The sequence below is a fragment of the Helianthus annuus genome, chromosome 2, assembly GCF_002127325.2.
Source record: "Helianthus annuus cultivar XRQ/B chromosome 2, HanXRQr2.0-SUNRISE, whole genome shotgun sequence".
Taxonomy (NCBI): domain Eukaryota; kingdom Viridiplantae; phylum Streptophyta; class Magnoliopsida; order Asterales; family Asteraceae; genus Helianthus; species Helianthus annuus.
Window position 1 is genome coordinate 154,412,904 of NC_035434.2, and position 72,089 is coordinate 154,484,992.

General features: G+C 36.3%; 2 protein-coding genes and 2 long non-coding RNA genes across 4 annotated transcripts; 3 read left to right on the plus strand and 1 right to left on the minus strand.

The window, feature by feature from the left end:
• Positions 1–18,449: 18,449 nt before the first annotated feature.
• LOC110924539 lies at positions 18,450–23,591 on the plus strand. Its single transcript, XM_022168542.2, has 6 exons — positions 18,450–19,704; positions 20,732–20,917; positions 21,009–21,245; positions 21,775–21,992; positions 22,751–23,005; positions 23,099–23,591. Exons 1-6 carry the CDS (start codon positions 19,233–19,235, stop codon positions 23,351–23,353), a joined length of 1,623 nt encoding a protein of 540 aa, XP_022024234.1. The 5' UTR covers positions 18,450–19,232; the 3' UTR covers positions 23,354–23,591.
• Positions 23,592–25,046: 1,455 nt separating this feature from the next.
• LOC110924544 (mitochondrial import inner membrane translocase subunit TIM14-3) lies at positions 25,047–28,226 on the minus strand. Its single transcript, XM_022168545.2, has 3 exons — positions 27,985–28,226; positions 26,485–26,663; positions 25,047–25,424 (listed from the first exon to the last, which is right to left on the minus strand). Exons 1-3 carry the CDS (start codon positions 27,985–27,987, stop codon positions 25,268–25,270), a joined length of 339 nt encoding a protein of 112 aa, XP_022024237.1. The 5' UTR covers positions 27,988–28,226; the 3' UTR covers positions 25,047–25,267.
• A 13,259-nt stretch (positions 28,227–41,485) lies between these two features.
• On the plus strand, positions 41,486–43,584 carry LOC110906871. The gene is made up of 3 exons (XR_002573896.2): positions 41,486–41,638; positions 42,151–42,218; positions 43,474–43,584. It is a non-coding gene; the product is annotated as an uncharacterized LOC110906871 (long non-coding RNA).
• A 13,281-nt stretch (positions 43,585–56,865) lies between these two features.
• On the plus strand, positions 56,866–58,975 carry LOC110906863. Its single transcript, XR_002573894.2, has 3 exons — positions 56,866–56,989; positions 57,503–57,570; positions 58,821–58,975. It is a non-coding gene; the product is annotated as an uncharacterized LOC110906863 (long non-coding RNA).
• The last annotated feature ends 13,114 nt before the right edge of the window (positions 58,976–72,089 follow it).

Genomic DNA, 72,089 nt, shown 5'->3' on the forward strand with positions numbered 1-72,089 from the left:
TTCCTCACTTATAGGCCACACTATATAGACCCACCAATTCCTTGTAGCCTTAAGAGGGGCGAAAGTAAAAATAAACACTATTTCTCCCTCGAATGCGCCCAACCGGATATTCTAGGAGATATGCTCCTTGACGAGCTATTTCAACTAGAAGAACTACTTCTAAATTGGTCAAAAGAACTTAGGAAGGATTTCCTAGATCCATCCCAAGACGATGACCATGAGGAAATGTTGGAACCGCATTCTGACAACCTCGTTGCTCCCGAAAATACCTTTCTTCCTAGACAAGACGTGGACGATAGTCGTCCCTGTGCCGATTGTGCCGTGAAGGACTCCCCATCGACCTCGTTCGGTGCATACATAGACCTGAGCGATTCGGCATACACCTTCTTTAACGAGAGCCCGGGAAAGGGTTGGACTTGTCCACCTAGAATGAAAATAGGAATTACCCTCACCGACAACCTCTTGCGTTCTCGCCTTAGTATAGGACAATTAAGGTATCTTAGGCACTTTGGGGTTGTTCCAACAAGTCAGGAGCCACCCGATATAAGTAAGCGCCTTAGAAAAGACAAAACTCCACGAGACAGCCCTCCGACACGGGGCCGTGTCCGGTCACCACGACCCCGTGTTCGCTCAGAAGATTTTCTGCTGATTCTGTCAGAATACGGACAAAATGTGTCAGGATTTTCTCTGCACACGGGGCCGTGTTCGGCGGACACGGGGCCATGTTCAGTGTGCTGTCGTTTTCTTTAAATGCAGCCTGAATCCTGCTCATTTTTGACCACTCCACCAAGCAGAGATCCCTGGAATCTTCACATATACCATCCTAGGTAAGTACCAAAAGAAGGTTCCTAAGGACCATCTTATCTTTTCCACTTTTGTTCATTTCCTCTTCTTCCAAAAATTTTTCAAACCCTACCTCCATGGAAGCTTGGAAACCCATGATTCCAACCTTCTATGCAAGGTTTGTAGGAATTTTCGCTATGGATTCTTGTCTAAAGTTAGTTCCATAACTGTGTTTTTAAATTATCTAAGCTCATAACACGACGAAAATATATAGAAATAATTTAAAAACCTAGAACCATTGGACAAAAATTCCTGCAGACAGTGAACACGGGGCCGTGCTCACTGAGCACGGGGCCGTGTTCGAGGTACTGTTTTGCAAAAATTTAGTTCCTCGGCTTATTTCGCAGAAAATGGCCAGCCGGAACAGCGGAGCATCTTCAAGGAATAACCGAAATGGAAGGAGGTCGTCCACCGCAGAGGATTCCCTAGTAAACTACGTTTACGCTTTAAGGGAAGCCGTGGACGAATTGACAAGTGTAGAAGAAGCTTTGGTGGATCGCGTTAATCATCTGACGATAAGTTTGGAGGGCTGCCTGCAAGAAGTAAACCTTCTGCACCAAAGGATAAACCTTCTTGCTTCCCCGCCTTTGGTTCCGGTGATTACACACAGGGCGTGGAATGTGGTGCCCGAGGTTATCATTCCAGCAGAATGGCACGCCTTGCACCAAGTATCGCAACCAAGGGTAGTGCAAGGAGTCCCGGTAAGCGCTCCTCCTCAAGATACCGACGAGAATGAAGCTACCTTCTACCTCCCAAGGGAGATAGAAGAATGGCTTTGAGTAAGAATCTAGGAGCCATGGAATGTTTCTACATCGGGAAGCTATTCCCGAAATTTTCCTAAATAAGTAGAACTTTTATGATAACCTTATGTACCCCTTAGTTAATTATCTATATTTATGTAATCTCTCTAGTAGCAATGTTATGATGGTTTTTATGATTTATGGACTCATGGTGGTAATGGATGAAAAAGGGAACGAGAAAAAATGGAACCATGCAGAAGAACAGAACAAACCGACAAAAATCTCCATAACAGAAGGCTCCACACGGGCCGTGCCCAACCAACACGGCCCCGTGCTGAGCCCCCTGCAGGAAATCACCCAGTTCAGGTAACTGGACACGGGCCGTGTTCAGCGAACACGCCCCCGTGTCCAGGCTTCTGTTTCAATTCTATAATTTTTGTTACTGGCACTTGACCACGGGGCCGTGCCCGGTCAACACGGGGCCGTGTCCAGAGTGCCAGTAACACAAATCTTTGTTTTTAAACACACTTTTACATATTCTAATCAACCAAAAAACTCTATTTTTGGACACATTGAGGACAATGTGTAATTTAAGTGTGGGGGGGATGCTAAAACCTTGGAATTTTGCAAAATCCTAAAACAAGCCTTACACAAAACTCTATTGGAACCGCTAAACACCCCAAATTTTTTTTCAAAACCTTTTTCAATTTTTTTTATTTACTTGTCTTAGTTTAAGTTGGGAATAACAAGTTATAAAAGGGTTATATTTTTACAAACTTACAACCGATAGCGTCGTGATAAAAAGAACTAACATAAGAAAATTATGAAACGGTATAACAAGTCTAGCTAAAATTCGATTATATATGCTTGGTCACATTAAAAACCCATTCCCACAAAAAGTGAGTTTTGAGCCTTTATTGAGCATAAAAATACACATATTTAGATTGAATGCTCATTTTTCGTTTCTTGTGTGAATAGCCGCTCGGTCTTTACAAATCTAGAACTTGCCACGACGATACATTCCCGGTCCTTACCAACTTAAACCCAAGTAAGTAAATGATGGAGGCATTAGGACTAACTATTTTTCTTTCAAAACCATTATTTTTCATTTTTTTACCTACCCAAAATCCCCCTAGAAAACCCCTTTGAGCCTAAACCTTTCATTTCATTACCCCCAAAACAATTTTCTACCCACCAAAAACCTTTTTTTTTATTTTATTTTTTCACCTTTATTTTAGTGACAAACTCGGTTTTTCATAAACATACCCTTTACGTGACGAAAAAAAAAAAAAAAATGATGATGAAGTCAAAAACAAACATAAGCTACAAAAAGCTTGTTTGGAGAAATACTTCAAAAATAAATGTCACCAAAAATAAGGTATTTTACGAAAACCGACACTTGTTACGATTTTCGCCCTTTTTACTAACCACTAACCAACCACCCACCTTTAAACCCAAGCCTTCACCCCAAAAGACCTCTTGATATTTACAAAGGTAAAAAGTTAAAAAGGAGGAGGATTGATCGCTTGGCAAGCATATGGAAAATGTAAATCCGTGCCGCTCTCGAGCGATTCACTTAAATATACACCTTCGGCCGAGTGATTGAGTGATCTCCCGTGAGGTATGTGAACTTGTATATAAATGGAATTTTAATAAGGCATGCTATGCCAAATTAAGTAATTTATCTTATGTAAAGTTCAAAATAAACCATGACGAATAAGATTGTAAATAAAAGTAGAACCTATACAAACCTTGGATTCCCGACACTCTAGGACAAGTTAAAAAAAAAAAAAAAAAAAAAAAAAAAAAAAAAAAAAAAAAAAACTTCTCTTCTACCTATTCCATTTGGGAGTGTAAGCCACATTAAAAGAGTTTTGCTTGAGGACAAGCAAAAGTTCAAGTGTGGGGGTATTTGATGTGTGTAAAATGCAACATATAAAACACATCAATTAAGGCATAAAACTAACCCTTTTTAAGTACTAATGTTGGAAAAAGAGTGTTTTTGTCTTCCTTTTGTATTTTCAGGATGAAATGAGCTCAAAATCACAAAAGAAGCAAAAAGACTACTAAATCTACCATAAATACAAGAAAAGGAACAAAGGTGAACTGCTCGGACCCTCAACGGCACCTCCCAAGACAAAGAGAAGAGAAACAGAGCCTGAACACGCCCCGTGTCCAGTGAACACGGGGGCGTGCCCAGGAAGCAGCAGAAAAGACAAACCAGTAGAAGCTTCCATTGCTCACCACGGGGCCGTGCCCAGCGGACACGGGGGCGTGTTGAAAGTACAGCAGGCGCATTAATTGTAATTCGCAATTACAATTAATGAAGAGAGAGAATGTCAGACGGGCACGGGGCCGTGTTCAGCGAACACGGGGCCGTGTCCAGCGTTCTGTTCAGCCTATAAATAGAGGAGCTTGGCTTCATTCTCTCTCATCCCTTGGCACACCACCTCTCTCACACTTCATCCACCACCCACCACCACCATAACACCATCATCCACCACCATCATCCATTGTCCATCATAGAGTGTGTGAGTCGTCTCGGGATCCAAGATTGATCGTAAGAGTTCTTGACAATCAAGGCCATGTTTGCCTAAGTCTCTTACATCACTTGGTGAAGACAAGTGTTTAGTATAATACTTTTTATTTTTAATCTTTTGCACTTTTTATTTGGTTTTGTATTAATGACTTTAATAACTAGTTACTTATGTTGAAGGTGATCTTTCCTTATCGTTTGTCCGTGGTGTCTTGGCATTATTTTACTGTCTATATAAAATAAAAGATTTTCACCATTCATATCTCCACGGTCTATATGGAGGTATGTTGGCTACCTGGTCGGGGGTTAAGGGAACGGTTTGGTAAAGGTCTTGCCCTTGTTCAGCGTTTAGAGGTCCTGCTTGGGACCTGGGTCAAATTTAGTAGGATCTCCTTCAATGCCCATAGGTATTGGATGGCGGGGATCCAAACTCTTTGACCCCCTCATAAGCTAACTACTATTAATACTATAACCCGGCTATTTAGGACTGTATCCCTGCTGACTCAGACTACTTAGCCGAGGGTAACGTCACCGCCAAAAGCGGGGCCTACCATAATTTGCATTAATAACTTAATTCATTATCTTTCAATAATCCAACCCTTTAGGATTGTATCCTTGCTGACTCAAACTACTGGGTTGAGGGTAACGTCACCTCCGAAAAAGGGGCCTACTACAATAACTAAGATAATCTCTTAAATAAGTGCAAAAGTGCAAAAATAATCAAAGGTTATACTAATACACTTGTCGGATCCAAGTGATTCATCTTGTCTATCTGTTTTTATTTTATTTTATTTTTCAGCATTTAGTTAGTTTTTATTTTTCTTAGTTTAAAACATTTTTCTAACTTTTTGATTTGATTAGACGTTGAGGATAAACCGGTATTAAAAGCTCTTGTGTCCTTGGACGACCTCGGTATCTTACCAACACTATACTACGTCCACGATGGGTGCACTTGCCCATATGTGTGTTTAGTGTTAGTAAATATCGTGTTTTATAAATTTAAAACTTGGCTAAAAGTGTAAAAAGGGCTTAAAAATATATCTAAATTATATACACACCGACACACATCATGATACGATTAGAAAAACCACGAGACAGCAGCCGCCACTTCAACATAAGTGTGCTGCCTCCTTTCTTTTGTGATTCTTGTTTGGCGAGGTACATCCGGTTACCGTGTTCGTCTTCTAGCACTCGTTCGTTGTACCTCGGTGTCTCACACGGTTAATTATTAACCAAAGGGTATAATTTTTCTCATCGGTAGATTAATTATTTTATGTATCGTATTTGCATGTTTGTAACCATGATCCTGTTCGGTTCACTTTTGCTGTTAATTATTTATATTTATTCCGCTGCGTTTTTTTATTAATTATATATTTAATTAATAAAATATGTCAAACCCGTTTTGATAAAAAGTAAAATTGACACCACTGAATCCCAACAATTATATCATTAATATTTTCGTCCAACGGACGGGTATAAAACTAGTTTCTATAATGATTAATAGACTAACCTAACGGAGGGGTCATGTTCATGAGTAAAAATGGTTATTGCACATTGGAATGACTGTGCATCTCTATTAGACAAAGTAAAGCAAGTATTTTGGGGGAGGGGGTTGTGTTATTGCACGAGGCGTGCATGTTTTGGTGGTGGGAGAACTGGGCGTGCTAAGTGTTCAATGACCATGTATACTCAAATTATGTTGAACAATTTAGGTTTACTAACTACTCGTGCATCTCATTCGGGAGCACCTCAACGATGGGGGAATATGTGCAATGGAAGTGGTTGCACTCGGCATACCACATTTTGGAATATGGGGCTACTCCCTTGGTTAGTAGAAGTGGAATAATTTTGTGTGCCTTGATCTGGGTTAAGTGTATTGTGGTGTAGGTTCTTAGGCTTTTTGGCCTGTGGGTTGTATGTTTCTTTTGTTCTGTTGTATGGTGAGGCCTTTCTTAGCTGCTTTCTAAAGGGGTCTCTTTTTGCTTTTTGTTTGAGGAATAAAAGTCTTCTTGGATGATAAATAAACAACATGTTATGTTGTTGCATTGTTCAACTGATTTGTCAATGTTTTTTTTCTTCTATTTTCTTATTTTGTTTGTTTTTTTATCATTGTTTTTAGTTAATAATTGTAATTTTAGGTCAACAAAAAACTAATATATATATATATATCTATATATAGAGAGATATATATAGTTAACGAAGGACGATGGATAGTAACTTTATTTTGAAAATAATATATAGCTTTTTATTATTTTTATTTAATATATTATAATAGTTTATTATTATACTAGGTTAGAACCCCGTGTATTACACGGGTTGAATAAATGTAATTTTATATATTAAATAATAAAAAAAATATTTTTATGAACCCCGTATATTGTACGGGTTAAATATGTAATTTTATATATCAAATAAAAAAAAGTTATATATTTAAAAACCATGTGTATTACACATATTAAATAAATGTAATTTTGTATACTAAATACTAAAACGTCATATTTAAAAAAAAACTCGTGTATAATCGAGTTGAATAAATCTAACAAATAATAAAAAAATTACATCCTTAAAAACCTCGTATGTTACACGTGTTGAATAGATCTAAAAAGGAGTTATATCTTTAAAAACCATGTGTATTACACATATTAAATAAATGTAATTTTGTATATTAAATACTAAAAACATCGTATTTAAAAAAAACACGTGTATAGTTGGGTTGAAAAATCTACCAAATAATAAAAACATTATATCCTTAAAAATCCTGTGTATTACACGTGTTGAATAAATCTAATTTTACATAGCAAATGATAAAAAGTTATATCTTTAAAAACTTCGTGTATTACACGAGTTATATAAATGTAACTTTGTATAGTAAATAATAAAAAAAGTTATATTTTTCAAAACCCGCATTTTACACTTGTTGAATAAATATAATTTTGTATATCAAATAATAAAAAAGTTATATTTTTAACAAAATTAGGATAACATTTAATATTAATTTATTATTTATATATTTAATATTAGATAAGTAGGAAATAGAGGTATTTGTTTTAAATTATATTAAATTAACAATTTAGATTAGGGATAATATTTTATTAAAGTATGATAAGATTTAATATTAATTTATTATTTATTTATTTAGTTAATATAAGATAAGTATAGATTTGAAGACACCTTCAATGAATAACAAGTGTCCAGAAGTTGGTTTCTTTTATTATAGTAGATAGATTTACTTTTAATAACATATTAATAATTTTTTTCCTTTTTAAAATCATATATTTTCTTTACCTTTTTTAATAATTATTTTTTTCCTTTTTTTAGAATATATATTAACTTATCAAATAATTTGATACTTCTTTAATATTTAACGTTTATAACTTTTTTTGAAAAAAAACTTAAGTACTGTTTTGATCAAAAATCACACAAGGATAATGTAACCAAATCTATTTTTTGTGAGGTTAGATGCTTGGTTAAGTGAACAAATGTAAGAACAATTATCAAAGTGAAATGACAATGAACACAACGATTTATACGAGGAAAAAGTCATTGATCAATGAATGATCTCCGGCATAAAAAATCTCGGATAGTGAAAACTATCACTATCAACTATATTGATAAAAAAAGGTTAATTTTTTTTTTTTCATAAAATCAAATTGATCAATCCACACGAGAAAGGACAATTACAAAGTAATGGCAGGTAGTCGGGCAACAAGTTGCGCCGCCACCCCCTTTTTAATAGAAAAACCAATTCTACTAAATACAAAGTTTGAAACCTTTAGCGACGAAGAATTCTACTAAATACAACTTTGGATGATAACAAGCTCAATACAACGATTTCTAGTGTGAATGTGTGTGTATTCGCCAATATGTTTAAGAGAGTTCGAATAGTGCAGTTTTGTTCCTAAAAATAGCTTGTTATCCCCTTAAAGAATAGAAAATATCCTGATAACTAACTATCCGAAAATTAAGCATGCTATCCACGATCACCATAACGGTCATCAGCTTCATGCACGTGCATAACTAGAAGCATATTCCTCCGAGATTCCCTCCATGACCCAGTCCACAAGTGCTTGCAATCGTAAACTGAAAACACAAGGAACAATTGTTAAAACATAAATAATAGTAAGGATCCTGGATCATCAGACTCCCTGCATTATCCGTTAAGGATATGTGATCCAGGCCCAGTATCAGGATAGATGATCCTTGATATAAAATTCATGCCCTAACAAGTACGTAGTTGTGCTTGATTTTTTCCCTCGACATTCCTTTATAAGTTTTGTTAAAAATGAAGTTTTACGCAAAATAAAATATTTATTTGGTATCATAAAACAGTACAATGATAAACTATATATATATATATATAGGGTAATGCTCTATAAAAAACCCTTGAATTTAAGAAAACTTTGCAAACCCAATGCATGGTCTAGATTTTGCCACGTGTCCATAGTAAATATCATATTCTTTTTGTCCTTGAGGGCATTATGGTATTTTCACATCTATCTTAGATATCTTCCCCTATTTGATTTGACAATAATTAATACCCATCACATCCAAATCTACTTTCAAAACCCAAGATCCACCATTTAAAACCTCCATTTTTTCATTAACTTCATCTCTGTGTTTCAAGATCCACCCTTTCAAAACCTCCATTTTCCATTAACTTCATATCTGTTTCAAGTTCTACCCAAGATCCATTTCCATGAACTTCATTTCGGTTTCAAGATCCACCATTTCAAAACCTCCATTTCAAGATCCCCACTGACGGGAACGTCATTCGCAACGAGTTCCCTACTGACGAGGACAAGAATGATCAAGGTTTTTCATCCTTTTTTTATGGGTTCGAGTTTTTTTTTTCTTTTTTACACCCTTAATTCAACTTTACATGTTAATTTCTTAAAAGAAATCGAAGAACCAAGATACTGTCGAAGAATCAAGATCCTGTCAATAATAAGTTGGTTTTGATTTTTAATTGTCATTTACTTTTATTTTCGTTCTTCACAATTGGTTTTATTTTTTCCAGAATTAAGAATGTTGCCAAAAGATTAATTATTTTTCAATACCATTGATTATTGTTTCAAAAAAAAAAAAAGAATGACGTTTATAGGTAATAAATTTCAATACTATTGATTTTAGTTTGGTTTTCATTCTTCTGGTGTTTATAAATTTTGATTTTGATTCATGGACTACTTGTTTTGGTTTCAAACTCGTTTGATTTTGATCCATGGATTAGTTATTTTTGTGTTAAAAAAATGTGTTTGTTGGTTTGGGGATTTTGATCTGAACAGTAACTGTTTTTTTGTTGGTTTGGTTGCCTTGTTTGGTGCTTTTTGATCTGAATAGTAATTGTTTTTTGTTGGTTAGGTTGCTTTGTTTTGGGCTTTTGATCTGAATAGTAACTGTTTTTGTGCGTTATGGTACAGAAACAGACCCATAACATGTGTTAATCCCCTGTTAGAATGATATATAACGTGTGTTGATTTACAGAAACAGACCAATAAAGATATTCAATCGACAAGCTGGATGGATGTAGGCGACGCTAATGCGGGGGCATGTGTTAAAAAAAAGATATTCAATAGGTCACATTTTTTGGGAAGGAACTCTTCGTTCATTTATAACATGTGTTAGTGGTTCATGCTGTAACAGAACTCCATGATGTAACCTGGCATGTGTTCATGTATAACATGTGTTAAGCCCCTGATAGAATGATATATAACGTGTGTTAACCTTTGTTAATTTAAAAAGTATGTACAAAGGACAAAAAGAACATGATTACTTCTTTGACCATGTGGATAAATGTAGACCATGTATTTTATTTCATTTGACTAGATTGACATTCGAAATCATTGTGAAATTCTATGAAGCCAAACATCAACCATTGATTATGTTTTATTAACTAGATCTATGGTTGTCATTTAATTGGTATATATTTATAACATTTAAATAAACCAGTAGTTCAAAAGCAAACATCTTGAACCATGGCGCCAACATGGTACAAACACACAAAACTTTTATTTGTAGTTTTCCAAACAGAGATTCCTGCATTTGTTTTTTATTTTGCTGAGTGTACAACAATGACGAAATTACGTAGGGGATGACTGAGTACGAGTGCAAAAGCAGCAACATTTGAGAATGGCACATGGTACACACAAACAAAAATATAACATGTGTAACATACGTGTTTTCATTAACATGTGTTAAGTTCCCGATATACACGAAATATAACGTGTGTTAACATGTGCAGCCAGCAGGAGGATGGCATGTAAATGTGCAATATGATTAGCGGATCACGTATTGTAACACATTTATAGGTAGCTTGGGAATAAATAAAATGAAACGCCGTATTTATTCCTTCAATGGAAAAATGACTTTCCCTAGTAGTACCAGGGGATAGTTGGTGGCTCTTGTGTTAGTGGTTCATGTGTATAACGTGTGTTAACATGTACAGACAGCAGGAGGATGGCAGGTAACGTGAAATATGAATAGCGGACCATGTATGGTAACTCATGTATAGGTAACTTGGGAATAAATAAAATGAAACGCAGTAATTTTTCCTTCGATGGACAATGACTTCCAGGGGATATTTGGTGATTCATGTGTTACTGGTACGTGTGTATAAATTCTTAGGTGGTTCATGTGTTACTGCTACGTGTTGTTGAATCCAAAAAATATCATTTTTGTTTCTCTAAGGCTGAATGGATCGCACGATGGAAAAATGACTGCCCCCAATAGTTGGTCAGATACTAACATGTGTTAGTGTACATGTAAGGTCACATTTGTTTTCATTAACATGTGTTACGTTTATGTCAGCGTTTGTTTTCACATTTGTTTTCATTAACATCCGGAACATATGATATATAACGTTTGTTCACATGTCAGCATGCGTCAAAAACGGGTGACCCCAACACAAAACATTTTTGTTGGTGAGTTTACAACAAAAATGGATGCATAGAGCCCAATAGTAACACAAATATCCTTTTTTGCTTGTTGGTGAGTCTCATGGTGGACTAAGAAGGGATGGAACTTCCGTTGACGGTCTGTCTTTGCTGTTTATCTGCTAAATTTGTTGACTCGTCCTTTGCATGAAATTGGTAAGTCAACAGGAGTACCAATGACATTGTGATGACCCCATTTGAAGAGCACGGGACATTTATACGCAAATTCGTGTCCTATACGGGGTGTGCTCGGGTTGTGAACGAATTGCTTGGTAGTGAATTACAACACGTGTGGCCACCGAAACATAAGAATATATAGGTAAATGTATTAAAGATTAATGTACTGGTAAATTTGTCAAAAGTTAGATTGCCTAGAAGCAAGTTACTATATTACGTGAGATAACAAACGTGTGTTAAGGCCCTATTAACACCAATACTCATAGAATGGATGCATGTATGCCGAAACAAAAAAAGTTTCTTTTACACATAACATGTGTTAGAGATTAATGTACTGGTAAACTTGTAAAAAGCTACAGTGCCTACAAGCAAGTTACACACAAAATGGAGGCATAGAGCCCAAAAGCAACCCAACTATGCTGAGGTCGACTTCAAGGCAGAAGTTCGGGAGGCCAGAACATTTTTAACAACACGTCCTAGATAAAATAATAAGAGTCTCACATTACATATTACTAGTAACCAAGGTTAACACACGTTATATATCATTCTAACAGTGGCTTAACACAAGTTATACATGAACAGATGTCAGGTTACATCATGGTGTTCTGTTACAGCATGAACCACTAACACATGTTATAAATGAACGAAGAGTTCCTTCCCAAAAAAATGTGACCTATTGAATATCTTTTTTTAACACATGTCCCCGCATTAACCTCGCCTACATCCATCCAGCTTGTCGATTGAATATCTTTATTGGTCTGTTTCTGTAAAGCAACACACGTTATATATCATTCTAACAGGGGATTAACACATGTTATGGGTCTGTTTCTGTACTATAACGCACAAAAACAGTTACTATTCAGATCAAAAGCCCAAAACAAAGCAACCTAACCAACAAAAAACAGTTACTATTCATATCAAAAAGCACCAAACAAGGCAACCAAACCAACAAAAAAACAGTTACTGTTCAGATCAAAATCCCTAAACCACCAAACACATTTTTTTAACACAAAAATAACTAATCCATGGATCAAAATCAAACGAGTTTGAAACCAAAACAAGTAATCCATGAATCAAAATCAAATTTTATAAACACCAGAAGAATGAAAACCAAACTAAAATCAATAGTATTGAAATTTATTACCTATAAACGTCATTCTTTTTTTTTTTGAAACAATAATCAATGATATTGAAAAATAATTAATCTTTTGGCAACATTCTTAATTCTGGAAAAAATAAAACCAATTGTGAAGAACGAAAATCAAAGTAAATGACAATTAAAAATCAATACCAACTTATTACTGACAGGATCTTGGTTCTTCGATTCTTCGACAGTTTCTTGGTCCAAGTTTTCTATTGAAAATGAATATAACTGAAAGCATATTGAACCAAATTGGAAAATAGTAAATTACCAAGAGCAATTAGACCGAGAGGAGAGAGAGCACCGGATAAGAAGTCCGGTGAGTTTCGCTGGAGAAGGTGGTTGCTGGTGGTGGTTGTTTATTGAGGAGAGAGAGGGCCGGAGAAGAAGTCCGGTGAGTTTCGCCAGAGGAGGTGGTTGCTGGTGCTGGTTGTTTGTTTCTCCTGGAGAAGGTGGTTGCTGGTGGTGGTTGTTTCTCATGTTTGTTTGTCTTCAAGATTGGGGTAGAAGAAATGAGAAAGAGAAAGAGGTAAGAGAAAGATGAGGAGTGTTATGGTGATTTGATTGCACTGACAGTACTTCCAATTCAAAAGGTGATTCTTCACTGCTCAAAATGCCCTTATAATTGTACCAGCATGGAGTATTTTAATGTTTTAAATGCTAAAAGTTGTCTAAACAAATCATGACCCTTAATCTATTAAGATGAAACAAGATCAATGGACCACATAGAGTTTCCAAAGTTTTTTAAAAAAGATGGGGTTTCTTATAGAGCCCAACCCTATATATATATATATATATATATATATATATATATATATATATAGTTCACAAAGTACAATGAATAGTAACTTTATTTTTAAAATAATATATAGTTTTTTTATTATTTTTATTTAATATATTATAATAGTTTATTATTATATATACTTTTAATAACATATTTTTAATTTTTTTCCTTTTTTAAAACCATATATTTCCTTTATCATTTTTTAATAATTATTTTGTTCTTTATTTAGAACATATATTAACATATCAAACTAGGATTTTGACCCGCCGCGCGTTGCGGCGGCGTCGAAAGTTAAAGTAACTCGTATTTATACCGTATATTTGACCCGACTCTTTACTTAAAAAAATTGCATCGCCATCGAATGAAAACGTATTATATTTGACCCGACTTGATTTCAAATACAGTTTACGAACGTACACAAAATAAGTATAAAACGTATTATTTTTTACCAGACTCGCTTGAGAAAAAAAGTTTATGTCAAAACGTGAGTCCTTTACGTTGAAAAGTGAATTTTAAAACGACATGTAAAGTTGTAACAATATTTTAGACAACTGTGTAAAATCGTAAAAGTACTTTAGACATTAACATGGTAAGACATAGATAAAATATATATATATATATATATATATATTAATGTGTGATACTATGGTCTAAAGTCGTAGAAGCAATTCAAATAAAATGAGACGTTAAGTTATTAAGTAGAAAAAGTTGGCAGATCAAAGTTGTCAATTACCAAAAGTTAAAAGTGAATACTTAAGTTACCTAGTTTGAGTGAGTGAAATGAAAGAAGTAAAAGTATAGAGGTTAAAAGTAAAAGTATAGAAATTAGAATTGTAATATGTGAAAATTGAAAGGAGATAAATGTATAGGGACTAAGTGTGTATTTTTGTAAAAGTTGAGGACAGAAAGACAAAGGTCCTCCACCGACCTTTCTCTTTAAGATTATATTACCCGAGCCGCGCGTTGCAGCGGCAACGTCGCGTTTGCGACTTCGTTACACACGTTCGATGATGCCATCAACATGTGGTGCCCACATGTGACTTGGCACGTTTTTTTGACTTTGTTACACATGTTACGTTTACTGTGGTTAGTCAAAGATAAAAAAAAAAGAATGTCTTACACGTTATGCTTTAAATTCGTAAAGTAATTTAAACAAAATAATTGAAATGTTGGAGAAGACGAAGTGTGAAGTTTTTAAGTAGAAAAAATAGGGCTCAAAGTTGTCAATTACCAAAAGTTAGGGGTTAATGTGTTACTTACCAAAAGACGAATGTTAGATGTATTAAATCTCTAAAGTTGGATGTCTTGTATATTACGGTGTAAATTTGTTTTTTTTGTTTCTTTTTTTATTTTATTATTTCTTATTATATAACTATTGTTTTTTTTTTTTCAGTTTTTTACATCAAAACAATAATTTCTTATAGAGAATGGAAACCAGTTGTAATAATGCCATAGGTGATCTAAAATAAAAGAAAAATCAAAATAGATGGTTTGTATGCAAAAAGGAAATTTGTTGTCACGTGAGAAAGATATGGTTGGAACCACCGACCTTTTTCTTTCATATTATATAAATAACTTGATACTTCTTTAATAATTTACGTTTATAATTTTTTTCTAAACACTTAAGTATGTAGTTGTGCTTGATTTTTCCTTCGACATTTTCTTATAGAGAATGGAAACCAGTTGTAATAATGCCATAGGTGATCTAAAATAAAAGAAAAATCAAAATAGATGGTTTGTATGCAAAAAGGAAATTTGTTGTGACGTGAGAAAGATATGGTTGGAACCACCGACCTTTTTCTTTCATATTATATAAATAACTTGATACTTCTTTAATAATTTACGTTTATAATTTTTTTCTAAACACTTAAGTACGTAGTTGTGCTTGATTTTTCCTTCGACATTCCGTTATAAGTTTTGCTAAAAATGAAGTTGTACTCAAAATAAAATATTTATTTTGTATAATAAAATGGTACAATGATAAAATAAATCGTTCTAATGGTTTGACTTTCTAAACCACATGCTTTATTTTCAAATCACGTTTGTTTTACATTATCATTTGCTCGATTTCGCCGCAATGCGCGACGTAAAATAACAAAAGATTAAGTAAGATCGTATTTGTAAAGCGGATAAGTGTGAATTAAAAGACTATGTCGACATCAACCATAGCTCAGCCGGTTGCCGACTCGCCTTCTAAAGTTCAGGTGTTGGGTTCGAGTGTACATGTTTGGTGTTCTTTTGTTTAGCCGACTTACTTTGTTTCTCGCTATTTTCTTACTTATTGCAAAAAAGTTGGGTAGGGCCCGATTTTTAATTTCGTCAAGGGCCCAATTTTTTTAAATAGTGAAGAAGGCTCTTCTCTAATTCATAAACAATGCATTCAGTAAAATTAAGACCCTCAACTATTTTAGAGGAACACCTTACTACTACACATCTTGATTAGAGGTGCACAAAACTGGGTTTTTTTAATACCCGGATTCTGGTACACACCCGGGTACGGGTACATACCTGGGTACGGGTATGACCTGGTTTTGAATTTTCGGGTATTGCCAATACCCGGGTCGGATTCGGGTCCGAGTATTGGCTAGAAAATCCATACCCTTTGTACCTGGGTTCGGGTTTTCTATACTCGGGTATTAAAATACCTTATTTCCGGGTTCAAGTATAGGTATGGCTCGAGTATGAAAAAAACCCGGACATGGTATAAAAAACCCCGAAATTGCGTACATTCCCAACACTTGATATCAGGTATTCATAAAACCCGGTGCAGTTATTCCTAAAACCTGGGCACGGGTATTATTAAACCCGATTTGGGTATTGAAAAAACCCGGGTATAAAGCTGGTCCAAAAAAAAAATCCGGGCTCGAGTTCTTAGTTGGAATATCACACATGGTCCACACCCATAGAATAGGGTCGGGTTCAGGTTTTCAACTGGAATACCGTACCTGGTCCATACCCATAAGATAAGGTTGGGTTCAGGTTATCAATACCAGGTTTTTATAATACCCGAGTCTGGGTTCTTTTAGAGTATGGATCCGGATTCAAGTTTTGTTAGACCCCCTTGCAGTGGGGCACCATGTTTGGCAATTTTTCATCGATCGCGCCCCATAGCGCCCCGCACACCAAGACGGGCGGTAGTATAGGGGTCAAAATGGGTTGTGGCGCCATGCTCATAGCGGCGTGATGGTTTGTTTGTTTTTTGGTTTATACACATTTGGTCCCTGCAAATCGGAGAAGAAGACAGATGATGCGGTGTCTGGTTTGTTGTTTGCCGGAAAGTCGGCCGGAAATTCGGAGAAGAAGACAGGAGGCGTATTTGATTTTGAAAGTTTTTGGTTTATACACATTTGGTCCCTTCATTTTCTAAATTCTAAAATTAGTTTTTAAAAACATGGGAGTTAATGAAAACTTATTTTACTTGATCTTTTTTTATTAAATGTTATGGTTTTTAATTTGTAATAGTAAGAAATTAATTAAAAAAATTAAAATTAATTAATTGAGTAATAATGACGTAGGAGCTTTATGACTACGAGCTCAAGTGACATAACGCCCCATAAAGTCCTTCTGTAACGTGACACGACACGTGTCGTATAACGCCAATAAAGGGGCTTTATCACTGCGGATAAACTTAGTTTTGTAAGTTTTAATTAACTAGATGTAAGCCCCGCCGCGTTGCGGCTAGGGCTTACAAATTTAGGTGTAGCGTATACCAGGAATACCAACTTCGTCTTTGTTGTGATATGTGCTCCTTTCATGTCTACGTATTTCTTTTTTTCTTAAAAAAGTACCTCAAAGCATATATAATAATAAAAAAAGTTTGGGATTAATCTATCTTCTTTTAAGTATAGATTAACATGTTTTAATTACTATTTATTATACATCGAGTAAAAACTTAAATAAAATTATAATTTACTTTATAGTGGTTGGTGGTGTTTTTGACGGTGGCTGTGATGGTAATAAACAAAAGGTTTTACCAAAGTTAATTTTTTATTTGATAAAAGAGTTGTTGCTTACCTATATTATAAACATCCCTAGTTACCCACTATATTTATCTTTCCCCAAAACCTTCCTCTATTTTTAAACTCAACTTTTCCTTCAATATTTGATTTCATAAATGTTGTATAATATATCAAGTCTTCCAAGAATCTTTACATAAATCTCTTTTTATGAGGTTATACCTACATACATATATAATATGTATCTGTATATGTAACCTCTCAACTGTGTCTAAATTCTTGAAAGCTATTTCCAACCCCAACCATCTCAAAACCTCATCATCAGAGCACTTGAGCACCGACACCGCCTCGCCAGAAAACTGGTTGAGGGTTGTTGCCTCCTAGTACAACCCCCTCTCTCATTATGCACTCAACATCTCATTATTGCTGATTCGACGGTTCGGTTTTTAGATTTTTAATAACCGAAAATTTTGGTTCGGTTTTTGGATAACCATTTTCAATAACAAAAAATAATCGAACCGAACCCATATGTTATAATAGTATGTCAAATCCATATATTTTTATGTTTAAGTTGTTTAAGTGTTTAATCCATGATACTAAGAATTATTATTAATTTTATTCTTGATTGTCAAATATTTATAATAAGAACATAACATGTTTATGTATCATTAAAATGATTTATCCATTGTTTACAGAAAATAACTAAATTTAACATAAAAATTAAATGATTTTCAAAGTATTATAAAAGAAAACGTATTAATGAAAACATCATAATGGATTAGAAGGTTATGTTTATATGAACACTATTAATAAAAAAAACTAAATATATTAACTTAAATGTAAACATTTAAGAAACATTTTTAAACTTTGAATTATACTTTTAATTTTTGAATCTAACTTAATTTGTTTAATAAACCGAAAAACCGAATCGAACCGTTGTTAAAACCGTAATAACCGAAACCGAAAACACCGAACTCGAACGGTTTTCAAAAACCGAATTTCGGTTACGGTTTTGATTTTACCCAAAAACCAAACCGAACCGTGCACATCTCTAGCCACCACCCAAGAAAACCAATAAAAGGATAAATGGAAATAAGTTGTACAATATATCTAGCACAACTTACAAGTAATGATGTCTAAAATTTTTATAAATATAAATTAATTAATTAATAATTAATAGTATATAAATAAGTAGTCAATCTTAATGATAACGACTTTATTAAAATGAAAACGAAAAGAGTAAAGGGATAACCAAGGCACGCCGTTTGACATGTGATAACATCAGATCCTACGACCTTGACCCCACCATCTTCTTTACCCCACCCCCAAAACCCAGAAATCAAACCCTCAATCGAGTGAAAAACTGAAAACCCCCCTCGAGAAAATCTCCATTAATGGCAGCTTCCTAAAATCATATCAATTTTGAATCTGTCTTCTTCACACCGACCACTTCTGAGATGACTGTTTCTACATGTCACACTGTTTTTGTCCTAAAGCAAAAAGCAGAGAATATTACTCCCTTTATTGCGTAGGATTTATTCATTTTCCTTTTAATATAAAAATTAATTTATAATTATAATAATATTCCTAGATTGAATTTCACGCTTCTAAAGCTTCATCACTCTTACTCAGATTTCAAATCTTCTCACTTAAGCAAAGCTACACACGTATCCTTTTCAGGTTTTACTTTATATATTTTCAAATCTGCACACGTCGTTTGAGGTTTTGTTACATATTTTTTCTATTATCATACATATCTTCTTCACTCACTTGTCGAAACACGATCTGAAACCAACCGGCTAGAATTTGTTTCTTCATAAACCGTTTGAGGTTTTGTTTACATATCTCATCTTCTTGTAAACACTTTGTACGATCCGAAACCATCCAGCTAGAATTTGTTTCTTCATAAACTTGAAGGTGTTAAAACCTTTTAGTTTTTACAATAATATAGAGGAGAAACTATATTACATACACAATGATATTCAGCTGCCGTAGGTATTAGTGATGTTCACAAGCAATTAATTCACACGGGATTCATAATCAATTCCTTGGTAAAATCCTGAACAACCAACCGAGCTTTGTTTGCTAGTAAAATCCCTGAACAACCAACCGAGCTTACAACCACAATGGACGAGTCCGGGAGATCGAAATCATGGACGGAGGCGGTCGGGAGGCCGGAAACATGGGCGGAGGACATCGGAAGGTCGAAATCATGGACGGAGGAGCTTGCGAGTCTAGTGGAGGACACCGGAATACGATACACCGGCGAGGATCACACTAGCAGCAGCTTATCGACGCCTTCGTTTGAATTAAAGGCGGTTTTAGAAGGGGAAAAAGCGGAATCGGAGAGTTTTAGGGATCAGATGAAAGGTTTTGCTAAAGCTTGGGGGGAAATAGTGGTTGAATTAGGTAAAGGATGTAAGGATGTTGTGTTGCAGAGTGTGTTGACTGATGATAGTTATGTAGTGAAGAAAGTTAGAGGCCCTTGTAGAGTAGTTGTTGAAAAATTCAGTGTGTTGAATGAGTTTTTGCCCGAGGATCGTGATCCGGTGGTCGCGTGGCCGGTGATATTGTCCGTTATTCTCGTCACTCTGTCAGGTAGTTTATGTTTATGTTCATGTTCATGTTCATGTCATATAAATTTAGATGATAAATATTTAGATTGTTGCATTATTGATGCTATCAATGAAGTAGTGGACCCTGATTATTCTCAGCTTCATGGTGTTATATTGTTTACTTTAGAAGTACCAATTTCGACCCGTGTACCTGTAAACGGGTCAATTTGGATTGTCTTTTATGTCAAAACGGGTCAAGAGTAACCAACTGGGGTAGCCCAGTTGGCCACCGACACCCACCTCTTCCCAGAGGTACCAGGTTCGAGTCTTGGGAGTGGCATATGTTGCCCAGGGTAAGAACTCGGCAAGGGGAATTCACCGCGGAGCTAGCTTGGTCGGGTAGCAGCTCCCGGAGTGGGATCACTCCGGCGGTTGGGAGGACCGTGCACTACCCCCCCCCCCCCCCCCAAAAAAAAAAGGGTCAAGAGTAGAGCTGTAGAGGTGTACAAATCGTTTTTTACAAACAAAACCAGTTTTTTAACCGAACCGGTTTTTGAGTGGTAAAAAACCGTTTTTTTTTTCCAAACCGGTTTCCAAGGATCAAACCCCAAACCTATTAAACCGATTTGGTTCGGGTTATAAACCGGTTTCAAAGATCGAGAATACGAACTCGTATCCAAACCGTTGGGCCAAATCGGGTTGAAACCGTTTTTTTCTCGAACGGATCGGTTTTTTATTTCCGGTTTTTCAAACCGGTTTTTTTGTACATGTCTAGTCAACAGTCACCCAAACGCAGTGCCTATACAGCCACAATAATTAGTCTTGGTTCCATGCTGTTATATTGTTTTTACTGTAGATGTAGTAATTTTGACCCGTGTAGCTGTAAACGGGTCAATTTAGTTTTTTTTTTTTTTTTTTGTGTCAAACGGGTCAAGAGTCATGCAAAGCCGCAAAGGCAGTGTCTGTATATTGTATACAGCTACAACAGTTTGTTGCATATGGTATATGTCGATTTGGTTAATGGAATTATAAAATTATTGATATCGTAATAATATTGTTACATGTTGCAGTTTTATGTGTGAATATTAAACACGAAAATACACCCGTTCCACTTGTTCAACTACACGCTCCAAGCGCCACGCGTATATTACTTCCGGATGGTAGAAACATGTCGTATCACGAACAGGGCGTTTCTGCAGACAAAGCTAGATATACGTTAGTCGCCGCTCATAGCTTTCTGTCTTCTCGGCTCGCAGGTTCCGATGCTGGCTACAAAACTCTTCAACAAAATTAACATAATTGTTACGAACGTTGTACTAACTTGTGAACTTAACTTTTGTTTTACAGGAATACCAGGGATCAAACTGTCACTTTTGGAAGAATTCGGGGTTCGATTAGTAACTTATGATCTTCCCGGGTTTGGGGAAAGTGATCCGCATTCTAACCGGACTCTTCAATCATCAGCGATGGATCTTTTACACTTAACAGATGCGCTTAAAATCGATAAGTTTTGGATGGTTGGATATTCGAGTGGTGCTATTCATGCTTGGGCTGCCCTAAAGTACATACCACATAAAATTGCAGGTTAGATATTTGGACTACCACTTTTTAGTTAGAGTAAAATGCCGTTTTCGTCCCTGAGGTTTGGCCAGTTTTGCGACTTCCATCCAAAGGTTTGTTTTTCCGCATCTGGATCCAAAAGGTTTGAAATCTTGCCATTTTCATCCGACTCGTTAACTTCATCCATTTTTTTTTCTTTTAAGTCAGGGGCATTTTCGTCATTTTAGCTATTTGTTTTGTTTATTCATATCAAAATGGCAAGATTGAACGACGGAAATACCCCTGACTTGTCGTTAAAAAAACGGATGGAGTTAACGAGTCGGTTGAAAATGGCAAGATTTTAAACCTTTTGGATCCAAATGCGAAAAAACAAACCTTTGGACGAAAGTCGCAAAACTGGTCAAACGTCAAGGGCGAAAATGGTATTTTACTCTTTTAATTATGATAGTTTAGTGACGTTTATGGCAACGGAAGTGGTTACGAGTTGAGCAACTAAGTGATTTGGTTACTATGCTGAGCTTAAATCTGGGTGATTATATATCATTATATACAGGTGCAGTGATATTTGCTCCAATGGTTAATCCGTATGATCCGGTTTTGACGAAAGAAGAAAAGTTGGGAATTTGGGAAAAATGGACAAGAAAAAGGAAAGTTAATTACTTTTTAGCGCGTCAATTTCCGAGATTTTTGAGATACTTTTATCGTCGAACTTTCCTTTCGGGAAAACACGGACCTATTGATAAGTGGTTGTCCGTAACTCTTTCGGAGCAGGTGAGTTTTATTTCAAACTTCAATCATATTTCATTTTTGAGAATTTGATCTCATCCATGACAGCTTACGGTGACAACCTATGCGATCTAGTTTTCCTAGATAAAGTTGTATTTTTCGGTAACAATCTAGTTTTTTCTAAATAGAATACAATGCTATTTTCGTCCCTGAGGTTTGGCTAGTTTTGCGACTTTCGTTCAAAGGTTTGTTTTTCCACATCCAGATCCAAAAGGTTTGAAATCTTGCCATTTTCATCCGGCACGTTAAGTCATTAACTCCATCCATTTTTCTGAGTTAAGTAGGGTATTTCTGTCTTCTTTGTTAACTTAAAGGGCAATTCGGGTTTTTTTCAGGGGTAGTTGGTCTTTTTACATAAAGTGAATAAAGGCCCGAATTGCCCAAGTTAACAAAAAAAGACGGAAATACCCCTGAATTAACAGAGAAAATGAATGGAGTTAACGAACTGTATGAAAATGACAAGATTTAAAACCTTTTGGATCCAGATGCGGAAAACCAAACCTTGGGACGAAAGTCGCAAAACTGGCAAAACCTCATGGACGAAAATGGCATTTTACTCTTCTAAATAAAATAACTTAGGAGTGAATTTTGACCCGTTCCTCTTAAAGTCTTAATCTATTTTGTTATTTCACTTCTTTGCGTGTCGGAGATAAAAGATAATCCGAATCAACCCATACGCAATAAACGGGTCAGAAATCACAATCAGTTATATATTATTATATTAATAATCTTGCTTATTGCAGGATAAAGTTGTGACTGAAGATCCTATATTTAAAAAATTCTGGCAAAGGGATGTAGAGGAATCAATCCGACAAGGAAACGTGAAACCATTTGTCGAGGAAACCGTTCTACAAGTGTCAAACTGGCCGTTTAGTATAACAGATCTACAAGTGCAAAAGAAATGTCCCGAAAAAGGCTTGTTTCACTGGTTCAACTTCATGTCTGACGAACCAGAATGCGAGTTGGTCGGGTTTCTTGAACCAATTCACATATGGCAGGTTTGTAATTTCATCGCAACTCATGTTCGTTGCGGTTTTGGGAAGTTGGTAATAAATTAATAACTGTTTGTGTGAAATTGTATTGGTGAACAGGGAATGGAGGATTTGGTGGTGCCACCTGTCGTGACCGATTACGTGGCACGTGTACTACCGAATGCTGTTGTTCATAAAGTTCCGAATCAAGGCCACTTTTCGTATTTTTACTTTTGTGATGAATGTCATAGAGAGATTTTGTCAACCCTGTTTGGAGAACCTCAAGGTCCTCTTGAAGTCCTTGATCAAGAAGTTATAAAAGAAGAAGAAGATGGTGATGGTCAAAGTCAAACTACTTCAATACTTCCTAACTAAACTCTCAGCCATACTGGCTTTGACTTTGACTTTGACTTTGACTTTTGACCTTTTCCACATAAAGAAAGTTTTTGATTTCAAAGTATATACCTCACTGGTTGTCTGTTGACCTCAATAGTTGAGTCCTTGCTCCTATGAAAAGGTTTCTTGTTTTGCAACAACACATGTTTTCATTTATAGTTTTGTTGTTATAACATTAAGGTTGAAACTCTAATTTTACTAGAGTCATGTTTGTTTGTTTGTTTGGGTTGAAAAGGGTGTTGTTTATGGATTCATTAATGGTTATCAAGTGTTTATGATGGTTATTGATCCTAGTTTTAGGTGATTCTAAGTGTGTATATATTTATAAAAAACTAAATCAATAAAACAAGACTTTGATCTAAAAATCTACTTTTCAACAAGAAAAACAAGATTAAGATGTCATAACATATGTTCACAACTCTGGTTTTCACTTGCTGTCAATAGCAGGTCAACCCTGTTGAAGACACTGTTTGGAGGTCTTAACCATTCTATTTTGGCAAGATTTTTGGTCAGAAGCTACCGGATATAGTAATGGATATTTGGTAATTTTTATAGATTTTTCTAAAGTTTGATGTGGCTTTTACGGGTGTTTTGTTCATAAAATAGTTGTTGACAGCAACAGATCCGCTACTTGCAGAGGTTTTCTTTTTTTTTTTTTTTTTTTTTTTTTGTGGCGGCTAGAGAAGACAACAGACTTTCGTAAGCGATGGTGTACGGAAGTATGGATAATGGCAACAGTAGGGGTTATTGCAGAGTGGAAGGCGCAACATGTCGGTTACAATGCCTGTTGCATCGGCATGTAGGTTGTTTCGGTAAACGGTGATGTATGGCGGTATTCGCCCATATAGAAACGTTCCAATTTTTTATTGGATTGTATTATTAGACTGGGTTTAGAGCAAACGTTATGGGGCGGCATGTGAGGGGCGGTATGCCTCTTCGCGCCGGCATAGCGCCGGCACACCGCCACGGAGGGCGCCATCGATGGAAAAAATGGAGGAGGCGCGATGGTGATGGCGCCGTTACTCTTGTTCCTTTCCAAAATTCCACCAATTAGAAACAAGCAATTTTTTTTTATATTAATTAATAAAGTTGAAAATTATTAAATAGGTAATGATGGGTAGGGACTTTATGACTACGGGCTCTAGTGATATAACGCCCCATAAAGCCCCCGTGTGACGTGGCACGACACGTGTCGCATAACGCCCCACAAGGGGCTTTATGACTACACATGGCCTTATTAGTACGAGCCACGGACTCGGTAAAAAATAATAATTAACCTTTTGTAGATTATTTCCTATAGATTTATGACGCAACTGTCAATTAATTAGGGTCTTCTTATTTTTCGTCATAAATGTGTAGGAAACGATATCATTTTCCCTTATTTTTTTGTTTTGTAGGTTATTTCCGATAGATTTGTTACGCAACTGTCAATTAATGAGGGTTTTCTTATTTTTCGTCATGGATGCATCTAAAATTTGTAACAAATTCTTAGAAAATTTTTTTTTGTAGGAAATTCGTCATAAAAGTGTAGTAATCTGTGACGAAAAAAACTGTGTAGGAAATTTCTGTAGGAAATTGTTCCTTTTTCTAGTAGTGTGTAACATAACCTATTTAGGAGCGATCAATTTTAACCAATTGTATACTCGAATCCACCTATTTAGCTAGAAAAAAAAAATCCAAAACAACTCATTTATTTACCACGAAGTGTAACATGAGCAACAAGTGAACATAAACTCCAGACCTAAATGGACACACAGTTACTCCCATTCCATGAATCATTTCAAGAAACACTAAACTTATAATGGTACACAGATCAATAATAGAATCAAGGTATAACCAAAATTTATGTTGTCTGTTTTCTTTCTGGATTAAAAATGGCCTTGTTGGAGATAACTAGAAAGCCGAGCCGGTGTTGCTACTCTTCCTCAACATCATCTCTTTCGCCTCGCTGATTTTGGAAGCGAGATAATGACTGCCGCCAGCGTCTGGGTGGTTTGCAAGCATCACCCTTCTATGTGCTTCCTTTATCTTATCAAGCGCACTGCTTTCCCTAAACAACAGCAACAAACCATTTCATCATATAAAAGTATAATAATATATATACACACACTTACCCTTCTCTGTGCTTCCTTAAAATGATTAGAAACTTACATTCGTAATTAGGGGTGTTAAATGGGCCGCTTATGGAGGGGTGGGTCGAACCTCACACAAACACGAGCACGACTCGTTTAACCCGAGTTTTATTTTTTTTATTGTTTTGCTTATTGATACTCCAAAATCACTAGTTATAACAAAAAATACGAATGCATATAACATAATTATGTTTAAGCTACAAAACATTTGTCTCTTAAATCGTGGCGTAAGGCCAGTTTCAGGTTGAACCCGTGAACCCATTTAGCTGAACGGGTCGGGTTTGGGTCAACCCAACACGGGTTGACCCGTTTATGTTATATTATATTTTTTACAATACGTTTTTGTCATAAATTAAATTGTGTGTTTTTTATGCCATATTTATAACTTAAAAGAGAAACTGGCATAAGATTTTATAATTTAAATGTAATTGTATAAAATACATTTGTGTTTTGTTTTAGTAAATTTTAATATATTCTCAAATAAAAATAAAAAAATTCGGATAGAACGCTCGTGTTCGGGTCAACCCGTGAATATTTGAGTCGTGTTCGGGTTCATCTGTATGACACGATTTTCGCGTTTGGTTTCGTCTAAAATTTTCGGGTTCGGGCCGGGTTGAACCCCCAACCCGCGAACACGACCCGTTTAGCACCCCTCCATAAAATACTAAAACTGTTAAGTTCATAAAACATGTTAAACAGGCCAACCCTAGAACCCGCCAGGTTGATCTGGACACAACCCCAGTTGGCTAAACATGTTCACGGGTTTCGACCCGATTAACCAGTTTAGACTAAACCAAACTATGAATTTCATGTTAGATTCATGTCGTGCCAGAGATCCAACCCCTACGGTCATGATCACATTAAACAAAACACCAAAGCCAACAAATAGCACTAATAACTTTACTCACGCAACCAAATACCCCTAATTCAAATGAACGAAAAGTGAGCAACAGCCATAATGATTTTTGTAGTATGCACCTGACTCCAAGAATAAGGGCGGCTTCTCTTCTAGTCATCTGAGGTTGAAAACCGCCTTGATAAAATTTGCGAAAGGCGGGTGCAGCTGGTCTAGCCTTGAATGCATTCCAAGCTAGGATGCTATACCGACCTGCATAAGCAGCACCAGCAACTGCAAGTCCTACAACGAGCGGAGTTGCCTGTTGATGGTTTTAGACTTTAGTGTCATACTCTATATTCATAAATTGGTATTAAAAGTAGGGCTGCAAATGAACTAAACATTTGCGGGAAGTTCGTTTGTGTTCGTTCATTTATTTATTAAACAAACGAACACGAACAAGAAATTACGTTCGTTTAGTTAAATGAATGAACATGAACAGAGACCACGCTCGTTCATTTATGTTCGCGAACGTTTGGTAACGTGTTCGTTTGTGTTCGATAGTTCATTAGTGTTTTTAGTTTTTATATTTTATTTAAAACTTCAAAATTCCAACAAATAAAATATTTAATAAGAGTCAATGTATTATATATTTTGTTCATGAACGCTTGTTTGTGTTCGTTTGTTTCCATTTGTGTTCATTAACATTAGTTTGTGTTCATCAACGTTCGTTTCTGTTCGTTTCCTAAATATAACAAACAAACACAAACGAACATGAACAAGTTCATTTCCTTTAACAAACGAACACAAACATAAAATCCTGTTTGGTACGTGTTCATAAAAAGTTCGTGAGCACATATATCTCTAACAAACGAACACGAACAACGTATTGTTTGTGTTCGTTTGGCTCGTTTGCAGCCATAATTACAAGTACTAAAATCAAACAAAACACACAACTTCATTTGTTGCAACGACTAATCTTGTTCTCATTATGATTGTTGAACATTGCACTACTCGATTTGAAAGGCACGGTAAATGACTAAAACAGTGTGGAATAATCTTGATCACCTTGTTGCATCTAATGGCGTTCACGGTCCATACAACCAATGTGTAACAAGTCCCATACCTAGCTTTCAGCCCGTAACACCGGTTAAGTGGGTTGGCCAGACCGGCTGGTTTTGACGGATTGAACTTATTTTTTAATTATCTTTTAAAATCGTTAGTTTGCATTATCAATAATAAATGTACATAGCTTCATAAATAAAAATAATAATAGCCTAAAAACTAGGGCTATAAACGAACCGAGGCATCGTACATGTTCATACGTTAAGCTTTTTACAAACAAAATCCTATAAACATGATTGATTGGTAAACAGTTATCATTCCTTAATATGTTCATATTCATCTGAAGAAAATTTTAATACCCAAACTTATTTTTTTATTTTTTATTTTTTTTGTGTGCAAAAAGCAGTGAAATTATTCAACACGTATTATAAACATAAACTATCTTATTTTCGCCACTAAGAACCCTAATATCACAAATTGAATTGTATACGCACAAACAGAACCAAAAGCTATAATTAACAATCACAACAAACATTAACACGGGTAAATAAATCATCTAAAAAGGATTGAGGACTAACCATTTAAGATCTTAAACGGGAATCTCGGAACTTGAACGAATCGAATGGTTGAAAGTATATAGCTTGTGTTTTATCGTCGAAAGTTTTCGGGGAGATGGTAGATTAAAGATCTTGCAATTGCAATGGTTACGTGAAATTAGGGTTTGATTGAAGAAGGTGATTTGGGGGTTTTAAATCGGGGACGCCGACTTTATTTCTTGTTGTCCAAGTTGGTAAGATGTTTCTCGCTACTTCAAAATATCCCAATTTGGAAACACCTTTTTATTTTTAATAATCACTTAAGGGCATGTTTGGGTAAACTTATTGAAACAACTTATTGACTTATTGGTTTCTTGGAAAAGTCAGGATTTTATGACTTATTGACTTATTGGTTTTTCTCTCTCACATACACCCTCTTTGCCAAACATCATTTTAGAGCTTATGACTTTCAAAAAGCCAATAAGTCAATAAGTTGTTTCAAAAAGCTTACCCAAACATGCCCTAATTATTAGTTTGCATCGAGTATAAATAAATATTTATTTTAACGGTGGATAGAAAAATTTAGAGAAAATTACTTTTTGAGTCATTGTGTTTTAGACGTTTTAACCACTTGAGTCCAAAATCAAAATGTTTAACGTCCTGAGTCCCTAAACACTATTTTCATAACCCTTTGAGTCCAAATTTTAACTCCATCCATCAAGTATGTTAACTACGGGGGCAATTTAGTCATTTACACACAAAGTACAAGTGTTATATGCACAGGAGTACAAGAAACAAGTCTTTAATGCATCAATATTTTAATATTATATAAAAAACAGTTATACATTCATTACACACAATTTTCACATAATGCACCACCTCTCTCTCTAGACAACCTACCAGCACCGCACCATCACCATCCCCACCACCGCACCACCACCATCCCCTCCCCCTTTGAAACCCACTAATAGCCGCACCAACCAAATCGCCGATGAATAAAGTTTTCCAATCCAAATGCTAACCTTCTAATCATTAAACAACTATAACAATTTTAAAAAGTATAAAAGTTCAATTATGGAAAACAACATATTGATCAAATAAACTTTAATAATGCTCTGCATGTAAAATGATTTCTCTTATTTTGAGTGTTAAAATAAGCTAATTTTACACCCTTGAAATACATAACCCGCTTTAACAAGTCCGGCCGCAATGGTAATGGTGGTAGCGTGTTGCAAGCGACGTTAGAGTTTGGCTCTGATGGTGACGCCGGTGGTTAACTCGCCGGTGGTTGTCCGGGTGGTTTTGTGTCTATTTATATTCATATTTATGTTTTTTAAATACAAGGGCATTCTAGTCTTTTCATTAAAAACTAACAGACTTGGTGGGTGGAGTTAAAAATTTGGACTCAATGGGTTATCAAAATAGCGTTTAGGGACCCAGGGCGTTAAACATTTTGATTTTGGACTAAAGTGGTTAAAACTCCCAAAACATAAGGACTCAGAAAGTTTTTTTCTCAAAAAGTTATTAAACAAACTAGCAAGGTGCTAGACAGCTAGGCACCACAATTACAAAGGAAATTGAAGATGACAAGTTGTCTAATGGTTAGTAACTTGGTTTCTCTCCTTGAGGTTCCATGTTCAACTTCCACTAGCATCACTTTGCAGGACATTGGTGGTGGCAATGAAGTTTAGAACTAGGCCTCTCTGGAGGTCGCCAGTTCGAAACCGAGCCGTACCGGATTTTACCGTAGTGGGTCTTCGGGTGAGTGGGTTTCTCCGGAGCTGGTGGCTTGGTGGCTCGGGTAATGCATCAAACTTTGGTCGTTATGGAGGAGGGGATGCATTTGCTCGATTGAGGGCATCCCAAGATATTTATCCGGTGATTTAGTTAGCCGTTCAAAAAAAAGACCATCTCCAATACAGGATGAAAATTCTTGTAAATTTTTTTGCCACATCATCTCCTTATTCACTCTCTTTCATCTTTCTATTTCTTCAATTAAAACATCACCACTCACAAAGCTCATTCTCTCTCTACAAATGCATGTACTTAGCCAAGAACATTTCTACCCTCTCTTTACTCTTTCTTTTTCTAAATCATCATCCATGTCTCAAATGCATTGTATTGGGTTTAGTCTTATACACCATAACAAAACCTGCTCCAAGTTTCTCATGTCAAGGCCATTTCCTTAGATTGATTTTTCACCCAAAGCTTACACAAAAATGTCGACTATGGGGGTTAATCCTAACCATTTCCACCTCTTTATAAGCAAAATGAAAATTGATTTAAATTTTATAATGACCAACGTATGACCGTTACCTCGATCAAATATAGCAATTAGAGTTTTTTTTCCTGTTATGGGTAAAAGTATTTACTAAAATGGTGTTGCTTCAAAAATATTTACTAAAATAGTGTTTTTGAAAAAACTTGTTTTTCTCACTCCTAATCTTATTGGATAAATTATATTTTGATAGAATAAAACTTCTTTAATATTTTAAAAAGTAGGCTTTCTTTTTTATTAAATCAACACATATTTTTTAACATTTCTTCTATTCTTTTACTAAATAAACGTATTTATTATTATTATTATTATTATTATTATTATTATTATTATTATTATTATTATTATTATTATTATTATTATTATTATTATTATTATTATTATTATTATTATTCATCTTGGTCTCAGGAACACGATGTTTGCTACATTATTAAGAAAACGAGATATGTAAAAATTAAGAAATAATACATACAAACACTACATCAAAATGTGAAACCCACATTATTTATATATACTCTAATTTGAAACATTTTTATGCAATAGAGTTTGTACCACATGTTTCATTTGTTGTACCACTTTAGAAGGGCTTCATTGCTTTTTAGGAATGACAATGGGCCACTTGTACCATGTGTTTCATTTGTTGTACCACTATAGAAGGGCTTAATGCTTTTTAGGAATGACAATGGGCGGGGCTTGGGCCGGGTATTGGTAACCCCAAGTCCGTACCGGTTGTAATTCTTTGTCCCATACCCGGCCGGCTACCCGTCGGGTATTTGTCGGGTAATTACCCGTCGGTTATCGGGCATACCCACGGGTATCAGGTATACCCGTTAATTTCTTAAAAATACCCGTTGAGACAAATGTGCAATTTTTACTTTGACGTTTATATCATTTACTATTTTAATGACTATAACAAGATTATGACAGAAGATTTTTTTGGGTAAAGGGTATAACAGAAGATTATGGTATTGTGTCTGACCTCAAACATTATGCTTGTGTGGTTGATTTACTTTTGCGTGCATGGGAAGAAGCTTACATGTTTATTAGAGAAATGCCTATAAAATCAGATTGATCAATATGAATGGATAATGCCGGGTATTATACACTTTTGTGTAATTTTTATGCTAATAATGGTAAATGGGATGAAGTTGCAAAGTTGAAAATGACAATGAGAGAAAAAGGGGTTATAGTTGATCTTGGGTAGGGCTATTCATTTTTATCCAAAACCCGAAACCCGACCCGAATTCAAAGCCACCCGAACCCGAATTAGTGAATACCCGAAAAACCCGAATCCGAGAAACCCGAACCCGACCAACCCGAACTTTAAATGGTTCGGTTATCGGGTCACTTTTTCCAGGCCAAAAACCCGAACAACCCAACCCGAAAAACCCGAAACACGAAACCCGAAAAAAAACCCGAACATTTATTGTTTTTTTCTTATAAAAGTGTTTAGATTTTGAGTCTTTAATAGATGGAACACTAAGTTTTAGGTTTTTTAAATATTATAATAGCATATTGTCAATTAATCTTTGAACTTTGATAATATTTATAAAGTAACAATATGAATTTTGATGATATTTCGTAAAAAAAAAATTATTTTCATTTTACATCTAAACCCGAAAACCGAATAACCCGACCCGAACTAACCCGAACCCGAATAACCCAAACCCGACTAACCCGAACTTTAAATGGGTTGGTTATCGGGTCAATTTTTCCCAGAGAAAAACCCGAACAACCCGACCCGAAAAACCCGAAACCCGAAGAAAAAACCCGATGAACACCCCTAATCTTGGGTGTGGTTGGGTGGAAGTGAAGGGAAGCATTCATGCATTTCTTACTGCTGATAAGAACCATCCTTAAGGAAAAGAAATAAATTCAATTTTGAATGGCTTTTATGAAAAGATGGAAGAAATCACGTAATTTGATCATTTAAAAGCAGATGCTTTGTGTGGCCGTAGGCAAAGACTGGTCGTTGGATTTGGGCTTTTAAATACGGCTCTAGGTGTGCCTATATGACTAACAAAAAATCTTTATATATGGTTGGTGGTGGTTTTAATTTTTACGGTTGTGGTGTTGACGAATGCGATGTTGTGGTGGCTATTGTTGTGATGATTTTGGTGGTTGTGGTCTACCATCGAAAAAACATTTAACATGGTTACATATATCTAAAATCTGTGAAGTTGCATGGGAACCGACAACCACATACACATGTTTAGAAACAAAACGTATACAAACCTTGATTCTCGAACGTATGGGTATGGTCAAGGGTAAATGGACAATGATGGTTTATGGTGCAATAATCTGTACTCAAAGCGGATTTACTATCTTAATGATTGTGCTTAGTAAATATACTTTATAGATCACCCTAATCTAACTTGCCGGAAAAAGGATCTGTTAATATATTTTAACACCGCCACATTGACTCGGTTTCGCAACACATCTTCAAGCCCCCACCGCATCGCGGCGGGGTGCGCTTCTAATTGGTATATAATATGTAAAAGATAATAAATATATTCATGTAAAACTATCTTTAAGAGAATGACATCGCATTTTTTTATATCACTTGCAATTTTTTATGCTTTGATAAATTCACTGTGTATATACCCTAGATTATTTCAATTTTTCACAACTTTTTTTATATACATATATGCATTACTTTCTTATTCGCTTTCTGAATTTATTTGATGTGTTTTCTCAAATCTGTATTAACATGGGTTGATTGAATAGAAATTATAAATAAATATAATCATCACATTTTGAATTCAATGGATTGAGAAAATAGTAACTTATCAATAGCAAGAACAGTGTTTGCGACATCATTAGATATGAAAAAACTATTTGTAATAATTTTACTTTGGATCATGCTAATTACACACGGCCAAAATAATTTTCACACCCCTAAGCGTCGCGCTATGGCCAAAGCGTGGCGTTTAGGGCGACAAAAGTTGATACGAGGTTTCGAATGACTGACTGACTGATAGACTGACAGACATAAAGGTGATACGAGGTTTCAGTCGCCCCGTGAACCCTAAGCGTCGCGCTTTGGCCATAGCGCGGCGCTTCGACCCCAAATGCTGCCTTTAAATCCCTGGCCAGACTCGACATTCATAATTCGGATTGTTTTTTGTCGATCTTCTTTGCTCTATTAGTTACATTTTTTGAAAAAACGATGTCGTTGTTCAGTAACTATCTTTTCGGTCAATATTCTCGTCCTGATTCTTACGAGGGGACCGCTATTTCTGACTCGTTTGAGAAACCGGTGTCGTCCAACTTGAGGGAGACGGAGGTTGTATCTGGCATTCGTTATCGTGATAACACGGTGCAGCTGGATTTGAATACCCCTGTGGAGGACCCTTACGCACAACAAGGTTATTCGAATTTCGGTTACGGTGGCGACTATAGCTTTGTACAGCAGGGAGTGTTATCCAAACGACAGTTACGGTTGTCAACAAGGCTTACAAGGTTATTCGAATTTCGGTTACGGTGGCGAGCAAAGCTTTGTACAGCAGGAGTGTTATCCAAACCAGAGTTATGGTTGTGAACAGAGCTTTGAACATCAAGTCTATTCGAACCTCGGTGACGATGGTGAGCCGGAGGATGTGTCTGTTGACGAGGAAGGTTGTTACCCGGTTACATTTTCATTTGATACAACGCAGACCTTTTCGTCACGTAAAGAGTTGGTGCGTTGGGTACAAGACACGACAAAAGACAATGGTTACCTCATTGTGACTAAGAGGTCGAATAAAAGAGGAGAGAATTACAAGATTTGGTTTCAATGTAGTTTTAGTGGGGAGCATAAGAGTGTAGCTACACAGAGGAAAACGGGTAGCAAGAAAATAGGCTGTCCGTTCGAGATGATCGGGTTTTCGGAATCACCCGGAAGTGTTTGGAGGATCGAGGTGACGAAGGCGAAGCATAACCACACTCCTATTGAAAACTTCGAGGGTCACGCGTATGCGAGAAGGCTTTCTTCGGAGGACAAAAAACTGCTTAAGGAGTTGGCAGAGCAAGATATTCCCAACCAAAGTATCTGGCGAACGCTGACAAAAAACAATCCGGCTAGAAAGCTTATTCCGAAAGATATACACAACGCTGTTCAGAAGATCAACGCCGAAAAAAATGTCGGTAAGTCTCCGATGCAAAAACTTGAAAACATTCTTATCGAAAAAAATTACACTTATTACATGCGCACGAATGAGATATCGAACGAAGTTGAAGACGTCTTCTTTGTTCACGAAAAATCATTCACTATGTGGTGTGCCTTCCCGCATGTGCTAATGATTGACGCCACATAAAAAACGAACATGTACAACCTGCCATTTGTTCAGGTCGTAGGCATGACGTCGACAAACAAATCGTTTACGGCTGCTTGTGCGGTAATTTCCGCTGAGAAGTCAGAGAACTACCTATGAGTGTTGCAGAGGATCAAGTCTATGCTGGCAGGATGTATGGAACCGCACGTGATTTTAACAGACAGGGATTTTGCGCTAATGAACGCGTGTGAACAAGTTTTTCCAAAAGCGCATAAGTATCTTTGTCGGTTCCATATTCAACAAAATATTAATAAGAACAGCAAGAAGAAATTCTCTGACAAGGAGTGGAAAGAATTCGTACGTACATTTTGGACATTGTGCGAGTCTACGACCGAGGAAATATACAGGTATAACTTGGAAAACCTTGAAGCACAGCTGAAAGAAGCTGACCGTGAACGTGAGTATTTCTTACATAATTATGTTCAAATTTTATATAATAACAAAAACTGACTATTTACGTTTTTTAATTTTAGAGGTTTTTGATTATTTGAAGAAATCCTGGTTGGATCCGTATCGTGAAAATTTGTATCTTGCTGGATTAACCAAACTATCAACTTTCACCAGACTACGACCAACAGGGTTGAGAGTGATGGACCGTTCTATGACCCGAAAAGTCAGTCGAAGTAGTTCATCTTTACATACGAAGGCGGAATCAACGTAAGTAAAGTAACAACAGCTAATTCTTTCAATTCCTTGTGTTTGTATTGCTTTCTGATAAAATTTCAGCAGAGTTTCGGCACCTTAGCACATACATACACTATTACACATTATGAACCGCTCAACCCTATTTATAGTGATCATGGGTCGCTTATGTGACAGTCCAATAAGCGATCCGGCACCTTGTCACATAAGCGATCCTCTCTTATGTCCTAAAAGCGGTCCTAGACTAAACCATGACACAAAAGCGGTTCTACATCATTACATTGACACATAAGCGGTCCTAAGTCTATATCACTCAATATTTACACTTTGACCCCCTATAGACCAATCTCGACTTCAGACTTTTTGTAGACGCAGTCAACAGACATTCCGTGCATCAACAGAGAGCATGCATGCAACATTAAAAAGTCACTTTCCAAGTCATCGCAACACACTGGATAAACTTGTACTGTATGTTGATCATGTTGTTGATAAACAATACGCCGAGATTAGAAGTAGCTTTGAAACAAGCCTCCGAAAAGTGATGACGCACCACAAGAATCAGCCCATGCTTGCATATATTCTCAGAAAGGTTTCAATATATGCGATTGAGCTTTTGAGTATGGAACTAAAACGTAAGGAAGACGGGTTGAGAGCCTACGGTGCAAGCTGTGGTTGCCAACTTTTTACCAACTGTGGTTTGCCATGTGCCTGTCGTTTGGAAAAGTTGGAAAATAAAGGTAATTAATATTTTTGACCTTTCTCGTTATGATTTTGCCACCTAATTTGTTTTCATCCACAGGTCAGCAAATCCGGATCACACACATAGACGTGTTTTGGAAGAAGCTTGACTTCAAGCCTGCAAGGAATAACATAGAGGATATCGATGTAGACGTGGAATTTGAAAAATTGAAAAAACAGATCGATCCAACACCCCCTCAAGTGAAAATGAGCTTCTTTGAAAAGTTTCAGCAAATCCTCAATCCAGGGAACAGTAACAAAAAACCTCCTGCTGTTCTGAAGAAAACTCGTGGTCGCCCAACAGAAGTCAGTTCTTGTCTGTTGACCAAAGCCAAAGCGCCCCGCTTTGGCCATAGCGAGGCGCTTTGGATGTGCAAAAAGACAACAGCCGTATTCGAATAGACCCACCCTTTTACTTTTTACTAAATAAACATATACTTCTAATATTATATTTTATCTTTAATGAATAACATATGTTAAGTTCGGTTTAAAAAAAACATCTGATCGAAACAACTGTTTGCCACACCTTTAGGATTAAGAAGATATCTAAAAATAGTTTTAATAATTTCACTTTATATAATCTCAGGTAGGATTAGATCAAGTTCAAAAAACTTTTTTTTATCAAAAAATAGTTTATCCAATAAGATTAGGAACGAAAAAAAAAAAGATTTTTTCAAAAACATTTTGGTTTGAAAATAAAAGACAAATACAAAACAAATGAAAAACACCAAATTGGTAAATACTTTTTAAGTAACACCATTTTGGTAAATATTTTTTCCACCAACACTAGTTTGGGAAAAAACTCATAGCAATTACTTAAAAATATAAATAAACCTTAAACTTGTATGGTTCCTCCATTGCTTTAAATTGGTTTTGATTGCAGCTCTATTTGATTTACCATGATACATGTTTTATATTCAAGAACACATTAAGAATTTCAGATCCAATGTTTATGCGTTTTATTTCCGTTACTATATTCGTGTTTGGATTTGATCCAAACATGATGTGGTGGTTCATAGTGATTGTTGGTGTTAATGTGGCGGTGATGAAGAAGAATTTGAAGAATAGTTGAAGAACTTGAAAAGTTGAAAGTAATTTGAGATAAGTTTTTGGGTAAGATATTGAACTCAAGGTTTTTTGGGACATGTTCGTAAGTTGAAGTCCACGTGAGGTGGCACGGTTAAGGTACACTAGTGGTAGAAGCGTACGCCTCACGCGTTGACACGAGTTTGGCACAATGAATTTCAAATCCAGTGCAAAAGCCAACACAAAAGTTTAGAAAGTTAAAAGAATGTTTATAATGAGTATAAACATTGGTATTTATGAATTAGTCTGGGAGAAATGTTTTGGTATGCAAAGTTTTGATAAAGAAAACATATTAGAAGGGGTAAAGCGAAAAATGCTATTTATGTGACAAGCTCCATGAATATGAATTGTAAGTTATGTAATGTGTTAAATAAAAATGAAGAGTTGTAATAGTTGGTATCAATAAATATACATCAAATAAAGAGATTTGAGAAATTTAAATGTTTTTTTTTTTCAAAGTAAAGCATTGCAAGTTTTTTTAAAATATAGACACACCAACTTAGATTGTTTATTTTTAGTTAGAGTTTTAGCGTGAGTGGTAGTGAGTAGTTTATTACTTGTTTTTAAAATATAGACATACCAACTTAGATTGTTTATTTTTAATAGGGGAGCTATAGACTAGTTTAGTACTTATTTTATTTATATGTTTTAGAGTGAATTAAACTAATGTAAATGATTCGAAGTCTTCCGACTTGTGTGATGTGAAAACCAAAAAGTGGCACGTTTGAGTTTTAGAGGTGTGACAATTGTTAGTGTTATAGGGACCAATATCTCAAGTTATGATAAATATGAAGTAACACATGAATAAAGTGAATGTAACATTATGAATTTAATTTTTTACGATTTAAACATGATTTAACAACTAATATATAAAGTAAACTGTTATAATAAATACGAATTATTTAAGAACCTTAAATATTTATAGAACTCACAGAACTCCTAATAAACAATCTTTTTATTTATATATTTTTATGTTTAGGATTATTTTATCATTTATTATGTATATTTTTATAATTACATACATGTTAAGAGTAAATTTTATGATTTTTTATATGTAATTTTATAATTACAGATATGTAAACTAGTTTTTTTTACATATATGTAATTACTTATGACACACACACATATATATATAATTTGGCTGTTACACATATGTAAACTACTTTTAACATGTATGTAATCATAAAAAACATATAATAAATGATAAAAAGTTCCAAAATATATAATATATATATATATATATATATATATATAATGATTGTTTATTAGAAGTTCTGAAAGTTCAGCAATTATTTGGAGTTCTGAAATGAACCCAACCCAATATGAATTAACAACTCACTGAAGTAAAGTGTTAAAATAAATGTGAATTAACATATGAAAAAATTGAATGTAACATTGTGGAATTAATTTTTTTTTTGTATATCATTATTAAAGTATATAAGTATATTTAGTTGTGAAGAGTTTGAAATTCATAAATATATTGGTTTTGAAAAGGAGAACCAAATTTGGAGTGTTTTGAGAGATGAATGTGAAACATGTAAGCACATTGGGGGTTACATGTGTGTTCACATGATCCATCTTTAATTTTGATTTCTGAACTGATGTCTTTATAAATTTAGACATACACAACATGTATAGGTATATTTGATATCAATGGAGAAAAGCAGCAACAACATAATCTTCCTCATCATTCTCCTTCTATTAGTTCCATGTAAGTTTCCATATCTCTAGCTTTGTTATGTCGTTAAGCACGTTGAGTTGTGGAATAAATATATATGTATGTGTGTGCGTGCGCAGTTGAAAAAGAAACTATGGTGGTGGAGGGGAGGGGTTGTGTGTCACAGACCCATGGATTCAAAGTGAGGTGCATGAGTAACCATAACTGCGATCGCGTCTGCAAAAATCAAGGCTTTTCCGCTGGCGTTTGTCGTGGTGTTAGAGGACGATGCTTTTGCACCAAACCTTGTTAATTACCTCGAGGTATTATTATTATTATTATTATTATTATTAATGTAATAAATGGATGCTAGTTGTAAAATAAGTTGATTGATTTATGGAGCTTGCTTATTTTTTTTATTCAACTAGAAATTAGCCCCTGGCGCGTTGCTGCGCGAGCATTTTGGCTGGATGCTTGAAAATAGGCGAATTGCAATAGTTTTTGGGGAACATAACAACATTATGTAAGGTTTTGAACAACAACATGAACTCCCTTATTCTTGGTTCAGCCCGAAGAAACCCAGATGGTTTCACACCTAACCCAAACACCACTTGCACTACAACTATTGAACGACGTTTCACTTAGTGAAAGCGCATCAACTGCATCCATAAACGCTTTTACCAGTTCTAAAGTCAGCAACCATGGATTTCTCTAGCTTATCCCTTGCCTAAATAACCAAAAATTAAAACACGAACCACCAACCTAAGTAGCGGCGTGTCTGATAGGGAGTAATGCTTTTCGTATTTTTGTTGCCACCATGGTGCTCTATCATGACGCACTACACACGACACACCTAAAAAAATAAAAGAAAACACAGATATCAAATTCCATTAACACACTGCTGAATCGGACAAACCAAATACAACTACAGAAGCCCAAAAATATAAGTCACCAAACATGCTATTTGTAAATCTTAAATAACAGGCCATCAACAATGTCAACAAAACAAACAAAAGCCTAACTGATTCTAAAATACCCATTACTTATTATTTTAGACGAACACTTGTCCACTTTATTCACTTAAACTTGTTTGGTTCCATTGCTTTAAATTGGTTTTGATTGTGGCTTTGTTTGATTTACTATAATACATGTTCTTATATTGAAGAACACGTTAAGAATTAAAGATCCAATGTTTATATGTTTTTTAGTTACTATATTTGTGTTCGAATTTGTTCCAAACATGTTTATGTGGTGGTTCATGGTGATCGTTGGTGGCAGTGTGGCAATGATGAAGAAGATTTTGAGGAATTATTGAAGAACTTGAATTTAATTTGAGATAAGTTTTTGGGTAAGATATTGGACTGAGGGGATTTTGGGACGAGTTGTTTCCTAAAGGTAAGTTCATGTGTTCGTAAGTTAAAGTCCACGTGAGGTAGCATGGTTAAAGTCCACTTTGGTGGTAGGAGTGTAGGCCTCCCGTTGACAGGAGTCAGGCACAAGAAATTTCAAATCCCGTGCAAAAGTGAAAACAAAAGTTTAGAAAGTTAAGAATGTTTATAGCGAGTGTAAACATTGGTTTTTATGAATTGTCATGAGAGAAATGTTTTAGTATGTAGAGTTTTGATGAAGAAACATATTAGAGGGGGTAGAGCAATAAAAGTCATTTATGTGACAAGTTGCATGAATTGTAAGTTATGTAACGTGTTAATAAAAAAAGAGTTGTGAAAGTTGGTATCAATGAACATATATCAAAGATTTGAGAAATTTAAGTGTTTATTTTGATAAAGTAAAGCATTGCAAATTTTTTGAACTATAGACACACCAACTTAGATCGATTGTTTTTAATACGTGTTTTAGTGTGAGTTGCTATGAGTAGTGATAGTGTAGCTATGGGGTACTTTAATAATTATTTTTTATATGTTCTAAAGTAAAGTAAATTAAACTTATATAGATGATTTGAAGTCTTCCGCCATGCGTGTGATGTGTAAAACCAAAAGGTTGTGTGCTTCAGTTTTAGAGGGGTGACAATTGTTAGTGTTATAGGGGACTGTCTGAAGTTATGATAAGTATGAATTAACACATGAATAAAGTTATGATAAGTATGAATTAACACATGAATAAAGTTATGATAAGTATGAATTAACACATGAATAAAGTGAATGTAATATTGTGAATTTAAATTTTTATGATAAACATGAATTAACAACTAATACATGAAGTAAACTGTTATGATAAATATGAATCTAACACATGAAAATAGTGAATGTAAAATTGTGGAATTAAATTTATTTGATAAATATGAATTAACAACATTTAAGTAAAATGTTATGATAAATGTGAATTAACACATGAAGAAAGTGAATGTAACATTGCGGAATTAGTTTATTGTTTGTTTCTTTCTACATTATTGTTAAAGTATATTCAGTTTTGAAAAGGAGAACCAAATTTGGAGTGTTTTGAGAGACGAATGTGAAAACGTGTAGGCGCAATGGGTTACATGTACAAAACATCTAAATCAACTCTTTCGTGTACGAAAAACCTACTACAAACATCCATATCACCAGGCCAACCCTAGAACCCGCCAGGTTGATCTGGGCACAACTGTAACACCCAGAAAATATAGATTTTATTTTATAAACTAAAAGTCGTTAATATTCAAGATAAAATAACTAGGAATAAATAACCTAGTTAGTCATAAGTCTTGAAGTAATAAGAAAAACTTGGTTAAAACACCCTTTAGGAAAACTTGAATAAGTAGAGGGGCAAATATTGACAAAATTAAAAGTGGTTTTAATTTAATAAGATAAAAACACCAAAACACACACCAAAGTGTGTGTTCTGGTCGTGACTTTCCACAGAGCAAAAAAGGCTCTCAAATATTGAACCCTAACTCATACAAATTGACCAAATCAAGAAGGCAAATCGAATTTAAATCGAAAACCAAGCTCAAACTAGTGATCACTCAAGTGAGGGGATCACAAGGTATGTCGAATTTTGTCTTTTGGTTACATCTTGAATTCTTGATGAACTTATGAAATCGAAAAATGAGATTGAATGATTGATGTTTGGGTGAAACTAGGATGAATCCATGTTTAGGAACGAACCCTAGTCAATAATTTGATGAATTATTGTTCATAATGATGAAATTCATAATTTCCGACTTAAGTGTTAAATGGGTTTTTGTAGAATGATGAAGAACACTAGAATTTTGATCATAAATTGGGTGTTACTTGATTTCTATGAAGTAAGTCTAGGTGTTGTTATACATGCTAGACATAAAGACTTGTGAATGATGTTGAAACTTGGCAAATAACTAGTTGTGAAACTTGATTGTTGATTTTATAAAATTATGCCCACAAGGTGTTTGTTAGAATGTCTAAACGAACACTAATATGTTGAAATATTGAAAGAAACGTGTAATTGAATAATGTGGCAAATTACGCGTAATATGAAATGAAATGAGTTCTAAACATGTCGTTGGTTGAACTCTATAGGCAAGGAAATCGAATGTTCAAGCGGCCAATTGGAGCGGACGCGCGCGCTTGAAGGATAAGCTTTGAAGGTACGCGACTTATCGTCTCGTTACACTTATGTAGACAAGCCTAGTCATAGATATGTTTAATGTTGATATAGTGAAAATGGTTGCGTTTGGTAAGTCAATGAAGTGATGGAATTCACTCGATAACCAAACGGGTCAAAACAAATAGTTAGAATACAATTGATGTAGGTTATAGAAAAGGCGTATGTGTTTGGTATGTCAATGAAGTGATGTAACTCACTCGACAACCAAACGGGTCAAAGCAACTAATTAGATATGTCGATGATGATATAGTAAAAATAGTCGTGTTTGGTATGTCAATTAAGTGATGTAACTCACTCGACAATCAAACGGGTCAAAATAGAATAAGTTAACAAATTGGTGGTTTTAAGTGACTTGAACGTCACTATATAAACCGGGGTATTGATGCGTAAGCCAAGTTTTGGATGCACCAAAATTGATTTAGTGAACCCTTTGGAAATTGGGTCAAAATATAGAAACATGATTTTGTTAATTATTGCTTAAATGTGTATGCTTGAATTGTAGACAACAAGCATGACGGTAATGCGTGCGCAAACCATGTGATGGGAGCGATACGCTAATATTTTATAAGCCCGGGAATGGGTAGAAATGTTTAGAAATAATTATTGATAACAAACATATAGTACGACTTAAAACTAAATGGGTCGAATAATAATAAAAGGGACTTATAAGCCATTAGCTTATAAATGGGATTTTGATGCGAACAAAGATGATAAACAGATCCGTAATATAATTACGGTCACATAGGAAAAAGAATCATGTAAATCGGTTATGTAGATCAAAAGTTATGCGCGTTTATGTTTAATCATAAGAAGGATTTATAAGCCGTTAGCTTATAAACCGGATTTCAATGCGAACAGAGATAATAAACGGATTCGTATTTTAATTATGGACGCATAGGAAAAAGAATCACGCGAAACGGATATGTAGAATAAAAGTTATGACGTTTAGAAGTTGAGTTTTGATCAAAAATCATAGATGGGCATTTGCAGCTCAAACAAACAAACAAACTTTCTGTTGAAATGTGACTGTCGCACCCCGCGACGGAGAAGACAAAGTTCGTCGTGCCCCGCCACGGGCTGTGGCACCACGCGAGAGGCCGAGGACAAACCTGTCGCGACACGCGACAGGCTTTAGAGCTGGCAATTTTATTAATTTTGTTTATTTTGAATTCCAGACTTGTTTAAACTTGTTATTTAACTATCAAAACTAACTTTTACGTTGGTTTTGAATTTAGGTGATCGTAGTGTGCTCCCAGATGAAAATCAATCGGTTTTCAAAAATCGAACACACGTCCAAACAAAGCTTCCGCGTTGATCTATTTTATTTTAGTTAAGAGTGAACCTTGTAAACACTTAACATTATATTTTGAACATTTTAAACATCTATGAATGTTAACTTGACAAAGTTTTTGTAAAGTCGCGTTTTGGTATAAAGTGCGTATATTATGGTCATAATCATGTTAAAATGAATCGGGTCTTACAAGTTGGTAATTAGAGCTCAAGGTTGTTGACAAAGTGTGTTCGGTTCGAAGCTTGATCAAACATCCGGTAAGAATTATTTATATGCGTAGATTGTAACAAAACATTAGGAAAAGAATATGAATTTAAGTGCATGAGAAGAGTGTGTTAATACACTTAAACCCGGAAAATGCACTAACACGAATAGTTTAAGCAAGTTACAAACTTGGCTAAATCAAAGTATAAGATGCAAATGATAATGAAACGAAATGTTTAACAATTGATATAAACATTTCAGATTCGAGATGTCTAGTGTTGATAAAAGATGATTAGGTAGTACAAATCCTAACCATAGATTGATTATAAAATAAGTACTTGTGAAATAAGTATATTTGAATGTCTCGTATGTATAACAATATGGGCAACATTGAATAGCAAGATTAATAATAAATTTGTAACACCCCAAAAATGGTTAATTATGCGTAATTGTTAAAAGTAATTATAAAAATTTAACTTAGTTAAAGAATATGTTAGGATATGTGCCTAAGAATGGAAAATGCTTGAAAATAAACCAATACATATTTTAAAGGGACTAAATATGGCAAAAATGGAAAAGAATGTTATAAAAATAAACAAACTCAAAAACACACACCTGGGTGTGTGTTTGAGTTCGACGACCAGAGGAAGAAAAAGGGGGTAAACCCTAGTTGATCCAAAATCCAGCAATTGATAAGGAATTTCAAGGTTTAATTGATGCATGAAACTCAATTCTCGACCATCTGAACCTTCTTAACAAACGGTAAGTCGAATTTTGTGATTTGGTGATTATGAGGAGAATGGGTTTTTAACTAATCTTGAAGATGCATAAAAATCTGAATGATATTAAGTTAGATTAACACCATAGAACAAGAATTATGTAGTGAATTCTTATCTTGGTGAATTATGTTAGATAAATCAATTGTATGCGATGGATGATGATGAATGCCTAATGTGTAGGAGTAATAAATTGAAATGTTGTGGTGAAAAATTATGTATGTTAAGTATTTCTGTTAAATAGGTTGTTAAAAGAATGAAAGTTTTGGTGAAATTGTGAATTTGATCAGGTATGTTAAGAACTAGTAGAATCATGAATCGAATACTTGTACATGTGGCATTGTTAGTAGTATACACGCCAAGTGTTCGATAAAATGCCACAACTAGAATATTTTGCATTTTTTACTTGAACACTATATGAGATAATCATGTTTTAAGTATGCATACAATTCTCGTATTAAATGTGATGTTTTGTAAGAATAGAATGAGAAGGTCATAATGTATACATGTTTATGTATAGGAATAAAGGAAAAAAGTTCGAGTCACACGAAGCAAGGAGGAAATCAAGACCGAGGTACGCTACTTGTACAACCCATGGTATTATTATGTTATCGTTTTACTATATGATGTTGTAATTGAGTTATTCATAATGATTACCATGTGTAAGACCCTTTATGGGTCGAATGCGACGAACTAAAATGCAAGAGAAATCATGTGTGTAGACCCTTTATGAACGGGTCAAAAGAATAGGATGTAAGAATGAAATGAATGGTATGAAGTTCCATTTGGAACAAACTTATGTGCAAGAATGATGATATTAAGGTATTTAGTAATTTGCTAGTTTGTGGATGTCATAACGACTATAAATCCGTGAGTTGAAATCTTGAGTTAAAAGAAACAATTTTAGTTCTAATGAAGTTTATTTGTTGTGGCGATGTAGGTAAATCTCAAGTTTAGCTATCAAGCTTCGTCCGGTTCGAACACGCTTCAAGGCCCGTCTTATGTTCCGCTACTTTTGTAAAGAAGACAATGTCTAATACTTTTGTCTATATCTAGTAGCTAAAACTAGTTCTTTTATGTTGTCTTTTGAAAACCTTAGTAGGATGAATGTATTTTAAACTTAATGGTTTTTGTATGTGTGTCAAGGTTTGTTTGATGGAGTATATTATGACTTTTGAAATGCGTCGTGTTAAAACAGAATTTTGAATGTGAAAAACAGGGGACCGCTCGTAGTACGAACGGGTCATGCCCAAATTTCGTTAGATAAAGTATGTCATTATTTAAATAATTTAAAGGAAAAATTTTGGGCGTTACAAAATTGGAAATGTTCGAATGATATGATGACCACATCTGAAGATGACGGGAGTTAAATAATTTAAATGGCGAAAGGTTTGGAAGCATGACAAAGAACATGCTAGCAAAGAACCTAAATCAAGTGATGACTTGAGACAACGGAGTACATCAGGGCGAGTACCAATCAGGTACACGTTCTAAATTACGATAAGACAAATGGAATGCAACAATTCACATGATGAATGATAGTTGCATATGGGCATGTATGATTGGTGAAATGAGTAAATTATGTTAAAAAAATAATGTATATATATACATAAATAAATAAATAAATAAATAAATAAGTGGTGAGCATGTGAAACCGAGGTAAAAGTAATCTCGATAAATATTGCAATGGGAAGGAGCGTGTGTACACTCGAACCCGAAAATGGAATGAAAGATAAGTGTCACAATGGGAAGGAGTGCGCGTATACTCGAACCCGGGAACTTAATGAAGTGAATAAATGTTGTATTGGGAAGGAGTGTAACTACACCCGAACCCGGAATTTGCAATAGTAATAAATGGCGAAGACAAGGTTATAGACTTGGCCAAACCAAATAAAACATGTAGAAACATCGTTTATATTGATAAACGATGTGGGCAAATTCCATACAACGACATGGAATAGTAAAATGAAATGAATTGATTTCTGTATTGTTACAATGGAATGATGTCAACCGCAGTTGGCGACGATATGGTATCCCTCATGACTAAGGAGATGCACGAAAGGATTATTGGGAAAGTCGGAAAGGCTACTGAAGCGTTTAACCCGGAGTCATGGAAAGGCTACAAGTCACCATGATGACGACAAAGAAAGAAAAGATGAACGAGTTGAGAGAAAACCCATCGGGGTGAGTATTGTAACAACCCTCATCAAAACTATTATTTATTGTATTATTTCATCCAATAAGAAACCCTAATTGAGACACCCAAGTGCTTCTGCACAAACCCTAAAAATTTCAGAACAATCAGAATCAGGATCAGGGCCCCTAAAACTCAGGGGGGGGGGGGGGGGGGGTATTCCCTACTTAACGATTATCCTTATAAAACGTTGTCAAAATTGAAATTTACGAAAATGTCGACTCAGCAAGCCTACACCCACACGTGGCCACCCTATAGTGAAAATGCAACCCTTACGAACCGTAAGGAAAAAAATGCTTACTGTCCGTAAGCATGTCAAAATTCATATATAAATAGCAGACTTTGGGACTGGAATTTGGGCGATTGAACGACGTAAAAACTCGTAATACACACTGAGTTACGTTCTGTTTACTATCAAAATCACTAACTAGTATAGTGGGGTGTTGCTACGATACAGGGCATTAACTCGATCGCTGCTACGATTCAATGTCCGATCGATGGAAACTATCCGATGGATGTTTTAGTTCTATCCTTTGTCATTCGTCGTGATTCCGACAGGATGTTTGAGTATCACCCGAACTCGGTGAATACTCTGTCATTCGTTGTGAATCCGATGGATGTTTAAGTGATTGCACTTTGTCATTCGTTGTGAGGGTTTTAATCTCGTGAGCTATCGTAATTGCTGTATTAAGTTACCTACCTAGTCGTATGCACTAGGTTACAAGGTTAAATCAATAGGCTAAGCTCTGCCTGTATAAATCTGCAATATATCAAGGATTATCTGTAGAATAAACTTTGGCCCTATGAATCTGCATTCTTATAATGTGAGTCATTCTCTTTTTATCAACTGTTTTATAAAACTCCAAATTATTTTCAAAGTTATAATTACAGGGATTAAGTCTTTGTAATCACCAAGTTACAGCCGGTATGTGGGGTTTTGTATACATTACTTGATAATCTTCACCATTGGGGCAGCCAATGGGTGATATGACCATAATCACAGACACCATTGGACAATTAGAGGGCCAATGGGTCAAGTGACAAAGTACCGTGGGTAGTTGGTTTGATATCAGAAACATTGTAATCGCTCTTAATACTGTAAATTATAACAAATGTGTCGTTTTCAGTAAACTGAATGATTCACTCAGTATTTTCTGCTGACAAAACCTTTTTAAAACGCGTTTCAGGTAATTACAATAGATTGGAGTAAAAGATGGATACGGCACTGAAAGGCATCAAGAAGTGGCTTATTTTATTAATTAAAATCAAATTAAGAAATATTGTTTTATGTAATAAAATTTATCTTTATTAAAGCTACCTTTGTAAAACATGGATTTATTCCATCTATTTAATAAATAAAAATCCGGTGTTTCTAAACTCTGATATTTTTCCTAACTCACGGTCCTGATTAAATTTCCGCTGCAATATTTTTCAAAATAATCACCAGTACCACTGGGCTGTTCGCGACTCCCGATTCCGTCCAGGGTGGGTCGGGGGTCGTGACAGAAGGTGGTATCAGAGCCACTGCTTTAAGCCTGTAAGTGTTGTGATAATAATACTTAAGCTTAAATAAAAGAGTTAGGAGATTGCTATTAACTGGTAGCACATCTAATAGCATTTAGACTTGAACATAAGAAAAGATGCCTTAGTATAAGCTAAGCCACTTATTTAAACAATTAGATGTTGTAATAATACCTAAGTTTAAACGGAGAGTTAGGAACTTAATATTATCTGGTAGCACTCAGGATGATATTTAGACTTGAACTTAAGAATTTTGTCTTAATGTAAGCTTCAAGATAAAATTACTTATATAAGTATAATGTAATGAATATTGGTATGCCATAAGAACGACGATTAGCAGGCAATAGCACTTAATTGCTATTTATTCTTGTTTATTGATATTACTTAGTCCAGAATAAAGATATGTATGGAAATACAAATTTCCTTGATTCTGGATAAAAGCCCTAATAAAAGAGGCACTTTTAAAATCTTGAAAAGATACTATTTATGGGAAATAGAAAATTTTCTCCGGCAAAACTGGGTATAGAGTAGCAGACTCTCCAGCTTGTCCGGATATACTGAGATTACCTCTCCGGCGCGAACCGGATAAGACGGGGTACATAGTATGTCAAACAAGTGACAAGATTTCCCTAAATAATATCATGATTTGATATCTGATTTATTTTTGGAAATATGGATCTGTTAAATACATTGACCTGATAAATGGTATGTTTATTTCAGCATGGGAAATATGTGATTATATAAATAGGTATATCTATAAAGAAATCCAAAAACCATAAGGATTGACAATTTGAAATAAAGCACAAGCATCTGTGTCTAGATTTCTTTATCTGGAATCTCTTTTCCAATATCAAACACGTAACTCGTACAATGAGAACCCTTTAAAGTTGGGATATCATCGAAAGTATAAGAATTTCCAATACGTTACCATAAACTATTAACGCAAGTAAGAAGCATATAAAGTTGTGCTAATACACAAGAAAACACATGAAACTTAAATTATATGTCCACAAAGGTCAAAGTATATCACATACGACTTCCAAGGCAAGACCTTTGAAAAATATAAATTAGGCATGATGACACCAATGCTAATTCCGTTAATAGAAAAACTACTAATCAAAAAGAAGCACTTTGCCATATGATCCTACAACCGACCTAAATCTTGCTAAGGTACGTTGTAATAAGATTTCACAATTATCGGTGCACAGTCTAATCAGAGTCATAATTATTATCACTGCAAAAGGAGTCATATACCTTTGCAAATTCCCTATTTTATTTTATTCAACATTCCCTGGTAATGTCACTTAACAACAGTTATCACACGAAATTCCAGATAAAATTTTTATATTTCTTTTCATTGAAATTCTGACTTCTGCATATAATAAGTTGACTTTCGCATTTCTACTTCCTCTAATAGTCATCATATCATGAGGATTTCTTTCATAGTAGCGAATATTGATCTATTTCATTTCTTGGTAAATCCAGACGTTACACATGCTCTGTTTGTTGCGCATATGATCCGCTTGCTTTATGAAGACCACTGGAGGACTTCATTCCGATTTGTTGTTTTATCCAAACTCAAATATTGTTTCGCTATACTTGATCTCTGTAAACCATGTTTTTACAAAGCGATGACTCTTTAATATCGAATCAATGAATTTCTTGAAAAACTCGATTTTACTTTTGAAGGGTATACATGATTTCTGTTGTGATCATGTCCGAACTCCCTTATTAAAACTCGTTTTATTCAAACCCAGTTAACTTGCTCGCAATACAAGGTCCCATATGATATTTTTAAGCCATCATATTCAAACTCAAAATAATCCCAACAAGCACTTTGATTCTCTTGAACTATATCATGCTTTCTTGGCCTTCGACTTCACTAAATTATTTCTTTGATCACGATCACCTTGTGGTGATGTTTTCACAAAATTTGAAGCTTGCGCTAATCTCGGATTTAATTATTTATTTATTTATATTTGAATCCGCTTTGTTGATTTATTCTATACAAGCAATCTTAACACAATCATGTGCTAAGATAATGATACACAATTTTTTTTTTCATATTTTAGTATATCTCTTAATAGTTCTTACAACATCAATCGAGTCTTTCATGATATTTATTGCTTTATCATCATTGATCGAAAAACATTATATAAATTTAAAATATAAATTTTATTGATTTATATGGAAACTTACATAAGTAATTACCTTATTTACAAATATAGTATTCCTATATTTAAAATTCTTGTTAAACCATTAAGGTAAAGAATTTATATTTTTACGAATAAAATTATGTTTGAGATATACTCTCATTTAAGTTTATATTTAATTATTTATTATTGGTAATTAATATTAGTTTTGTTATTAGTAATAAAATATTAATAGTAATAGTGTTAGTATTATTTTAAAATACTAGGATTATTGTCAGGGGCAGGTATTAAATAGCCTAGCCTTAGTTAGGCATGGACTGGCCACCTATGCTTAAACAAGGCAGCACTAATCAATATCCAACCATGATAATAACTAGTTAATGTATATAAATTAAGTTATCACACTTATTTAGTAAATTTTAATTATATATAAAAATATATATACTTTGTACTGTAAAGAGAAAACATATTTTCATAAAACAATACAAGAATTAGAAGGACGAATAAAATTATATAAATAATTATGTATCACATGTTTTTTGGTAACTATGTACAGTAACGCTCTGGCAAGAAAATGACTATATAAGAATAATATGGTAGTCATCAACTACGTTGGGTTAGGGGAACATGGTAATATATAAGAATAGTCCCCGTTTTCACTTATTTACAACATTTGTAAATACATTCACAACGTTATATGATTTCAAAATGAAAATAAGTAATCACATTGAATCGACCCATTAAGTATTATATATATTTACAAAATATTTCACAAATACTTTTGTACAATAAATATTTTACACCTTTATTTACCACTTTCATTTAACGTTATAAATAAAAGTGAATTCTTTTACAAAATAATAATACTAAAATATTTTGTAATGTAATAACTTCATTACGGTGTTTTGTAATGTATATTACATAATAAATATAAGTTATTTTACATAGTATAGTAAAATACTATAATATTTATTTAAAAGTAGTGACCATTTACATATAGTAAAAATGTGTAATAAATAATATATATTACATTTGCTTTACAAATATAATATAAATTGGTCATGCCAAAACAACTTGTTCTTATTATATTTCGATCTATAGGACATAGTATGAAAAAAATATGGTCACTAATAGTGTACTATCACATTGTTTCATAATTAAAACAACTTGGAACTTTAAACAATGATACACTAACTCTATTTTCTTTCCGTATATCCTTACAATTCACTCATGTCAGCACATTGATTTTCTCATATCATAATTTAATATTTGACAAATCATTTTTCATGCCTTTATTTCAATTGGAACATGTCAATTCTAAAATCTTACTCAGTTGCCAATCAAAGTAAGCTTTCTTTTGACAAAGAATTTTTATTGATTCTAAAAGTCCTTCACATTCATTCTAAATATCTATTAATCATATATCTTTTGGATTGAACCTAGTCACCTTAGAAATTATATCATTTCATCTTATTCGTTTGTCAGCAATTTATTGAACTAATTCAGTTGAATCTTTGAATCCTACTTATGGTACAACTCGTATTCACAAAATTAGATATTTTGATTCTGTGACATCCATCTTAATATTGTTTTATTCACTAAAATATAACATAAGTCTAAAAGAAATATCATAAACCAAATCTCGAGGACGAGATTTTTATTAAGGTGAGGAGAATGTAATAACCCTCATCAAAACTATTATTTATTGTATTATTTCATCCATTAAGAAACCCTAATTGAGACACCCAAGTGATTCTGCACAAACCCTAAAAATTTCAGAACAATCAGAATCAGGATCAGGGCCCCTAAAACTCAGGGGGGGTATTCCCTACTTAACGATTATCCTTATAAAACGTTGTCAAATTGAAATTTACAAAAATGTCGACTCAGCAAGCCTAGACCCACACGTGGCCACCCTATAGTGAAAATGCAACCCTTACGGACCGTAAGGAAAAAAAATGCTTACGGTCCGTAAGCACGTCAAAATTCATATATAAATAGCAGACTTTGGGACTGGAATTTGGGCGATTGAACGACGTAAAAACTCGTAATACACACTGAGTTACGCCCTGTTTACTATCAAAATCACTAATTAGTATAGCGGGGTGCTGCTACGATACAGGGTATTAACTCGATCGTTGCTACGATTCAATGTCCGATCGATGGAAACTATCTTATGGATGTTTTAGTTCTATCCTTTGTCATTCGTCGTGATTCCGACAGGATGTTTGAGTATCACCCGAACTCGGTGAATACTCTGTCATTCGTTGTGAATCCGATGGATGTTTAAGTGATTGCACTTTGTCATTCGTTGTGAGGGTTTTAATCTCGTGAGCTATCGTAATTGCTGTATTAAGTTACCTACCTAGTCATATGCACTAGGTTACAAGGTTAAATCAATAGGCTAAGCTCTGCCTGTATAAATCTGCAATATATCAAGGATTATCTGTAGACTAAACTTTGGCCATATGAATCTGCATTCTTATAATGTGAGTCATTCTCTTTTTATCAACTTTTTTATAAAACTCCAAATTATTTTCAAAGTTATAATTACAGGGATTAAGTCTTTGTAATCACCAAGTTACAGCCGGTATGTGGGGTTTTGTATACATTACTTGATAATCTTCACCATTGGGGCAGCCAATGGGTGATATTACCATAATCACAGACACCATTGGACAATTAGAGGGCCAATGGGTCAAGTGACAAAGTACCGTGGGTAGTTGGTTTGATATCAGAAACATTGTAATCGCTCTTAATATTGTAACAAATGTGTCGTTTTCAGTAAACTGAATGATTCACTCAGTATTTTCCGCTGACAAAACCTTTTTAAAACGCGTTTCAGGTAATTATAGTAGATTGGAGTAAAAGATGGATACGACACTGAAAGGCATCAAGAAGTGGCTTATTTTATTAATTAAAATCAAATTAAGAAATATTGTTTTATGTAATAAAATTTATCTTTATTAAAGCTACCTTTGTAAAACATGGATTTATTCCATCTATTTAATAAATAAAAATCCGGTGTTTCTAAACTCTGATATTTTTCCTAACTCACGGTCCTGATTAAATTTCCGCTGCAATATTTTTTAAAATAATCACCGGTACCACTGGGCTGTTCGCGACTCCCGATTCCGTCCAGGGTGGGTCGGGGGTCGTGACAAGTATCACAGGTACACGTTTTAAAATTTCAACAAGATAACGTTAGGCAACAATTAGACAACGGATTAAGGTTAAGAATGAAAAATTAAGACTTGGGCGGAAAATATCCTCGAGGAAAACTAAATGGATGATACGTATTATTTGCTACTATGAATAATAAAGTATCAATAAATGCGGATTTAGAAACTTGGGTATGGGTAATCATCCAAGTAACACATTATTAATCAAGTCCTTATGAGGAAGAACTATGATCACATTGATGGGTGTGATTGTATAATAGATTAGCAAAATTAATGTTTTAAAAAGTGTTGGAACGAAAACGGGTAAACCCCAAAAGCCGTATAACAATAGCAGTTATTTTACCAAATAAGGCTTAAGAAATGGACCTTCGGGACATTAATAAAAGAGACGGACCAAAGGGCTGCTAACAAAAGAAAGATGGGTGTTCAAATCAAATGAGTAAAAAGTTTGATAATAAAGGAAAACGCAAGCCGGGTAACGGAAGCGTATTACATTAGAATAACGAGCTCGTGGAAAGGGGTAAGAATAAAAGTAAACGAAAACATAAACCGACAATTGAGAATGTCAAGGTGTAGGGATAAAGTTTGACTGTCACAAGTGATGAAATTCACATGAACAAGTCAAACAAGATGAATGAAAGAATAAAGGACTTGGTTGAATAAAGGCGATGGATTTCACTAATACGACCAAATAAATCAAAACGAAGTCTTAAATGCATACCAGAACGGATACTATGATAATGACTTCGGTAAAATACCCCATAGATGGGTAGGATTTCAGATATATGCGTAAACCAAGAGACGGGAACGTGGATTAAAAGTCAAAAGACTCGGATTAAGAGTTATGACTAAAAGACGATAAAATTTCGCAAAAACAGAAATGTTGATAGTTATGTTCAACTATTTCAATGTTGAACGGGCCGAATAAAGTATAACGCTTGATAGTGCAAGTAAGCGCAAACCATTAATGTGAGCGCAAAATATTAATAAACTTATGTGATGGGTCGTGAGAAAAATATAAAAAGGAAAACGCAAACCAGTGAAACCGGGGTGTTAAAAACATAAAGATAAAAGAAACTCGGTAAACGGGCTGTAAAGAAATATAAGTGCAAACCAGATAACGGTAAGTAGAGAACAAACCGGCGCGTAATGACGTTAGAAGTCATAGAGTTGGAAGAATAGTTCAAACGAAAACAAATGTAGCCTTAGACTACGGTCAAGGTCAATAGAATTCAAAAGCGAAAATAAATGATTCCAAACATAACAAGGGGTGCCTTGACGCTATATATGTAGATATACATTTTAATAATAACATAAGGAAAATGACTAACTCAAGATGATCAAAGAGAAAATCAAGTCCATCACATTAATCAGTCAAAACCGTTTGAGTGATTGTCTCCCACATTATAGCCTTGCATATATTTGTAATTAAATGTATTCCTTAGAATTAGCTTTCTCTTCTTGTATTTATATGTCTTATTGTAATAGACAAAGCATGTTTGATCAATCTCTTATATTGTATCAGAGCACTTATCTCCACCGAGAAGCTATTGATCCTACAACCATCATTTCTTTAGCCAACACTCCTAAACAAGTCTACCATTAGCAATGACTTCTCTTCTTACGTAGATTTCAAAACCTCCTTTCTTCTTTCTATATTCAAGTAATATCTCTTACAATCACAATATTACTCCTCTCCACCACCCTCTGTCACCTACAATCCATTTTCCATCCATCTTCTCCTAAAAGAAAATAAAAAATAAAACCTTCGACCTACATCACCATTAGTCATGGTTACTTCTTCAAACACAACTTCTCCATCTATATCAATTAGGTTTTGCAAAACCTATAATCCTACCACTGTCGCAACCATCATTCTTCGGATGAAAGCCGCCTTTGATCTTCTATCTTTTATTGCATTCACCCTATAAAAAAACCCACAAAATATATCTTCTTTTGCTTCATCTACTTCATCTCCATTTACATCTTCAACTTCATCAACTTCTTCTCTTTCTTAAATACCACACTCATCCACTATTAACCAAGATTGGACTTATCCTACGGTCGTCCATCTTGTGGGAGCATATTAAGGAAAATGACTAACTCTAGATGATCAAAGAGAAAATCAAGTCCATCACATTAATCAGTCAAAACCGTTTGAGTGATTGCCTCCCACATTATAGCCTTGCATATATTTGTAATTAAATGTATTCCTTAGAATTAGCTTTCTCTTCTTGTATTTATATGTCTTATTGTAATAGACAAAGCATGGTTGATCAATCTCTTATAGTGAGTAAAAGATGAATCTACGGGATCATCATAACCTTCGGGATTACAAGAAAATGTTAAGGTCTACGGGACCAAAAAGACCCTTAGGTCACAAATAGAAAAAACGAATTGTTGGGATCTCACCTTAAAAAGGTGAAAATCTAAAGAAATAGCCTATGAGGCTAAGTGAAAGAACCTACGGGTTATTTGGGTTAAGCGAGGAACTAGTTATAATTCCCCGCCTTAAATAATAATGGAAAGGAATAAATCCTTGGACGTAAAATTCCCTGATATAAGTAAATGACGTAAGACAAAGAGAAAACGTTAAACTAAAAATTAAGTTTTTAGTCAAAAGGCAATGTTTTAACAAATATAAGTAGTATGAAGTGGTTTGAGAAATAGTAAACACACAAAGGGCCGGAGATGGCAATGTGGTACACCCGGATGACGGGGTATGAAGTAATGGTGATTAATTAGTCTAGCCGGTAAAACCATTCAAGGTCAAGGTAATGCTGTGACCTATGTAACGCGTTTGTCAATATAGGATTAGCATGCAGTAAACATGCTGACAGACTCAGTGACCGGGTGATCAAATAACAACTCGGTCAAATAGGCGACAAGGATAAGAAATACCAAGTGAAAGCTACGGTCCGTGAGGACTAACACATAAAAGAAACCGAAAGAATGAATGTAAAAAAAACGAAACTAAGCTCGTTTGGTCTAAATTAATGAACAACACAAAGAAGTTTTCGGGGACGAAACCTCTTTAAGGGGGGTAGACTTGCAACACCCTGAAAAAGAAGATTTTATTTTATAAACTAAAAGTCGTTAATATTCAAGATAAAATAACTAGGAATAAATAACCTAATTAGTCATAAGTCTTGAAGTAATAAGAAAAACTTGGTTAAAACACCCTTTAGGAAAACTTGAATAAGTAGAGGGGCTAATATTGACAAAATTAAAAGTGGTTTTAATTTAATAAAATAAAAACACCAAAACACACACCAAAGTGTGTGTTCTGGTTGTGACTTTCCACAGAGCAAAAATGGCTCTCAAATATTGAACCCTAACTCATACAAATTGACCAAATCAAGAAGGCAAATTGAATTCAAATCAAAAACCAAGCTCAAACTAGTGATCACTCAAGTGAGGGGATCACAAGGTATGTCGAATTTTGTCTTTTGGTTACATCTTGAATTCTTGATGAACATATGAAATCGAAAAATTGAGCTTGAATGATTGATGTTTGGGTGAAACTAGGACGAATCCATGTTTAGGAACGAACCCTAGTCAATAATTTGATGAATTGTTGTTCATAATGATGAAATTCATAATCACCCACTTAGGTGTTAAATGTGTTTTTGTAGAATGATGAAGAACACTAGAATTTTGATCATAAATTGGGTGTTACTTGATTTCTATGAAGTAAGTCTAGGTGTTGTTATGCATGCTAGACATAAAGACCTGTGAATGATGTTGAAACTTGGCAAATAACTAGTTGTGAAACTTGATTGATGATTTTATAAAATTATGCCCACAAGGTGTTTGTTAGAATGTCTAAACGAACACTACTATGTTGAAATATTGAAAGAAACGTGTAATTGAATAATGTGGCAAATTGTGCGTAATATGAAATGAAATGAGTTCTAAACATGTCGTTGGTTGAACTCTATAGGCAAGGAAATCGAATGTTCAAGCGGCCAATTGGAGCGGACGCGCGCGCTTGAAGGATAACCTTTGAAGGTACGCGACTTGTCGTCTCGTTACACTTATGTAGACAAGCCTAGTCGTAGATATGTTTAATGTTGATATAGTGAAAATGGTTGCGTTAGGTAAGTCAATGAAGTGATGGAATTCACTCGATAACCAAACGGGTCAAAACAAATACTTAGAATATGACTGATGTAGGTTATAGAAAAGGCGTATGTGTTCGGTATGTCAATGAAGTGATGTAACTCACTCGACAACCAAACGGGTTAAATCAGTTATATGTCGATGATGATATAGTAAAAATAGCCGTGTTTGGTATGTCAATTAAGTGAGGTAACTCACTCGACAATCAAAGGGTCAAAATAGAATAAGTTAACAAATTGGTGGTTTTAATTGACTTGAACGTAACTATATAAACCGGTGTATTGATGCTTAAGCCAAGTTTCGGATGCGCCAAAATTGATTTAGTGAACCCTTTGGAAATTGGGTCAAAATATAGAAACATGATTTTGTTAGTTATTGCTTAAATGTGTATGCTTGAATTGTAGACAACAAGCATGATGGTAATACGTGCGCAAACCATGTGATGGGAGTGATACGCTAATATTTGATAAGCCCGGGAATGGGTAGAAATGTTTAGAAATAATTGTTGATAACAAACATAGAGTACGACTTGAAACTAAACCGGTCGAATAATCATAAAAGGGACTTATAAGCCGTTAGCTTATAAATGGGATTTTGATGCGAACAAAGATGATAAACAGATCCGTAATATAGTTACGGTCACATAGGAAAAAGAATAATGTAAATCGGATATGTAGATCAAAAGTTATGCGCGTTTATGTTTAATCATAAGAAGGATTTTTAAGCCGTTAGCTAATAAACCGGATTTCGATTCGAACAAATATGTTAAACGGATTCGTATTTTAATTACGGACACATAGGAAAAAGAATCATGCGAAACAGATATGTAGAATAAAAGTTATGACGTTTAGAAGTTGAGTTTTGGTCAAAAATCACAGCTAGGCATTTGCAGCTCAAACAAACAAACTTTCTGTTGAAATGTGACTGTCGCGCCCTGCGAGGGAGAAAACAAAGTTCTTCGCGCCCTGCCACGGGCTGTGGCGCCCCGCGAGAGGCCAAGGCCAAACCTGTCGCGGCCCGCGACAGGCTTCAGAGCTAGAGCTGGCAATTTTATTAATTTTGTTTATTTTGAATTTTGGACTTGTTTAAACTTGTTATTTAACTATCAAAACTAACTTTTACGTTGGTTTTGAATTTAGGTGATCGTAGTGTGCTCCCGGATGAAGATCAAGCGGTTATCAAGAATCGAACATACGTCCAAACAAAGCTTCCGCGTTGATCTATTTTGTTTTAGTTAAGAGTGAACCTTGTAAACACTTGACATTATATTTTGAACGTTTTAAACATCTATGAATGTTAACTTGACAAAGTTTTTGTAAAGTCGCATTTTGGTATAAAGTGCGTATATTATGGTCATAATCATGTTAAAATGAATCGGGTCTTACAACAACCCCAGTTGGCTAAACATATTCACAGGTTTCGACCCGATTAACCAGATTAGATTAAACACTAACCTATGAATTCGTAATGGGCTACAAATTCTGCTAGAAAACGTAGCCTGAACCTTCGATACGGAAAAATTCATAAAACGTTCAATTTTTGTCGAAAAAATGCAATTCCAGTTGGGTTTGAAAGGTTTTTCCTGGAAGTTCATCACAAACTCAATAAACATAAGTTTTTGACAAGATTTGACCCGATTACAACCGATTAAATTTGGTTGTAACTTTCTGGACAGATTCTGTTTGATCACCCAAATCTCACAAACGATTAAAGCGTTACCATCAATAAAGCATATAGCACATCCTTAGAACATACTTCTACTTAATCACAAATGAACTACTTTCACATATGGAATTTCATTAAGAACATACTTCTCATGATATTTTATTACTAAATACATCATGTCTACATTCTATGCATATTCATTCGTTATTTACATCCAATCTTATCTAATAATCTCACTTATGCATTTCAGCAAACATTTGGTGTGCATATTACTGTTTAAGCATGATGTACAAGTGATTAAGCATGTTCTTCCCAATTTCATAGATTATCAAAATCAATCAAAATTTCATACAACATTCATTCCAAATCAGTTTCATCTAACAATTATTCACTAATAAGAATCCTCATACTTAGCCATTACACTAATATGCACATAATTCATCCATGTTCTTCACAATATTCCTAAATCAAGTGGGTTTATACTTCAAATCGTTCAAATAACTAAACTCAAACAAAATTCTTATTCTATTGTGTAATCCTAACTCACAATTACACAAATATCCATATGGATTCACGATTGGGTCGAAACCCACTTTCTACAATTCATCAATTTAAGAAATTCGACTTGTCACTTTGATGAACAAGCTTAGATGGTTAGAATTTGAGTTCATGCATTTGATTTGGCTTCAAATTTCCTTCTAATTTTTGTGGATTTCAGAAAACAAGGGTTTTCTTGTTCTTGCTCCTCCTGGTCGTTCTCCAGCACATACACTGAATGTGTGTTGTGTGTTTTGTTTTGATTAAAATAAGTTTCATTCATTTGTTCAACTTTAGTCCTTCTTTTTCTAGTTTTTATTTATTAATGCACAACTTTCATTCTTTCTTTGTTATCATCACATTTCTTTAACTTAGTTATTTAACTAAGTGTATCATACTACATACTTAGAACTTTTAAGATAAAATAAATAAATTGCATATTTTTGGGGTGTTACAAGTAAAAATATTCCATTATATTCAATCTCAGTTTTTGGGGCGTTACATTAGTGAAGGGGTGTGGTCCCAAATCCTGTGCTGACCAAATGAGTTAGTCTCATCTCGCGCGCGAGACCATATCCAAAGTAAACCAAAGGCTTGGCTTCCTCAACCTTACGCCGACTACAAGGGTGTGCCCCAGTCGAGCGCGAGGTCAGGACCAAGACAGAACCATTTCTAACACTTAGTTCCTTTGACAAAAGTCCTAGCTTCCTTGACCTCACACCGACTGCATGAGATGTACCCGAGTCGCGCGGAGGGAAGAAACACAGGTAAACATCGGACAAGTACAAAAGGTACAAGTGGCAGAGCAGTGGGCCAATAGGCCTTCAACAGGCTATGTCCGATCATGTTGCACGATGAACAATCATACAGGAGACAAAAGGTACACAAGGACGTACACATGGCACCTATCGGTGTGCGCCGACCACTTCTCCATGATTTCCACTTAGCTGCTGATGACAGACCAGACAACAAGGACAATCGTTAGGACACGTGGATCCATCCAGCATGCGACATCTATCCTCTCGCCTGGAATCACTAACGGTCATGACAGAGGGAGCAGAATGGATATTCCTTGTTGACGTCCTCAGGCCCAAGGCTTATCAACCCATCTTCTTCACAAACCACCTCGGCTATAAATAGAGAACTTCACTTCCAGGTTTAAGGATCGCTCCCTTGCTCTCTCACTTAATACACACATTATTATCCTCAAAACTGCTACTTATTCTCATGCCGAAGTGTGGTTACAAGGAGAACCCCCTATTCTCCTCCTTGTAACAAGCTTACGGTGTGTTGATTGTTTTGCAGGATCATCTTGGTTGTTTAGACGAAAACGAAAGAAGATTAACCTTATTTGTCGAGGCACAAACCACAATCTAATAATCCGATTAGATTGGTGTTTCTTCACTTAGTGAAAGCGTATCAACTGCATCCATAAACGCTTTTACCAGTTCTAAAGTCAGCAACCATGGATTTCTCTAGCTTATCCCTTGCCTAAATAACTGGAAATTAAAACACGAACCATCAACCTAAGTAGCGGCATATCTGATATGGAGAAAGCAAGAGAGAACCGTGTCTAATGGAGAGAAAGCGACACCTTTCAAGAAACACATGACACACTTTACTTAGGTTCTCCCCCGCTTTCTCTCTAGCAGACAAGGTTCTCTCTCACTTTCTCTCTATCGTACACGTGATCTCCATCTATAAACATTTTTCGTATTTTTGTTGCCACCATGGTTCTCTATCATGGCGCACTACACACGACACACCTAAAAAAAGTAAAACAAAATACAGATATCAAATTCCATTAACACATTGCTGAATCGAACAAACCAAAAACAACTACAGAAGCCCAAAAATATAAGTCACCAAACATCCTATTTGTAAATCTTAAATAACAGGTCATTAACAATGTCAACAAAACAAACAAAAGCCTAACTGATTCTAAAATACCTGTCACTTATTATTTTAGACGAACACTCGTCCACTTTATTCACTTAAACTTGTTTGGTTCCATTGCTTTAAATTGGTTTTGATTGTGGTTTTGTTTGATTTACTATAATACATGTTCTTATATTTAAGACCATGATAAGAATTTAATATCCAATGTTTATATGTTTTTTAGTTACTATATTTGTGTTCGGATTTGTTCCAAACATGTTTATGTGGTGGTTCATGGTGATCGTTGGTGGCAGTGTGGCAATGATGAAGAAGATTTTGAAGGATTGTTGAAGAACTTGAATTTAATCTGAGATAAGTTTTTGGGTAAGATATTGGACTGAGGGGATTTTGGGACGAGTTGTTTCCTAAGGGTAAGTTCACGTGTTCGTAAGTTAAAGTCCACGTGAGGTTGCATGGTTAAAGTCGACGTTGGTGGTAGGAGTGTAGGCCTCATGTTGACAGGAGTCACGCACCAGAAATTTCAAATCTCATGCAAAAGTGAACACAAAAGTTTAGAAAGTTAAGAATGTTTATAGCGAGTGTAAACATTGATTTTTATGAATTGTCATGAGAGAAATGTTTTAGTATATAAAGTTTGGATGAAGAAACATAATAGAGGGTGTAAAGCAATAAAAGTTATTTATGTGACAAGTTGCATGAATTGTAAGTTATGTAACGTGTTAATAAAAATATAGAGTATCAATGAACATACATCAAAGATTTGAGAAATTTAAATGTTTATTTTTGATAAAGTAAAGCATTGACACACCAACTTAGATTGATTGTTTTTAATACGTGTTTTAGTGTGAGTTGTTGCGAGTAGTGATAGTGCAGCTATGGGCTAGTTTAGTTTTTTTTATATGTTTTAAAGTAAATAAAACTTATATAGATGATTTGAAGTCTTCCGCCAGGCGTGTGATGTGTAAAACCAAAAGGGTGTGTGCTTGAGTTTTAGAGGTGTGATAATTGTTAGTGACTTAGTGTTATAGGTGTGACAACCGGTAATTTACGCCTTTAATTACATGATTAACAGGTGATTAAAGCGATAATAAATAGTGTTTACGACGCATATTAACTTAATTAGGCCTTTAGTATGCCTAGGAACGTCTATCCGATATTACAGTACGCGTATGGTGATCTGCGGAAAAATCTGCTGAATGTTAAACGGTAACCAACTGACACCTAAAGAAATACTGACAACACCAAAAAAAAAATACGAGTTACATAGTATATTTAATATACATGAATTTATTTTCGTTAAATTATGTTGCTTCCGAACGCCACAAAGCGCATGCATGAAGGAAAACTGCGACAGTAGGAACGCCCGACAACGAAACGAAAGCATTGGACTCGTTGGTTATCAGAAAACTGATATATCATGTAACAAGTGCATCCTTGCCAGCACCCTCCTACAGTCCTAACGCGAAGCGCGGGCTCTAAAACTAGTTTTTGTAGATAATGATTTGATTGGTCAAATAGGTTTACTCTTACATTATTTTAAACCTACACTTCCATTCCTTCTCATTTACGTTTTTTTTTTTTCATGGATGGATGGTTCCATCAACTTGACTTGTTTGAAAATAACATACATACTACACATATTTGAAACAAAAGGATACAAGTCCCTAGTAACGAACAGTGGCCATACTCATGTACACATCACATGGTAGTGTCATTTTTTTTTTGTCAACAAAAACAAGACTACCCCTCTTGCCATCCATTATTTTATGGTTACTCAAGCCAAAAGGTACAACAAGTACAGTATCAATGATATATTATTTTACATTGCCATAGTATAAAAGAAAGTAGTTAATCACATAATGTGGTGGAAGCATGTTAGTCATGCAACTATATGGCAACCATAATAAATAATTTAAAGTAGCAAAAATACTTTACCAAACCATATGTCCAGGGATAACTTTTCTTCTACATATATGGTTTTGCTTTTATATATATATGTATATGGTTCACCTCTCAGTCTACTAGTCTACTATTGAAACAAGAAATGGAACAAAACCCATGAAACCTTTAGTAATCATGGAAAACCATATACACACTCCATACAGCATGTATGTATTTTTAAATTACCAACCCCATGACCCCACCTCCTTTTCTCCTTTCTGTCGATGAGGTATGGTACAAAAAGAAAGTAGAAACCTAATACTTTAATCATGACAACCATTCTTACACACTATCATTCATGTTTTGTTTTCTTATTTTATTCTATAAGAACCATGCTATTTAAAAACATTGAGGAGTCTAATAAATAATCAAGGGAATCTATTCCTATCTTGGCATCCATCGACTTTCTTTCTACCGAATTCCCACCCCCTTTGGAGCATATCAAAGAATTCATTTCTAATTAAATTCAATATTTTTAGTGCCCATAAACCCACTCCAACCACATTTATATATATACCTATCAAAAAGAAACTTTGAGTGAGGATACCTACCATGCTTCTAAAACCAACACACACCTCACGACATCTTCTCTTCTCTGGTTGTTGGAGCCGAAACCCCAAGCCACATCACCAAGGATTTGGGTTTTAAGTTTCAGGATTCAAGCCTTTTCTCCTCATTTTCTCAAACCTTCTCAGTGCTTGCTTTAAGTAAGTTTTAACTTCTGTGAAACTTAAACTTTTTTTTGTATATGTTGCAAGGCTGGTTATGTAGAAAAGATTCACCCAAGTAGTTGTTTGTCTATTTAAAACTCATGGATATATATAGTTGAAGGTTAGCATAAAAGTAACTTGGTCTCTTGAAATAAATGGCGTTATTAAGAAAAATTAAAAGAACTCTTGATTGATTTTGTTATGTTTACTGTTGAAACAATGGTTAACACAAGGATAACCAAGAGGGTCGTTTCACTTATGGGTTCAACCTCTTCTTCTTGCTCGTATCGGTGGCCTGAGATCTGCAAAACAGTAAACACCGTTAGTCTCGTTAAGAGGGGAGAAGGGGGTTTTCCCTCTTAACCAGGCTCCGGCGTGAGAATAAGTACTGCTCTGAGATGAATAAAACAGTGTGGGTATAGAGTGAGTAAAGAGAGCCAAGATCCTCCACCTGAACGATGAAGGGTCCTATTTATAGCCGGAGGGTGAAGAAGGAGGAAGCAGCTGTGGGTGCGCGCCAGCTGTCCGACCAAGGGGAATATCCTCTTGGTCTGCTCTGTCGCGAAGGGTGTAGTGGTACATGTGGCGTCCTTGTATTCGCTTGTGCTAGGTACCTCGTACTGGTCGCGTCAGCCCTGCTCCCTGGATTGTCGCAGGCCTATGTGGCCTTCTGTCAATGGTGACACGTGTTGTCCTTTATGTTGGGCAAAGCATCTTTGATGCCAGCTGTGAGCCGCGTAGGTGTCTTCTGGAAGTTTCTAGAAGGTTCTGGTGACGTGGGTGCCTTGTGTGCACAAAAGTGGTGTGGTCCCTGCCATGTAGGCAGGGAATTGGGACCATACCTCTTCAAGTCCCCCCAGTCCAGTGTGCCTTCTAGTTGAGTTGATCGTCTAGGAGGAATTCTGGATTTATGAGAGTTGTGATTTCGATGCATCGCGTTGACGTTGGTGAATATAAAGTGAGCCAAGTGGACGCATGCCGTATGGTTATTGGCCCTTTGAAAAAGTTGAGCCAAATGGACGCATGCCGCATGGGTTTTGGCTTTTTGAAAAAAGTGAGCCAAATGGACGCATGCCGCATGGGTTTTGGCCCTTTGAAAAAAGTGAGCCAAATGGACGCATGCCGCATGGGTTTTGGCCCTTTGAAAAAAGTGAGCCAAATGGACGCATGCCGCATGGGTTTGGCCCTTTGAAAAAGTGAGCCAAATGGACGCATGCCGCATGGGTTTTGGCCCTTTGGAAAAAGTGAGCCAAATGGACGCATGCCGCATGGGTTTTGGCCCTTTGAAAAAAGTGAGCCAAATGGACGCATGCCGCATGGGTTTTGGCCCTTTTGAAAAAGTGAGCCAAATGGACGCATGCCGCATGGGTTTTGGCCCTTTGAAAAAAGTGAGCCAAATGGACGCATGCCGCATGGGTTTTGACCCTTTGAAAAAAGTGAGCCAAATGGACGCATGCCGCATGGGTTTTGGCCCTTTTGAAAAAGTGAGCCAAATGGACGCATGCCGCATGGGTTTTGGCCCTTTGAAAAAAGTGAGCCAAATGGACGTATGCCGCATGGGTTTTGGCCCTTTGAAAAAAGTGAGCCAAATGGACGCATGCCGCATGGGTTTTGGCCCTCTTGTGTTTCCTTCTGTTGGAAGTTTGGTGGTTATGGGGAAGTGTTTGGTGTGACCGTCTGGCGTCCTTGTCTTTTCGGAGATGAACAGTTGCTTTTGCAGTGACTTTCTGTCACATCAGCAGACCCTGTCGCCCATGCTTCCCGAAAAACGAGCCGACGTCTTCTCTCTCCTGTGACGTGTCAGTCATCTATTGGGTGCTTTTCCTGTTCCCTGACGTTCCACTACCCATCGCATTAAATGCGATGGGTATAAATATGGGGCGGTTATCTCTTTCTTCCCTCATTTTCGAATTCTAAGTGTGATTTCTCTCTATCTTCTTCTTGTTTGTTCCATCTTTCACATTTTCAAATCATCTTCTTCTTGACCTTTATCATGGCTGATAAGAATCCAACTCAGAAGAAAAGGAAGCATAGAGGTAGGGCTCCTCCTGGTCCAGACCAAGCTGTGATTAACTGGAAGGAGGAGGAATTTCAGATGCTTGTGAGGGGGCATAACTTTCGTCCTGAGTGGGGGGCTCGTTACCCTCCCTCTGGATCCACTGCATTGGATGCCCCTCCGGGTTTTATCACGTTGTACGCTGCTTTTTTCCGGGAAGGCAATTTTAGGTTGCCGATTACGAAGTTCACTGTTGCTGTTTTGAGGGGTTATGGGCTCCATATTTCTCAGATAAACGCGATTGGGCTCCCTCGGATTACCCATTTCGAATTTGTCTGTAGGTCTTACCGTGTTGAGCCTACGTTTGAGATGTTCAACGCTATCTACAGCGTTTCGTATACCAGCGGGTTTTACTCTTTTCAGGCTAGGATGGGAGTTGCTCAGGTGTGTTCGGTTCCGATAAAGGGCATTCATGATTGGAAACAGATGTTTTTTTACATCCGCCGAGGTGTGATTCCGACGGATATGTCATATCGGCAAGTGAGTCAAGGGATCCCTAAGGTGGATGTTCTTCCCAACTATGGTGATCAAGACTGGTTTAAGAAGATAACTGCGAAGCCGACTGCTATTTCTCAACTGGATGAGATGGCTTTAGTTGGTGCAGGGATGAGTTTGCTGTGGGTTCCTAAACATCCGCTGGGTCAGCCTGCGTATAGCCATAAGGGCAAATGTATTGTTCTTTCGTGTCTTACCATTTGATTACTTCCCTTTATGTTTACTATGCGTCCTTATTTTTGTTGCCATTTTGCAGTTGGTTATAGTTTGTTGAATGCCTTGGACCCTAAATCAGCGGGTGCCATGGTTGAAGCTATCCAGGCTGATGGGAATCCGACGTGGTTGGATCAGATACGGGACCGTTTTCTGCATCCTTCCGACGCTAGTTTGAGCAGATACGCGAATGAAGTTCTTGGTGAGGATGATTGGGATGACTTTGTCGACTCTGGTCGAGAGGAAGTCATTATCCTTTCTAGTGGAAGTTCTGACCGGGATGTTGAAGATCTAATGTCTCATTCCGCGCGTGCAGGTACCGCGCCTGGTGGTGTTGCGGAGCCGGTACATGAATTTGTTGAGGATGATGATGATGCGGAGGCGTCTGTTGATCCGTCTGCCCAGTTGGAGACGAGGAAGAAGGCAAGGACTGATAGATCTGGAAGAAGGGAAGAGAAGAAGGAGGGCGGAGCTGCTGGATCTTCTCGTAAGCAACCTTCTACTCTTCCTTATCTAGATTATGTGGTAGTGTCTGATACATTGTCTGGCCTAGGCCCTGGGGAGGTGCGTCAGGGGTCGGATCCTGACGATAAGTCCACTTTGACTGAGCATATGAAGAAGAAAGCTCTCGATGATCACAAACGTCGCCTTGATGAGCAGGCTGCTGCTGTTTTTGCTGCCAAGAAGGCAAAGCTTCAAAAAGAGGTCCCCCAGCGCCCTCAGAGTCTGAGATTGATTTGGGCGTGTTTAGTGGAGGTCGTGGGAATTTGTTGGAGGAGATATATGCTGCCTCTTCTCCTCTTACTGGTAATTTTCTTTCATTGTACGTTTGTCGTATCTTTCCTTGGATTGCTCTTTAATTGTTGTCTTATGGCAGAATCCAAGACTAGCAAGAAGCCGCGGCCGGTGGATATTTCTCAGATTACTCCACCTACTTCTCCTCCTTCGAGGACTGTTGGCTTGACCCCTCCTCGAGATGGTGTTGATGCAACTGTGAAGGGCGGTGAAGGGTTTGTTGAAGGTATATTTGAGGGAGGTGACGCTGCTGGAGGTGATGTTGGAGGTGATGCTGTTGGAGGCAACGGTGCCGGAGGTGATGTTGCTGGAGGCGATAAGGGTAAAGGTGTTGAGGTGCAGATGGAGTCTAGTGAGACTACTCCGCAACAAACCATCTACACTAAACGCCCTCCGGTTGAAGGTGGAGCCACTTCTGGCTTTGTGCGAAGTCCGCACTTTGAACATAATCTTGATGATTCCTGGGGTAACCCAGCTTGTGATGATATGCCTCACGTCCCCCGTTGGAGCCTTACTCAGGGCTCTCGAATGACTGACTTACAGAATTGTCATGAGTTTTTCTCTTTGTCACTTCCTCCTGCCGAGAGAATGTTTCAGAAAAACCGCAACCGCTTTGCCCTTATAGACGATCATGTTAGAGCTGGGGTTAACTTCTTTGCCACTTCTCAGGAGATTCTTCGCGAATGGCGATCTATGGGAGAAGAAACTCTGGAGTTTGAAGAGGCTAAGAAGGCGTTTTCTGAAGAGAGAGAGAAATTTAATGCAGAGAAAAAAGGTTTGCAATGGCGGGTTGCTGAGGCTGAGCGGAAGCTCGAAGAGCAGAAGCAGTTGAATGAGCAAAAACAGAAGGATTGGGAATCTGCATGTGCTCGTACGAACTCGGAGATGCAGTCGCAGCGTGATGCTATTGTGCGGCTGTCTGGTGAGAAGGCGGCCCTTGCTGATGAGGCTCATCAGGAGCGTCTTGCTGCGGAGAAGAAAGAAAAGGAGTACGTTGCGCGGATTGATAAGCTGGAGCTTCTTGCTCAGGAGAAAGCTGCGGAGCGTGAAACTGTTCAGCGCCTTCTTGATGAGAAGGCGGCTGAGTGTCGTGCTTCTGAGCTTCTTGCTGAGGAGGCCTCGGCTGATAGTAGGTGGTTGCTTTCCCATGGCGTTCCGTTGGTAACGTTTTTGGTTTTCTCATTTTGTTTTTGCTTTTGTATATTCTTGTTCTTATTCGATCTCGTTCTCATGCAGCTTGCTGATCGTATTTTGCATTCTGATGAACTTGCGCGCTATATGTTTGAATTGGGTAGGGCAGGGTATAATAGTGGACGCAAGTTTGGGTATGCTGAAGGCAAACTTGCGGCCGCGAACAATGAGAAGGATTTTCACTTTGAGTTATATAAAGAGGATTGTGATGCTGCTTATGCTGCGAAGCGAAAAGAGTTCTCGACGCTTGATTTAGCTGTTGTTCGGGCCTCTGGGAAGTTGGCTCACAAAGCGAATGGGGTGGCTTTGTTGAAAAAAGCCTTGGGAGAAGATGGCGATGATGCTGCTGGAGGTGCTGGCTCCAGCCATACTTGATAGGTTGTTTCCGGCCTGCATGCCATGTATGGCCCTGAATGGGCTTGTAATGGTTGTTTTTGAGACAATTTGAAATTTCCTACCTGTGGTGTTATGTATTTGACAGATATGTTGTTACTTTGATTATGGTTATGCAAATTTTGAAATCGTCATAATATGTGCATGTTTAATTACTTTGATTAGGTGTCACGAATGAATGATGGCGCTGACAGGTGATGCTGTGTTACTACAGCGTTTTTATTCTGTCGTTTAAGTATGCGCGCTTGTATGTGACGTACGAAGTGATCGAGTTGCAGGTTATTGTGTGAGCTCAGCTGGGATCACAGCTTTGGGAGCGTTACAATGTTTAGTTACCTTGCTATCGATATTTTCGTGTTTATGTGGGCACGAAGTTATGTTTTTTGGCGTTTTGTAGGCTTTGGTTGTGTTTCCGACCCGGCTGTTCACTTGGCTGTGACGAGCCTTGGAGGTCTACAACGTTTCCAATGGTCGAGCCATTGATGTTTTCGTGTACGCCCGAAGTAATAAATGCAGTTGTGACAAAAAATTTGCATGAAGTAAAGATAGCCAAACACTTCTTGTATTAGGTAAATGTGTCGGCGATTCGCCCTATACGATTACATGTTTGTATTATATGTAGCATTTTCGTAACTGTTGGGCATTCCAGGTTCGTGGAACCTCTTTGTCGTTCATGGTGCGTAGCTTGTATGCCCCCTTGCCGAGGACCTCATCAATGATGTACGGGCCTTCCCATTTGGGAGCCAGTTTTCCTGGTTTTTCTGCGTTGGACGCTTCATTGTCCCTTAAGACATAATCGCCTGGGTTGAAGGTGCAGATCCGGACTAGGGAGTTGTAGTACTTTTCAAGCTTTGATTTGTATTTGGCTTCATTGATTGCTGCCATCTCCCTCCGTTCTTCTAGGAGGTCCAGGTCGATCCTCCTTTCTTCTTCGTTATTGATCAGATTCATGGAGAGCATTCTCGGAGATGGAAGCCCGATTTCTGCTGGGATCACAGCCTCGGACCCACAGACCAAGCTGAAAGGTGTTTCTCCATTGCTTGTTTTGGGCATTGTTCTATGGGCCCATAATATGCTTGGGAGCTCATCGACCCACCCTCGTCTTTTTTCACCGAGCCTTGCTTTGATGCCATCGACGATGCTCTTGTTGACCGCTTCAACTTGACCATTCCCTTGCGGATGTGCGACCGACGAGAAGGTATGTTCAATGTGTAGTTCCTTGAACCATCGCTCGAGATCATCTGCTGCAAAGTTTGTACCATTGTCGGTGATGATTCGGAGTGGTAGGCCGAACCGGCATATGATTTGTTCCCAAATGAATCGTTTAACGACTGCCGACGTGGTTGACGCAAGTGCTTTTGCTTCCACCCACTTGGTGAAGTAATCGACCGCGACGATGATGAACTTGACTGCCCCCGGAGCTTCTGGGAAAGGGCCCACCATGTCTATGCCCCATTGCTGAAAGGGCCATGCGGTTGTTACTGGTACCAATTCGTTTTTTGGACGCATGGTTTTTGGTGCATGCCGTTGGCAGCCGCTGCACTTCCTTAATTCCTTCACGGCATCGAGATGCATTCCGGGCCAGTAGTAACCGGCGTTCATTACTTTTGCCACTACCATGCGCGGCCCGGCGTGGATACCACAGATGCCTTCATGTACTTCCCGGATCAGATAATTTGCGTCGTCGGCGTCAACACATCTTAGCAGCGGTCCGAGATATGACTTTCGGTACAGTATCCCGTCTGCCATCTGATAATGTTCTGATTTATACTGGATTTTCCGTGCCTCAGCTTTATTTTCTGGAAGTATTCCGGACTGTAAGTACATGATTATGGGTGTCATCCAGGACGTGGTTCCTGTTTGGATGACGCTGACTTCTCTGAGTGGAACAGATGGGTTGCTTAAAACTTCTATGCGCACGTCTTTGGCTAGGTGTTGGAAACTTGTTGACGCAAGCTTGCTTAAGGCGTCTGCCGGCTTGTTTTCACTGCGGTTTATGTGGTGCACCTTGTAAGAATAGAAGGTTTGCAGCAACGTCTTTGCTTGGTTGAGATAGAGTGCCATTATGTCGCCCTTGGCTTCGTATTGACCATTGATTTGGCCTGCTACTAACATGGAGTCCACATGTGCTTCGATGTGTCGGACTCCCATTTTGATTGCCAAACGCAAGCCGGCCAGAAAGGCTTCGTACTCCGCTTCGTTATTTGTGCTCTTGAAGTCTAGGCGTATGGCGTAAGTGAACTCGTTTTTGTCAGGGCTTACTAGCCGTAGCCCCGCGCCTGCCCCATCTTCGTTGGATGCACCGTCTGTATATAGCAGCCATGGCTCTTCGGTTTGTTTTTTCTCAGCTTTTTCCATCGCCTTACACTCTCTGTCTTTGTCATCTGGGACTTCCGTCATGAAGTCTGCCAAAACTTGGCCTTTGATCGACGGTCGTGGTCTGAAGACTACGTTGTGTCCCCCTAGCTCTATCGCCCACTTGGCTAACCTTCCTGATATTTCTGGCCTTGCTA

Excerpts from the sequence above, each read along its gene's own strand:
- LOC110924544 (XM_022168545.2), bottom strand. Across the intron at positions 25,425-26,484 it reads GCCCTTATTCTTGGAGTCAG|GGAAAGCAGTGCGCTTGATA; the intron begins GTGCATACTACA and ends GCTGTTGTTTAG.
- LOC110924539 (XM_022168542.2), top strand. The coding sequence starts at position 19,233 with ATGGACGAGTCCGGGAGATCGAAATCATGGACGGAGGCGGTCGGGAGG. Across the intron at positions 21,246-21,774 it reads CATACCACATAAAATTGCAG|GTGCAGTGATATTTGCTCCA; the intron begins GTTAGATATTTG and ends CATTATATACAG. Across the intron at positions 23,006-23,098 it reads AACCAATTCACATATGGCAG|GGAATGGAGGATTTGGTGGT; the intron begins GTTTGTAATTTC and ends ATTGGTGAACAG.